The 72,089-nt window shown below is 45.5% G+C and overlaps 1 protein-coding gene across 1 annotated transcript; it reads left to right on the top strand.

Annotated features, from left to right (window-relative positions):
• Positions 1-30,517: 30,517 nt before the first annotated feature.
• LOC129384902 (uncharacterized) lies at positions 30,518-53,374 on the top strand. Its single transcript, XM_055070521.1, has 6 exons — positions 30,518-30,744; positions 38,404-38,741; positions 46,278-46,456; positions 46,923-47,154; positions 47,390-47,594; positions 53,252-53,374. Exons 2-6 carry the CDS (start codon positions 38,521-38,523, stop codon positions 53,372-53,374), a joined length of 960 nt encoding a protein of 319 aa, XP_054926496.1. The 5' UTR covers positions 30,518-30,744; positions 38,404-38,520.
• Positions 53,375-72,089: the final 18,715 nt, after the last annotated feature.

Raw genomic sequence — 72,089 nt, 5'->3', positions numbered from 1 at the left:
CTGCCCGGTGGTGGCCGGACCCACTGAGTCTGAATGAGCAACATGCCTTCATGCGGTCGGAAAGGCGCGAGAAACTTGACGATTTACGAAACAACTACATAAAGTATCCACAAGCAGACACACATATGAAGCGAAGAGAGGCGGTACTATGGAGGCGTGTACAGACGCACTCTCTCTTGTCCCCACACTTCAAACACTACATATATGGTTTGCCTGTTAAACCTGCTTGCGTGGCATGTGGCGGCTTCCCGGATAATGCTCACATTCTGTGGGATTGTCCGGGGAGCTCGCCCGCTATTCAGGCTAGCCTTGCCAAACTCTCACCCACCCGTAGACCTGCGACACTTGAGGAGTGGCTGGCGAACTCCTCCTCCGACTACATACGTGCGATGATCGAGCTCATCACGACGCTCGGCTAGGCAGACAACTAGAACAATGCGGGCGAGCCCTGACCGGGGTGCTTGAATAAAGTTTATTCTCTCTTTCTCTCTCCTTTTTTTTGGCGGCAAGTTACACCGCACTGAAAGTACCGACTAAGGTCAGAACGAGTTCTTCTGAAGTGTTTTTTTGGCCCGCCAGTATTTATGAAGGCCACGATTTCGCTATTCCATTATTGCGATGCGCACGGCCAAATAACATCAATACATGCACTGCATTTAACCTGTCGAGAGTATGAAACACATAAAGAGAAGATAAACGTCAAAGTCACGCGAACGACATGAGCGACATACATACATACATACATACATACATACATGCATACATACATGCATACATACATGCATACATACATACATGCATACATACATGCATACATACATGCATACATACATACATACATACATATACATATATATAAGTGAAAGGCACGTCGGAAGCGAATCGAACCGAACACATGCTATTCGCAATAGCCTATAGTAACCCAGACAATTTTTGTGTTTTCCTCATACCTCACTAATTAATTAAGTTTAATTACCCAACCATTTTAATTATTGGCTGAGCACCCCAAGTATTATAGGCACATTTGTAGAGCACCTTCAGAAACCACCGATCGAGTTGTTTCCTTGACGATACGTCTCACGTATACAGTCTTTTTCTTTCCGGGTTACAAAGAAAGCCCGCGAAATATGAAAAAAAAGTCACGTGACGGAGCGCTTGTGCAGTGGTATCGTGCTGCTCTCAAGCGTGCGTCCGCTGAACAAAGCCGGCTCTCGTCGGATGACGGCGAAAATGAATGGTGCTGGCCGAGCGCTGCCGATGAGATAAACAACGCCCTACCGCTTCCTCGTCGCCAGTGACGATGCAGCCGACCTTGTTCACCGAACGCACGCTTGAGAGCAGCACAACACCACTGCGCAAACTCTCCGTCACGTGGATTTTCTCATATTTCGAGGGCTTTCTTTCCAACCCGGAAAAAAGGACTACGTACGTGAGACGTATCTCAAAGGGAACAACTTGTTGTGAATATTGTGAATACTATCCGTTCGGTTCAATTCGCTTGCGACACGCCTTTCACTTTTAAATTCTTGGCTCAAGTTATGGGGGACACCCCCCCGTGTGTGTGTGTGTGTGTGTCGCACATAACTTGAGCCAGGAATATTTCTGCAGAAAGCAGAAGCTAGACATCCATGATTTCAGGCTTGCTGTCTGCGCTAGCGCTTTCTTGCCAGCGCGGCGAATTTTCCGGTTTATGCTACATTGACGTTTATAAGCTAATTCCACGCTTATAGATATTTTCTTTTTTTTTTTCCACGGAACTTGCCTCCCGCAAACGTGTGACGACGACCTTACCTTAGAAGTCTTAATTTATGCGTTGACTCTACAAATATGGCTAACAACTCTGTTTGACTGAACTAAATTGAGCAGAATTGCTGCCTTTCGTAGCGGCTAAAAGTATTAGAGAATACATAAAGTTATTGTAAAGCCACTGCTTACAATCCCACCTGACGTCGCACAAAGATTCAGTTTGTACAGTGCGAGGTATCGTTTTGCGGAAAGCCGTTGTTTTCTTCAAACAACAGTGGGTTTCGCTGTTAACTGGACTAAGTAGCTGCGTAGGGGTGCCAGATGTGTTGCTTCGTTCAAAATATACACAAGTTCGATATTCATCTGGGATTTACAGTTACCGTGCCTATGCTAACTTTTTTTTTCAGAGTAAGTTTTCCACTCACAATAACTATGTGCCATGGGCTTTTATAATGACATACGTGCAAAATCTGAGCCATGAAAGCGACCTTTAAAGAAGTCCACAGTGGTACCATGGGTATGTAGATATTTGAAGCGTGTCGTATTTCACGATGTGAAGATAAGGGACGCCAATTTTCAAGCTTCAAGAATAAGCCAAAAATTATACAAAAAAAAAACGCATTCTTTGTTCAACTTGGGTGCGCCAATTTGACACTATACAACTCAGATAACGAAATAAAATTTCACAGGGGATTCGGTGCCGCTTGTGCGCTTGTAGACAGCTAAAAAAAAAGTAAATGTTGCACACTGAATCTAAGAGGCCTAACGTGCCGAATTAACGTACGAATGCGCGAATAAAATCTGGCGTTAAGCGTGAACCTTCGAGTGACTAGGAGACACATAAGTCGTCAGGCGTCCAATGCGCGCGGGTGTCCAATTCTCCGTTTGCTGCGCGCCAAGCAAAGTTTTGATAGTGGGCTGCTTTGCTTGCTTGTAGCTCAACTGACAGCCCGTTTTCATATAACGTCACATATTTTCTGGGCTTAAAATTGTTGTTGCTTCCCTTTAGCTGGAAGCAATAAGAAAGGTGAATTAGCTTTACGATACAAGATGCAGAAGTGTTAACAAAGAAATACTTGTCCTCAAAAAAGGGGTTCTTTGGACAAGTAGTCGTTGGCAGGCTCGCTGGCTCCCAAAATAAATTTTCTTTTTCTGCACGCTTTGTTGAATATACATGCAGTGAAAGTGTACCTCTCGCAGTTATTTCTTAAGACGTTATATATCTAGCCAAAATAACTTTTTTCCGTAACGTTGATAAACTATCCACAGTTTCCATAACTGCCGTAGTATCCGTAACTGCCTATGGTTGTCGTCTCACACGTTTCATCAACTAATACGTGCGTAGATGTTTCTGCCAATAAACTGTTCGAAAGTTCACGGACCGTTACACATTTGCTCACAACTATTGACTATTGTCAACTATTGACTATGTCAACTTTCTATTGACAATACATCTTATTCAAAAAGCGGCAAAGTCGCGCCTGTAAGAAAACAGGGTGACAAGAAATTCGTTGGCAATACATAGACTGGCGAAGTTTACTTTTACAAGCAACGTATGCTGTAGACGCCAGTCTCTACAGGACGCGAGTTTAACTGGTGCGACCGGAATATTAGGTCACCAACCTGGAGCGCGATTTCGTTGTATCTGTCATGGAAGCTATCACTTTTGCTTTCGTAGCGTCCGCAGACGTGCTCCTGGAAATTGTCACACGGGTCGACCAGCGGGTTCAGGCTATACCGCAGCGTCCTCGCCAGCGACACGCACGTAGGTGTGTAGCAGACGGTGTGATTGAACTCCAAGATGGCCGACCGCTGCTGCGGTCGAGTCCTAACCACGGACACCGAAGAATCCTGCGGTAAGGCGCGAGTTCACGGCAAAGTTGGAAACGAGATCGGCGCGGGTGGAATAAAATCGCCATGCTTCTCTCCCTCGCTTTTATTTCTTTTTTTTTGTGGTCTAACATCGTTCATATTATATATATATATATATATATATATATATATATATATATATATATATATATATATAAAGCTGCGCTTACGTAATGTGAAGGCGTTGGTTCGTATCCCACCTGGCGGTCAGTTGCTTTTTCATCCACTTTCATGTCCATTTGTTTCCGCTTTTGCTTAATTCATTTAAGAGGTACAGATAACATACCCTATGCCGTCCTTCGTGTCAATGTTTCTTTCTTATAACCTACCAAAAACAGGTTGCCTCAGTTTCCTTTTCACTTGTTCATTACATAGTGAGGGGGTCTCGAATCCGGCAGCTTTGACGCCTTCAGGTAGCAGGGGTACCTTTATTGACCAGTGGCCTTTACCCAAAGAGTTCTTACTACGTGACGCCTGCGGTAGATGGGATGTTCTACATCCACTACCATGGTCGTGAGCGGTGGCGCTTGCTAACACACTCCCAGGGTTAGCACTAGTAGGCTGATTTAACTACCCCATAAAAAGGATGGGGAAAACGGCGCCCCAGTAGCTAAATTGGTAAGAGCCTCGCAGGTGTAATGCGAAGACGGGGGTTCGTATCCCACCTGTAGCCAGTTTTAATGCGATAGGAATTGTATGTGCACTCCAGGCGAATTTTTACGTCGGCGTCGTTGTGATGTTCCGTATAAAGTCCAAGGGCGATAACATCGTCGCCGCACGCCGTATGCTGTGTGTGCGAGTGAAAGCGCGTAAGGGTGAGCCGACGGTGGCGGCTGTACGTGGCGGCCGTACGCAGCACCCGCCGGGATAGGCTGATGCGTATGGCGCGGCCGCGTGGGCCCAGTCTTGAAAGCGATCTGCGATGAGTACAGTGTCTAGTTGTGCCGCGTATTCATTGCTTCGTGGGCGATATGTTCTGGTTGCTTAGTTCGCCCTGAAGCGAGAGGCAGCACAAAGGTAAATTCGCTCGCTGCTGCTGCCGCGCTTCTTCGCTTCAGCGTTTTGACAGTGAGTTTTCCCGCTCATCGAATGAGATGTGCTCATGTTTGCTTGTGCGCGCCTGACATCATGCTCGTTAATTTAGTTAATATATATATATTTAGTTAATATATATATATATATATATATGTATTCACTGAAGCATTGGAATATAGGATCCGGTAGTAATAGCCAAAAATGATTATTGAAGCATGTAGGCGAAAAAAAGCGACCATATACAGATGTTTCGGCCGTGGTACCACCCTTCGTCGGAAGTAAAAATTGCTGGAACCGTCTGTAGCGCCGGTGAGGGTGAAAAGTGAGTAGAAGGGACCGTAAGCTAATGCTCAGCTATAATTGTCTATATTTATCAGACGCGCCTTCCTGCTTAGCGACTTAGGAGGTACGGCAGCGATCGGTAGTGTGATGCTTTCCTCTGGACTCCGGATCGTGGACCCTGGCTCTTGAGGCGCTATTGGAGCCCGCATTGGCGGAGGGTGAGGCCCCGCTCCGACGCTGGCGTCAGAGTAGGCCCGCACGACGCACGCGAACCCCAGCACGCCTCCGAAAGCGACGCCGGCAAGCCAGAAGAAGACGAAGGCGGTGCGGTTGTCATCCCGTTGGTGTCCCGACTGCGGGGTCGAAGCAGACACCTGAAACAAACATCCATGATGTCAACCTCGTGCGAGCGAAAGGGATGAAAGAACTGGTCAGCAGATCGCCGAGGAAGTGACTGGTTAAATGGAGCGAAACTAAATTATTGTTGCAAGGATGAGTTGCACTGTTTTATACTCATGGCTCTGGGGCATAGTTTTTTGTTGCCGAGATACCAACATTTTTTGTCACCGAAGCATCCCGATGTAATATGTGCTAGTTCTGCGCTCCGCCAGTGTGCCCAACGTGACAGCGAGCTCTCGAATTTCCAATGTCATTCTATACGTTCGCGAATCGGCCTTTGTTTTTCTGACGCCACTTTCATCTCTTAGTACTTATTCACTTGAATATATGAGTTGTTTCCCTGATACTCAAGTAGAGCTATAGTTTTCAAGGAGCGTAATTTCTTCTCAGAATAATCGAAACCGGGAGTACTTCATTTGTTCTTTTTTGCCGATTGCGCCATCATTACCCGAGAAGAGTAAAATGTCACGCAAGATGTCACCACGAGTGCTTTATTCTGATGCAGAGCTGGCTAAGGCCATTTGTTTAATTTTTTGGGAAAGAAGACTACATGAGAGCCTTGAAGTGACGTATGCTAGTATGAGATGTACGGGTTAGTCTTTCACTAGTCGGCGGCAACGCTGTAGAAAGCTGCAACGCACCTGCTGTGGTGCCTCAGTGGCTATGATGTTCTGTGGCCGAGGACTAGGTCGAGGGTACCGTTTGCGACCACAGCAGCCGATTTTCATTAGACGTTGAAGGCGACAACGTGCTTATAGTTCAATTTAGATGACCGTTAGGCAACTCCAGATGGTCAAAATCATTCCCGAGCCATCCAACACTCAACAGCACTGACAGCCATTAGACACCTGGAGTTTATACTCGAAGCTTCTCCACAACGGGGCTCATGGAAAGGCACGGCTATATCCGGGACGTATTTACATGCTACCGGGTGGAACTCCGATGAACATTCGCAAAAGCCATCACAATAAACTATCTGAAGAGTTGAGTGTTGTGAATTAGAAACCTCCAGGCACCAACAGTTGCAGCGGCCCAGTACGTGGTACAGAAAATTATATTATTCGAGCCAAGGAGGTTGATGCGGGACAAGGGCGTCAGCTATCCGCCCAACCACGAGACACTGCTGCCCTAAATGAAAAAACACGTATCTAGCGATTGGCATGAACATCATCATCGACAACGGCATTTTCATATACATTATGTTCATCATGGTCATTGACAAATATTCCTGCTGACTTACCGTCACCCACGCGAAACGAACACAGCATCAAGATCCAGACTTGCTATGCCAGTGACATCGTCTTACACATAGCTTTGAAAAAATTAAGTGGCTTTACCACTATGCTTCGAGATCACAATGCTGTTGTGCGAAGCTTGTGACATCATTTTTCGGGATGTGTAGTGGGATGGCTTTGACTATACAAACTAAGTGACCGCGACTAAGGCCATTTTTACGCGTGACACATTGCGTGGGGAACGTGTACATAAAGTCGTTACGTCCATTGAGGATGGCCTAGACGCCAGCCAAGTTCAAAACATCAGAGCAGTAAAAAGACGCCGGATTTTGCAATGGACTGGTCGTCGTGCAGTCGTGGCATCTGATACAAGTATCCCGTGAACGGCAACATGGATACTCTTTCTGCAGTAAAGCCTTCGCTCCGTGAAGGCCAGTAGCGTTTCCGATGGAGGAAGGCAACTTTGTTCAACATGGGAACTCAGGCTCCTTCACTAGAGCGCTGAAGAGCGCCACTGACATTGCTGCCAAGGAAGATGCCGTAAGGGGCAGGAAAAGGCAGGACGGGAGTCCGTGAGCTGGCCGGCGCTTGCACTTGGGGCTTTCCCACAAACTCCACAAATCGATCAATGAAGTTAAATCGTGGTGGTTCTGTACGGTCGTGCAGAGTCATTCGAGGCGTATGCTATCGCATATTTGCGCCCAAAAAATGGGCACACTCATAAAAGAAGTGCCGACAAGTGCTGCGAGATCTAAAAAAGCAGAAGTACAGAAGCAGGACCACAGAACACAAGTACACCAGAAATAATGTGCCAGGGCAGCATAGAAACTTGAGCGACTCTTGTGCGAATACATCCTTAGCTATAGCGCCTACTGAACTGACGAGGCGTGTTGTGTCGAGCCAGTAATACGTCTACTAAAATGATGTCAGACAACCGTGACACATGTCGACGTGGTACCTGATGCCATGACAGCTTATAATATTTAGAACGAGTGAAAGCTCAGCTAGTTGGGTAGAATTCATAGTGCAAATAAGTGGTAAGGCGTGCAGACACGGACACAAGAGAAGTGCACAACACCAACGCCGTGTTCGTGATGTCCACTTCTCTTGTGTCCGTGTCTGCACGCCTTACCCCCTGTTTGCATTATGAATCAGCTTATAATACTGGCCACGCACAAGAAGCTTTCTTTCCATCCGTCCGTAATCTTTCTTTTTCTTTCCTCATTTATGTCACGTACCCCGTGCGATGCTAGGCCATTCAGCCTACCAATATCAACGCGCCGACGTCACTAGCAGGAAGACCTTGCTTATCTTACTTAGTCTCCCTTTGGTTCTCAAGTCTGCTTAGTTCTCTCTTTTGTTAAAAGCGCAGCTGTACTAGCATGGTCTCTTTTAGACGATGCTTCAGTGACAATCTGCGCCGACTCCACTCGAAGTTCGTTCCTTGCCGTATTGGGCGTATGCCTTTTGAACCATCTCTAGGCAATTAAAGAAATGAGCAATGCTTCACATAGATATAAAAGTAGCTCACCTCATCAGTTTCAGCTGCCTCCATTTCTCTAATTGCGGTTCTGCTACGACGACGCCTGCACAATAGAGCTCATGCGCTGCTTCTTCATCTTCTTCTCAAGCAACGATGCTTACCCTCTAGGGGATATGGACCAAGAAGACCTGGAACTTGTCTCTTGGTTTCCGCATTGATGATAATTATGATAATGATGTTGAACTTAGATACCGTGGCACATGTCCACTGTGGGTTTCCGAAAATTGACCGATCAGATCGGGGAGCCAAAAACTGCAATCACCCCCCCCCCCGTCCCCGAACTTGTAAAGCCCTAGTTTTGGCTTGTTGCCACTATAATTGCCATTGCGCGGATTTGGTCATGGCGACCACACTGATGATGATGATGATGATGATGATGATGATAATGATGATGATGATGATGACCTCAGAAATTGCGCCACATACTACCCACTGCAGTCTATTGGTCAAAAATACGGTAGGGTGAGCAAATACATTTTGAGCGATATTCAATTCTATATATAAAACTTCAAACTTGGAACAAAAAAAGAGTAATTTGCAAGGCAGTGAGACCAGCATGGTGCTCAAGGAGAAAAACGAAAACGAAGACAGGCAAGGGAGGACGAAAGAATTTTATTTTTAAAAAGGAAGAGACGTTGAGTGGAGGGGAGGGGGCAGTCCTTAGTTTACGTGATCGAACCGGATGCTTTACCCCTTGGAAGGGAAAAAAGGATAATTTTGTTTTCTCTTGTGCTTTGCTTCATACCTATAACCAACAAAAATATTTCGGCCAATGAAATCAAGACGCTCTCAATATCACGATGAGAGAAAAACGAAAAAGTGCTAAATATATCGTCAAAGGTAAGGGAACGTGCCTTACAGGAACAATATAGAATAGGGTGAACCGCCACGTGACAATATTTAAGCCTAATCATAAAAATAGTGGCAGTGTCGTCAGAAAGGCGAAGCATTGATAGCGGTAGCAAAGCACTAGACAACTACACGAAATAAGGTTCATAGTTTTACCGACCAAGTAAATAGCTGTAAACTTTCGCTTGCTAACTAAGTTAACAAGCGTAGTGTCACGCGCGCAGTCAAACATGAGGAGTCCTCACCGGGTGACCGCGAACACTCGCTGTCCCACTGCTGGTGTCCTCAAGAGCACAGAGGGGAGTGAACACTTGCAAGGCTGCTCCGAAACGTGCCGTTACATGACTTCCAGCACTAGTCGCGTGGAAAGGCAGAGCAAACACAACAGCCAGCCATCTTGGCTCGCTTGTTCATTGCATCGGCCAATCATTGCTTCTAAAATAGGGCGCGGGCGGTGTACGTAATGTTAATAAAGGGAGAATGAGACATCAACCCAAACGTAGCTAAATGCTACAAAGGAAACCCATACTGGTTCCTCGAAAGAAAAGCTTCGCAGTTGAAGAAAAATTCGTTCTTGTCTAGGACTCGAACCCGGGACCACCGCCTTTCCGGAGCAGCCACTCTACCACCTGAGCTAAACAGGTGGCTAGCAGATGGCAGGCGAAGTCGAATTTATCAACAACTTAGAAGCAAAGGCAAGAGTTTGACGTAATCGTTCTGTGGAAACCCGCAAGGTATATGTCGTGTAAGTAAAATTGCACGTGCTCAACTGCGTGCAATTTTGCGCAGCCAAAGTCGGGATAGAGGAGGGAACGGATGCTCACCTGCTCCCCGCCTTGTGTGTGCGTTTTATTTCGTTTTGCTGGACCCTTTAAACGTTTCACTCACTCACTCACTCACTCACTCACTCACTCACTCACTCACTCACTCACTCACTCACTCACTCACTCACTCACTCACTCACTCACTCACTCACTCACTCACTCACTCACTCACTCACTCACTCACTCACTCACTCACTCACTCACTCACTCACTCTCTATCACGTGAACTCCAACAACGAGCGCGCCTCAAGCCACCATCCTGCTTGGCTCACCCTCACACATTTTCCCTCGCACCCACCGCATAGGGCGCGGAGGGCGCGATAGGATTATGTCACAATTGTGTCACAATTTTTTACGCCGTCGACATGACGTCATGGTGACGTCGACGGCGTAACGCCAAGACGTGGGCTCTCTATCCCATCTGTGGCCAGTTGTTCCTTCATCCACTTTCATTTCAATTATTTTTCGATTTCTTTAACTCAGTAGGTACAAGTAATTTCCCCCTTGTTGGCCTTGGTGTCTTTGTTTGTTGGCTTTTTATGATAGGATTAATAAACATCGGGCCCCTCGGTTCCTTTTTTTTCTCGTTCATTACATTACGAGGGTTCTGAATTCAGCAAGACTGATGCCTTCAGGTAGCATCTGTGGGTTTACTGGCCCGTGGCCGTCACTCAAATCCATCACGTACTCGTGACGCCTGCGGCAGAAAGGGTGAACGTTTTTAAGAAACTGCTGTTTTTACGCATTGAAGCGCAAGAATAACTGGAACACCAATAAATGTCGACGGACACTGAAAATTAATATCGCGGAACTGGCGCTGTCCAGAAATTCATTCCAAGTGGATATCAGCGGCTGTATTTCGTAGATTGAAATATGTGGCGTAAAATAATTAAACAGTTAATTAGCGTAATCCCCTTAATTATTCAATTGAACATTTCGATTTCTCGTAGAATTAATGGCAGCCTCATCGAGTAATTTAGATTGAGGGTTAGAACTGCGTTATCTGGCATAGGCAATCTGTAAAAATTTGGTGCATCTAAAAAAAGCACCCTGTATATGTTCGATTCTGCCTAACAAGAGAAACATTTTAAAGCATCTCTTTTGTGATTAAAGAGTCGTACGTACCCAAGGGCACATTACTCAGTGGCACATAACCAAGTGACCCAAGGTGGTCCGACGGTTGCTTTTGAACCCTGTTCTACCAGTAGTCTCATGATACATATATATGTACATATATATATATATATATATATATATATATATATATATATATATATGTTTGTATACTGACTCATGTAGGCGCGGCAAAACGTGAGAGGTCCAGCCCAATAGTGCCCTAAAAGTTCGTGAAGTTCCAACGAATGCTAACTGCATTAACCAAAGTTGAGTTTTAAAGATGCAAGAAAAAGTTCAATGAACTATGCAGAAGTCAACAAATCGCAAAGGAGAAGAATTTTTCTCCGTTCCCCCCCTTGGGTATGTGCGACTTTTGCGAAAGAACAACAGCCACAATATAGCCCTTAAATTGACATTAACGATTATTATCACTTTAATATGTTCAAAAAGATTGTTTTAAGTTCGTTTTGCTTTTTTTTTTCTATACTACCACCGAACTGACGGCCCATTCCCCGTAGTGGGTTGAGGCATGCTATTAGGCACGAAACGACGCCAAATCGAACAGAGATGTCGACCACTCAGGTAACGTGTAATACTTTCCAGCTGAATTCGAAATTCTACATTCCGCTCTGGAAGAGCTGCACTTGCATACAAGCGCAAACAAGCATTCGGAAGTTGTCAAAGGCCATTAGCGCTATCTTGGGGCGTGTATTTGTTGTCCTTCTAAGCTTTTGCAGAAAGTCGCACATATTTTGCGTATAACCAGCGAGCTTTGAAGGCACTTTTAAAACTCGGAATGCGGATACCTCGAAGCGAGAGTACACGATGTTCACAATTGCGGTCCTATGTGAGGTGAAATGAAAATCAAAAATTAATGGTCACCAAGTATCGTGAAATGCTGTAGACAGGTGATATTATGCATGCGCCTTCATTGAAACAAATGTTACGGCTTATGCAAATCACAGAATCGGAGGGGCACGAGTGTTGTGACGCTCAAGGTTCGTAGACGCTCAGCTTCGGAGAAAAGCGGACGCCAGTCGTGATGGCGAAGCTTGGATCGAAGCAACCTACACTAGTGTTATACACTAATAAAGCGCTGAACCTGTGGTCTTCCTTGTCCGTGTGTTTTTGGCGCTGTTTAAAATGAATGTAACTCAAACCACCACTTCAGGCGTCCGACGCTAAGGAGACAGGAGAGGATTCTTGGGGCATCAGGCGGACCGCGGCGTTTGCCGCTTTGGTGGCCTCCGTGGGCATCGGTTACCTGTTGGGCTGCCTTATCTTTTACGTGGCTTACTTCACTGCTCGCCATACGGTGAGTAAGAATATTGCGCCTTTCTATTGTGTGGTGGCTCGATAAGTCTATGGCAGGGAACGAAAAGGAATCGCCTTTGAGACATATGCCAAACGTGTTTAATGTTCTTGTTCGCGCGGTTACCCACGTACGCACAAACTTTCTTCGTCTAGATGTTCTTTCTCGACCCCACTAAGAATGTGTATAACGGAATAAGTTGAAATCTCGCTGGCGCCAAATAAACATCCATCCATTATAAGCGACCTGAGTCCTATCCTATCGTAATCTATATCATCTGCCAGTCTACTTGATTTCGTGAAGTTAACTATGGCTATGATGAAGCCGTCACCATCTGCTCCATGCTTTTTTTGTTTTTGTTTTTTCCCTGCGGAGCTGTTTATTTATTTATTTATTTCAGGAGTACTGACGACCTCTCATATGGGGCCTTAGGCAGGAGTGGGTTATAACACAACAGATCTGAAAACAAAGAGAAACAATTCAAGAAGCGCAACATGAAAATTCGCGAAAGCAAGTCCAATGCAGGTACTAGGAGAACCTGATTCATGCAGAGGTACAAGAAACTGAAACACTAGAAACTCGAGCATTATAAGTTAAACAATACAAGGGAAGAGTAACGGCGACAGACATCTCTTGTCAAACATTTCTGCAACGAGTGGACATACCATAATCAGCGCATCATAAACTTGTAAAACATTACGCCTTGCGAACAAAGAAAGACACACATGACGCCAAGCAAATATTTTTAGCACACTGAAGAAGTACTAGAGAATAAAGCGTAAATACGGAAATCCGTATCCCGTGTGACTTAAGGGATACTGAAATCACCGCCAAGTATTATGTTGCTGGAGTAGCCACGGACGGCGCAAAGAAATTCATTAAGCTTATCAAAGAATGTTTCATCTGTGCCTGGGGGGCGATAAAAACCGCCGACTATGAACTTCAATCCACCTGAGTCTACCCTCACGATAACACATTCGAGATCTGGTATATCGGCCAGTCTTTCAACTTTTAAAGTTTTTACTTAAACTTTTAAAATATTGCTACTTCGCCGCCTTGAGATCTCCTGTCCTTGCGGTAGACCCGGTATCCCTGGGGCGTGATTTCGTCGTTGCCAATCTCGGTGTGAAGCCAGGTTTCAGTAATTATCAATAGTTGAGGCTGATAGGTTAATACGACGCTGTCTAAATCATCGCTTTTAGCTAGAATGCAACGAGCATTAAAAATTAAGCATCGGAAGTATTTGCCATTGTTATCGTTTAATTTATTAGGAATCCCTCTAGTAGCTGGTGTGTGCGTACCGGCTATTTCGCGCTGAACTTCACCTAATGTTAGTAATCGATTGTTAATCTTAATTTTTTCATGTACGTGCTTTACCTTTCTACCATATTTCCTAATTTCTGAGATACTATTCCAGAGTAGTTTCCTCACGTGCCTAGTGGTTGCGGAAAAATCCTCGGAGATAGCGATTCCCTTCCCTTTCTTCTTCTACTTCTTCTTCTTCTTCTTATTCTTATTACTATTCGCTTCCCTGTTAAGGGATAGTTCCCCCAGGATCGCGTCCCTGTGTCGACACAAAACTCGACCTTTCTCCTGCGGCGTTTGCGTCAGATGCCACCTGCGTTCGTGCCGTCATTTCGCGCCGTGAATGACGCGGCCCTACTAGAATAAAACGTCATTACGTGGGCCGATCCCGAAGATAGTACAATGCCGGGCCGACCAGCGGTGAAGGTGAAGCAGTCGTTAAGCGCTCCCCATACGAGCGCCGATCCCGAATATAGCGCAATACTGGGACGATCTGCAGCAGAGGTGAATAAGGCGTTAAGCACTCCCCATATGAGCGCCGGTCCCAAAAACAATCCAATGCCAGGCAGATCCGAGGCGGAGGTGCAGTTCGCCATTAAGGGGCCCACATACACAGCTTCGCTGGTCATCCTGCTTCACAGAGTGGAAGGGCAATTAGGTTTATTCTTTCTTTTTTCCCCAATACTCAAACATATTTTGCTCATCAGAACCACCGGATCAGTTAACGCTTTATCAGCTACGAACCCCAGCGCTCCTTGAAGGTAGACATTCCCAACGGTTCTGGCTGGACAAATACCGTGACATTCATTTGCAATGTGTTAGAATCGCCTCCAGGTATTTTTTTTTTCTTGCAGGCTATATACTCCTGAGCCACAGTGCGAATATTTACTCCTGTATGTTTTTGTAACCAGCTAGACAGCTCGGGCTCTAAAACTCGGGGCATTGCCTTTTGCCTTGTGCAATGTTTCCTTTACGATTCCTTGATTGCTGTTCTTGTAAGGCTACACGGGCTCCATGAATTTCGGCGCCTCCTCTCCATGCTGAATTAGAGACTGCGCTTCGGCAATGCTGATGGCAAGCGCCAAATTACTAAAATGAAATTGTATCTGCTATTCTTACATTATGGCCCTTCCATTTGTGCAGTTTCTAGACTCGGGAAGCATCCCGGATCATCAAAAAGGAGCTGCTATCATTACTTTATTCATGTCTGGTGATAGCTCTGATCCGAATAAGTACAGACTCATTTCCCAAACTTAAGTTTGCGGTAAGTTTCTATAACACGTCCTGTAGTCGCACATAAGGACCTATAGTTAGGTATGAATCAGCTGCCCATTCGATAACGGGCATTATGGTTTCCGGTATAACCGCTGCGAGTTGATAAAGTAGTCACTGATTTTCAGAATTCTAATGCACAAGTACATTTAAACCAATCCCATTATACTCAATACACCAAAAACATAATATATGAAGACTCATATTCACTCATATATTCAATATAACTCTCAGTATAACCAACAATTTAATATTATGGCCGTCAACTATACAACAACCTCGCCTGTTCTGAAGTCTTGTCGTCGCCTTTGAAGAACACGTGACGTGATCAAGCAAATTTAACATTAAATAAACATTCGAGAACTCTAGGGATCTTGTGGAAATCTCGCTATGTCTGGCGTCACAAGATAAAGTTATTATTCACATGTCCCTCTTCTTAACCATGCTATCTGAACCACTGAGTCTTGGCATTAACCACACAAACAGGCACTCAAAAGTTGCACACACACCAAAGGAAAGGCCTTGGCAACATCGTTAATGCAACACACGACGCACACACAGAACCCATTTTCCAGGCTCTAAATATGCTACCTGTACATTAACTCCACAATTCAATGTTTCATAACCAGTGGAAAATAACGAAATACAATGAAATACATTTTTCACCTAATTGTAGGGCTGTAGGAATAGTGATTTTTGAGACCGAATCGATTACGAATTGAAAAGTGCCCGAAGCGAATCAAGTCGAATCAAAAATCCAATTATTCTGGAATAGTTTTGAATAATGAACTGCTGTTCCACAATTAATATAAAATGATGTTCACATGCTACTATTCTTACAGTAATAATTCTCTATCATTACATAGTACGTTATGAAGTGTTGTTAGTCAAAACCAAAGATGGAAAATTAAGAGCAAGCGTGTATTTGATTCGGATGCACACGACTCTTCCGAGAGTGCAAATCATACCTGCGTAGCCTGCAAAGTACGGCTACTAGTAGCCTTCTCCAATACGCAAGATCTCATGTTTTATGGCTATTTACTATGGTCCCGACGGCGAAAATTCACCCTACTTTTGCTCCAGTCTTACGTACAATTGAGCGCAGTTGACGTTTTGCAATATTCTAAAAATATTCGAAAAAACATTCGCATTTACGAATAGTGATTATTCGATTTGAAGACTGAATGGAATAGGAACCTATTCGATTCGATTTTCCAAAAGTTTGGAATATTCGCGCACCCATAGTGAATTAATTGTCTGAACTAAAGCAAGCTGAGCATGCCTGTATACTGAGGGTGCATGAACTCTGAAAGGTGCCTAGAACGCGAACTACGGCATACAGATGTTAAAATACCAATACCCGTGCTCCATTATAACCCAGAGTTACACGTATGGCTAGCTTTCTGTTCTCTTCTGATGATCCAACATTGTGTGTCTTTTCTGTTTCTTCGTCTTATTTTTCTCGACCTGCTAATATTTATAGACATAATCTTGTTCCATTGTCACACGTACTCATTTGAGGATGTTTCAATGTACATGAGTTTCCTGCACTACAACTTATGCTTCCTTTTTGACCCTCACTTCAGGAATTGGTATATGATTTGCGATCTTGTCGATTCAGGCACCTGACTTCTGTATACGCTTTGGTTCATTTTGATCGTGTAATGTATTATTACGCACCCTGTTTGCCAATGCTCGGGTGTGCCGACCCTGTCAAGCCTGATAGATGTACTTCTTTTTTTCTGTACCCAACAAGTGTCATTGATGCTGAAGTTAAATGATTGATTGATATTCGTTGACTTTGGCAAAACGCTTCACAGAGTGGGTTATTAGCTTTGCTGGACCAAAGTTCGATATATATATATATATATATATATATATATATATATATATATATATATATATATATATATATATATATATATCAATGGGTCTATTGTACGAACTCGTCGGAATTGTTCGTACATTTGTACAGCAGTCCCATTTTTACGAAGATAAGCAATTGTTGCCGTTCAAGGTAGACGGAAATTAATATTGAAAAAACGAAGGGGTTACATTTCCCGCAGTACATAACACACGTACTAACCACTACTCACTAAATGAAGCTTCAAATTACACTGTCGTCCTTATTGAATTCCCAGAGGTCTAACTTCCGTCCATCTTAACGTGGTCTAGGCACAAGGACGCGTTCTTGCCAAAGCCCTGAAAAAATTTGGCGTTCAGTAACGGCATTCAAAACCCCTGGTGCAACCAATCTCGTGCCTCTCTTTTTCTGTTTTTTTTTTTCACGCATGCGCATGGGGTTGCGCCGGAGGAGTTTTCGGAGTGAAGGCGACAGACGGACGCACAAATCGGCTAGCCACATACACGTTCGCTAGAAAAAGGGCCGGGGACAAGGGAAGCAGTGACTATCGCTCTTTATTTTGCCTCCCACTGACGTCCAATATATAGAAGCACGCACTGCGCAGCATGTAAAGAGATAAAGAAAAACAGGGAAATTTCAAACGCGCATCACTGCACTAGCAACAGGCTTTCAATAAACCATCTCTCCGAAGAAAAGGTGCAAGGGCGTGTTGCTGATACATGACTTACTTCGCTTCTTAGCATAAAAAGCCTTTAATAATTCACGTGCCGCTGATTCCCTATTTCTACCCAGAATCCTGAACTTGTCTAGCCATGGCTCACACTAATGTGTATTGCTGTGTGAAGGTAAATGCGCTCCGTCTATACCTTTTAGTGACCGTTCATGTTTCCCTGCTCATTCATTTACGCAGCGCCCCTGTCTCGCTGACATAGGTCTTGCCACAAGACAACAGAATCTCACTGACGACTCTGCGGGCACTTCTTATGAACCACTTGGCGTGCTTACAAGTGCAACCAAACTTCTTGCTGTTATCAGATAGTTTGCGGGGGCGGAACTGGGCGAGCTTTCATTGCCACAGAGGACAAGATGGGCACCCCATGCTTGTTTGCGACCTTCTTTAGGCTTTGAAATACATGGTGCACATAAGGCCTTACCGTTATCTGTGCTTGAATTGCCCCTTTTTGTCTTTTTTGTTTGTTTGCTGCTCTTCAATTTCGAGAGGAGCGTCTTGGAAATGGCAGTAAAGACCGTGCGCGAAAACTCAGCTAAAGAAGGTGAGCCAATCGGCTTTGAAAGCTTCGATCGTCTTCGGCTGAGGGTCCTGGTCTCTACTAATACTGTATTTGGTTCTGAAAACTGCAGTCGTCTCGGGTAAGGTTTTCCCGCACGGTCGTTACTGTTCTTTTCAGGTCGTGCCTCCGGAAACGCCGACATGAAATGCTCAGGGTTCATGTAGGCATGGTAGTAAGACATACCCTTTCGGGAGGATTGGCCAAAAACGGGCATACGCACGCACTTAGTGGCTTAATCAAAGAAAAAGTAACTATAAAAATCCGTTAGACACATATCACCGTTACCATAACAGCGAGGGAATGAATGGACTGTGTGGAGTTCAGGACAAGGACGTAGTTTATTCTTAAGACGCGAATGCGCGAAACATGTAATCACATTGTCACAACCACAAAATAGAGCAAGCCACGCAAAAAACACTCTTCTCACTATCCATTAAAGAAATAGATGTGTCACTTACACAAGCCTTCCCTCTATAAAAGATATGTAAAAAGCTTCCACCAGCTCTCCGGTAGAGGTATCTTAGTAAAAGCCAAGATACCACTGCCCGAGAGCTGGTGGAAGCTTCCGTATATCTCTTAGAGGGAAGGTTTACATTATTCTGACATCTAATAGAAAGGTAATCTAACGTTCTCAGTTTTAGCGTCTCTTAACTACAGTTGGTAACGTCATTAATTGCTACTTTCCGCTCACTACCTGCGAAACTACGAAGACTTCGCCAGCCCCTCCCGTGGCGCATACTACAAGTCTGGCACAGTCACAGGCGTGGTTCCGTGACCAGCCCAACGACAATGTCTGCTACACAGCTGCGTGCGCGAAGACGGCCAAGGAGCTGCGCGACTCCATTAACCCTGTGGTGCCGCCGTGCGACAACTTCCAGGAGTATGTCTGTGGACGCGGAAGCTTTCAATTAGTCTGGGCCGAAGCAGAAGTAATCAACGAGGTTGTCTCGGTGAGTGGTTGAGCGCACTTCGCAAATCGTATACAGACGTTGAGCTCTCCGGACACCGGGTGCATAAGCGAATTGCTTTAGGATACCTGACCCTGTTAATATTGCTTTCTTGTTAGATTAGCCCAGTATTTACAAGTGAGGGCTCGTAAATACTGTACTGTGCACTACACAACACCTAAACAGAGACTACGGGAAACTGCGGAGCTTGCCTGACACGCGCTGTTAGCTCAAGAAGATGGGCCTGCTGCCCATATTGACTGCTATCGATTACGCTACGAATGCATCATGAACTGTTCACGTTCAGAAAGCACGACAATGGAGTTAATACTGGCCTTTCACGTGCAAAGGGGACGCCTAAACGTAAATAGCTCACAAACATTGTTCGTTCGCCAGGAGGCACAATACGCATACTCTGCCTAGACCTCTTGCGCATTACAAATGAATCAAACCAAAAGCGATTGCGTAAAATATTGATCCCTGACCTGAGATCAGTTAAATGCGGATGATCTGTGTGGGAGCGATCTAACTTCACTCTTGCCGCCAGCTTTTTAGAAAATTGGCACTAATTTGACCTGGACCATTCCCGCGGTCGTAACAGACGACAAAAAACAATTGTGAAGTGCAATTCGAAAGCTGTGAACTGACATGTGCTACATGCAGCATTAAGATACCAACCTACTACATGACGTTACATATTCATCTCTGTGTTTAGGCAAAAGAAAGCAGTTTCCAAGCGTTTCCAAGGAAACCAAGCAAACAAACATGAGGATGTCGTTACTGCCCCGACTAAGATGGAAATGCTGCTTGCAGCACGTGAATGTGATACTTAAGGAATAACAAAACATTATTTTTTCACATTGTAATAAGCCAATGGGTGATAAGAACCAACTTAAAACGCGATCATGTCGCGTAGCTTTTTTCGGGCCTCAAGAGGCTAACGAGAGCGAAAACGTACCGTGGTGCCGTCTATCGCCAGAGCGCGAGTGACGTGTAAAGTTGGATCTCGTGTGGAGTGTTATACATTCAGCAGCACCGGGCGATGCTTTTCCACGGCGTGGGCGCACAACTTCTGCCTCTTGCAGCGATTATTGTTAAGCGAGAAGGTAATTTCTTTTGAGTATACTCTTTTGTATGAAATATGAAAACCTGCGTTTTTTCGCTCCATTTTAACAAACTTCAGTGCTGCATACTGCCTGCATTACAAGTTTACCCTACACAAATGGACATACACGCTCGCTTTCCAGAACCTGAACGCTCGTCGAAACCCGGGGCTCTCAAAATATAGAAGCACAATATCACGGGACATGAGCCTCAGGAGAGACACATTCGGATGCGGGAAAGGATGCATACTTGAAATCAGTGGAGGAAACGATACCTACGCGAAAAGGACAAGGGACGCGTGCTGTGGTATCAAAACAGCATGTAGAAACCTACGACAGACTACTCAAGAAGGGTAGTGTTGTCGATGGACCAACATGGTGATTAAACAGAACAGCGAGAAGTGATCATGACGATGATGATGATGATAGCGCGGCAGCGATCGGAAGACGGCTAAACACAATACCCATAAGACATGAAAGATTATTCTCGTATCCTTGGCAAAGGCACAGTTCGCTTACACCATAAAAACAAGAACAAAAAACTAGAAGCTCAGGGACTGCGAAATAAACGTCGCACAGGCGGCGTTCGTCATCGGTTCGTGCTAGTTCGTGCACATTCGCTTTGCGATCGGGAATCTGCCACGATCTGTGCCCTGTCCTTCTTGTCTTAGCGAATGCACAGTTGCAATTCGTATTCTAGTGCCAATTCTGATGTCCACGCGTAGGAGAGTTAGACGACGTTGCTCAACGTTGAACATTGTTGCAGCTTAGGAAAAGAATCCACCAAGCCCATCGACGGCTACGTCAGGTTGTATGAAGGAAAAAGGGTTTATTAGCTTAGTCACATGGCTCAAGTTAAATGTCCGAGTTCACATCAGGACCCTTTGCTCACTGCTCGAAAAGTTTTCGCTTTTAATACCGTCGCCTTTAGGCGAGTCGACTAAGGAATCTGAAGACCGTCTAGGAGGAATACACGATTGTTGGATCCGCTGCGATACCACGCCCATGCTCGCTACATTATGCAGTAACCCCACCTCCAAAGGCCTATGGTTTGGAATGTGTGGCAAGAAAGCAACCTGCGAATGCAAGGCCGTCGTCGTTGTTTGGTAACCTTAATTGGGTGGGGCACCACATCCATCCTTAGTTCAGTCTGTCAGGTAATGGTGGGGTTGGTGGCCATTTGTAGACTCGTCAAGAGTGGGTGACCGCGCGGCGTTGACCTCTGAATAGGTGCTGGTGGATGGGTGGTGGTTTGCCTCGTGGTCGACGTCTAATTAACTATGAATCGCAGGTAGCCGCAGTTTGATAGCATTGGATGAGGCCCCCCTTTCATCCTTAGCTCAGACTGCCAGGTAATGGTGGGGTTGTGGCCTTTTTTGGGACCCGTGAAGAGTCGATGTCCGCGCTGCGTTGACGTCTGGATAGGAGCTGGTGGATGGGCTGGTGTTTGCCCTGTGGCAAACGTCCAATTAACGCCTCTGTGGTGTTGAGACGTAGCAATATCAGATATTGACGTTTAGCATTCCATTGTCGTTGATTGATCTTCCTTGAAACAGTGGGCACGCCGTCGTGTGATGTGGTGATCTGCTGCGTCGACAAAGCACTTTGCTGAACGGACACCTTGTTCTGTCATTGGTCTGTGTTGATATTGCGCGGATGATGTTTAGTCTCTTACGCATTGTTGTCCTTGGCTTACTAGATACCTGCGTCAGTCGCAGTCTTACTGGTCGGACGTAGGCTGTTTGTGCCACGTAGGATTCTTTAAAAAGTTAAGCAGTCAATTTTGACAGCGAGAGACTGCTCAGTGGGTAGAACCGCTTCTACGTTGATTGCACAGCGATGATCGGCCTCCTGTTGTGGCCACCTGTACTAGCTAGAATTGATTTGGTCTCTCCTGCCCTACCCGCCACGGTGGCTTAGGGGCTAAGGTGCTGGGCTGCTAAGCACGAGGCCGCGGGATCAAATCATCCCGGCCGCGGCGGCCGCATTTCGGTGGGGGTGAAATGCAACATGTCCGTGGCTCGTGCATTGGGCGCACGTTAAAGGTCCCCTGGTGGTCAAAATTAATCCATGCTCCCCCGCTACGGAGCGCCGCGTGATCAAATCATGGTCTTTGCGCGTAAACCACCAAAATTTAATTCAGTTCATGCTCTTGTCCAATTAATAATCGTCACAGTCCTCAAGGTCAAGAAAACGGTCCGTTTTCTGTTCACAATTTGCATGATTCTTCGGTGAAGCAATGTTACTGAAGTGCGTGTTGCTATCTAAACCCGTCGCAGGTCCTGAACGCTGCACAAAGGCTCTTTCGATATCCGTGTTAGGGAACACAATGACATCAGTTCATAGCTGTTTTCAGTTCCGCCATCCAAGTCACTAACCATATTATTGCAAGGTTTCGACAATTTTTGCTTCAGAGAGTCTACCATGTCAATGAAGCTTTCTATCTTTATGCGTTTATTCTTGTACCTTCTTCAATGTGGTCTTGGCTCGAAGGTTCTGTTTTACAATGTATTGCCTGTCCTGTTTTTTGCAATGCTTTAAGAGAAAAGAGTGATAGGCTGGCAATTTCGCTTCCAGAGATCAGGGACACGTCTTCGCTACTTAGCTCTGCCTCATCTCAATAGCAACTCTGATGTTAGACTTCAGTCTAACTAATATATGCCTGTAATCTACATGGAGGCTATATTATTTATACATTGCCTGATCAGAAAGCGCTATTTTAATCTTCTCGTCAGGAAAACAAAGCCTTTCTTGAAGCATTTTGAGCTGACTGCGCATGAGGTGAAGTTAAAGGCTGGTGGCCTCACAGAGTGCCGCGTAGATATTGTAGAAGATGAAGCTTACCATAGTTCTGATAACCGCTCCATCCATGGTGATCTCGACATTCTTGGTGCTGACGACTCGAGGTGAGAGGACCAGGGCAGCGGGTTACGTTTAGTCGGCTCTTCTCGGCGAAACCATGCGCGGGATCATCGTCAGTTGGCCGGGGGACTGTTCGGCCGTTGATTAATACGGTTGCCGAGTTCACCTTGTGCCGTTCTTTCCGGGTTGCTGTCGTTTCGCAAACTAACCTCAAAAAAAAAAACGATCTATTTCTGCAGGCATAGCGTTTTACCCTACGTAAACAAGTAGGGGTGTGCGAATAGTGATTTTGAGACCCCATCGAATACAAATCGATTATTGCCACAAGCGAATCGAATCGAATATCAAATACTTTTAGAAAAGATTTCGGGTTGTGAACAGACGTTATCACAATTAATCCAAGATAATGTTCACATCCCAGTATTCTCAATTTAGCCAGTTTCTGTCATTACATAGTACGTTATGAAGCGTTGTTTATTAAAAGCCCAATAGGAGCTTTAGGAGTAAACAAGTAATTTCTTTGCATGCACGGGGCTCTTCAGAGAGTGCGAATGATCGCTGTAAAGCCTGCAAAGTATGGCTACCTAAGTGGCGTAGCCTGTTCCACTGAGAAAATTCTCGTGTTTTATATCTGTACTATGCCCGCGGGGGTGAATATTTACCACGGTTCTGCTCCAATTTTATGTTTATTTGGGTGCAGTTAGCAATTTGAAATATTTGGAAACTATTTCAAACGTTTTCGCATTTACGAAAAGTAACACACAACCTACAGACATGATAGCACAGGGCTGCACTTTGAATATACGAGAAAACATAATTTTGTTACGCGGAAACTCAAGCACAAACCCTTTTTCCAACGTTTGTACCATTCATAGAGCGGTGCGCCCAGCTCGGTTCCTTGCAACGCCATCCAGATGGCGCTCGCCTCAGCGCACCCGCGGGAACGGCGAGAAGAAAAAAAAAAATGAAAGCTAAAGCTGTCGGCAAGCGTGACAAGCACTCAACGATCTTTGATTGCTATCGCGTTCCACTTTTAAAGGTTAAGCTTAAGGGTCCTCCAATTTTTCTCTGTAGCACACGACTCACTCGCTGGAACACAAAGGAGATAAAAGTTAGAAGCCGATTCAACCTCTAATTCAAGTCAGCGAAATACTGTCTTCCGGATCGAGTCGGGGGCTTAGACGGGGGCGAAGTCACTGCACACTGCACTTAATCGCGTCGCTCCTCGTCGGAGAGGAGTAGGAGAAGCATTGGACTCGCAAATGTCCTTACCGCACTATCTTCTGGATCAACACACATTTTGATACTGCGGTATACCTTCGCGACCGGCCCACATCTCGACGTGTGATGACAGATTAATTAAGTTCAAGTTATTTCCGACGTATTACATGTCACAACTACGATCCGATTATGAAGCCATTTCAGTATTTATTTCAATATTCAATATTCATTTCATTCGTTTCAATATGGGGTAAAAACGTCCATGGCATATAATGAATATAGTATCAGGATTTCGTGCTATAAGTCCTCTGTTCAAATCTGACTGTTGGACACTTTTATTTGTTTAATTATTTAAGAAATCACAATTTCAGCATAAAGACGAAACAAGGAATGCGACAGCAACAGGTTAAAATATTACCTGAACTAAGGCTCGCAGCTTTAGTGGCAGTATAGAATTGTCGCAAACATAACCACGCCAAGTAAACACGCTTGATGTCACGTTCGCAGACTCACAGGGACAGAAAGAACTCGACGACCGCGAGCAGCATGGGCTAGAACTTCGGGATCTTGTAGGCGTTGTCGCCTTGCGTCGGCCTCGCGTTCTTGTACTGCAGCATGCTCACGGTGGGCACGGTGTGTGCGTACGCTGCGCGCTTTTGAACTGCAGAGTTTTGTCGTCGTGATCGCTTAGCCTCGGCCTACCGTTTCCGCAGCGTCGCCGCGTCTGGGCGCCCTGGCGTTGAGCCGCGGTGTGCGCAGCGCACGCGTCAGAACGTAGTTCCTTCGATTGGTCCATGGAGCTACAGTGGCCTTGGCGCGTATGTGAGCACTGGGTGCTTCAGTGCGGTTAGTGTTTTACAGCAGCTTCTCGGCTGGCGTCCTGGCAATTTACACGCGCGGGCATGTTTGCGCGATGTCAGGGACGCGGTGCTTGTCTGCAGAAACCCCGCACCGTTAGGTACTACCATGCTTATATTACATGTGGAAAACGGTGGCAAAAGCTGCAGGGTCTGCATAGTTGCGGTACAGTTCGTTGCATCAAGCAAAGCTGCCTGTACCTGAGGTCTTACACCCCTGGCAAACTTCAGATATTTTTGGGCGCGAATCTGCGCGATTCGAACACGAACACGCCCAGACATGTTTCGCCACCACCTGGCGTTCAAACTACGACGGAACCCGAAAGTGTACAGACAATGTGAGTAATGTGGCTTTTGTGCAAGGGGGTCCTCTGTACGAATCCTGTCGTCGGACAAGTTGATTCATTAAGAATAGTGTGTAGGCATACACATATACCTTTACATACGTAACATGACGGCTTCCAGTGGATTGTGGGGAACATACCCAGCAGCCCAAAGCGGCCCAAATTTTTAGGCAGCACTACCTCCGAGATTGGTTGAGGGTAAGATGCCAGAGACGTACCTGATACGGAAAAGTGGTGGTAATTCACTAAGAAAGACTTTGTCCTTAAAAGCGAATGGAGTGGCTGTCGCACAATCACCCCGGACGTACTGTGCGTCCACTTGGACACAAACAGAACAAATCCGATCTCGGGACTACACTTTACTTGTAAGTACATGGCTTATTTTCACGACAGACGCGTTTAAGGATTCGCACTTGAGGAGCGTTAATGACGAGCACGGATTTTCTTCTGTGGTATCTGCCATGATTCTCCGCTATCTTGTTTGTTTCCTCGTGTCAAGCGCTGGAGGATCCAAGTGAGCTTTGGTTTGGCCACCAAAAAACATGTCTTTGATCAATTTGTGCTTTAGTGCCGCATTTTTTCTAGCGTTGAAACGCAAAATTCACCGGCTTTTTGCGTCGGGACTGCTATCGAGGCCACGACAGCACATTTTATAGCGAAGCTATACACCTCTACCGACCAACGGTTCCTTCTTGTGCCCAGCAAAAAACTCCCCATAAGTGTACCGATCCCGAAGACAGTGCAATGCCGGGCCGACCTGCGGCGGAGGCGAAGCAATCGACAAGCACTCCTCATACCTAGGCCGATCCCGAAGATAGTGCAATGCCGTCCCGACCCACGGCGGAGGTGCAGTTCGTCATTAAGGAGCCCACACACACAGCTTCGCTCGTCATTCTTCTTCACAAAGTGGAAGGGCACTGAGTTTTTTTGTTTCCTTTATTGGTGGGCGACAATCGCACGTATACTTCTAGCTTGCGAGTGCCGACTAGCTCTTTGAAATGATCACCACGTGCGGCACACTAGATAGCACACGCGCGTGCGCTAGTATCTTTTACGTCAAAGACGCAAGGATGAAATAGGCAAATTTATGGCGTTTGATTATCCGCTTCAGGAAAGCTTCGCTTCATATAGAACTTTTCATCGGGCGAGGAAGAAAGGGCGTGCGGCGAGCCTTTCCTCCTCTCTGGCTTGTGCGATCCGGCGCGGCGCTGCTTGAAAGTAGGGCACTTGAAAGTGTTGCTGTCGCGTGCTGCAGAACGATTTCGAGATGTTTCACATCGTACTCCGTGAAATTTACGCAATGTCCGTTCATATAAGGTCGTCAGGGAAGCCTTTCAGTGCATTGGTAACTACAATATGCGGAAAATATATCTCTTGCGGGCGCAAACATGTCACGTGCATTATCACCCGCGGTGTGTGTATGGGTTGTGAACTATTTTGCCTGTATCGGTTTTAATTCAACGAAGAGAACCGCTGTCTCTGTATTACCAGCATGAAACAGTAGACCTGCTCACTCTCTGCACGCTTGGCGTATGAACTAAAATATAAGAGAGCATGCTCCTGTGCAGCCAACCTAAGGATACCACGAAAGATCTAAGCGACAGGCGCTAACAAATATTTTTGATACACCGGCATCGTGCTCACGCATTTCAAGTCTAGCACGCTTGAAATCACTATATGTCTCGCTAGCCTCCTGCATGAGGCCGATGGCGCTGCTCAGCACAACGATCTCTACTGTTGGTGAACCAGCATGATACATATATAAGCTATGTCCTTCGGCATTGCCTTTTTGCCCTGTAAAGCCATACTATATGAGGGGGATCGCATAAAAAGAATGCGATGGCTATTTTTGAGGACGAAATTTCTGCAATACGTGTAAGTGTGTCGCAGAGAACGAAACGAACACAACCGAAAGAAAATCGGTTATTATCCTCTTTCTCGAAAAAGAAAGAGAAAACGGGCTAACGCCGCAATACGACCACTCATTAGCCATGCCGCACGACGTTTATAGATACATAAACGTTGATGCGGTATGCTTGGACCGTGCGCTACATAGAACAAGGATATCTGTAGTCATGCAAGTAGTCACGCAATGTGATCTGCAGCTCACAGTTTGAACGCACTAGCCGGGTGCGCGACGAGTTCGCGTCCTCGCCGGACCTACAATAAAGTTTATTCACTCACTCACTCACTCACAGTTTGAACGCTTCTCAAAGTATAACAGCACAGATCCTATCGTAGCAGAACGGTACCCACGCTGTTCCAATCGTCGCGTATGTTTCGTTGCTCCTGAACCGCAGCTTAGAACTAGAGAATAATACTGCAATAAGGTTGCATTAATGAATGGAACATTCAAAAATGAACAATTGATCTCCGAGGCTGATTGTAGGCTCAAATATGCGCGCACATCTCACGCTGCGAGCTCCGTCCGCCTCAACGCCAGCAGAAAGTCCGGCCATACCGACTTATACCACTTCAGTACGTCTCACAGAACCGTTTACCACGTGGAAGACGCACGTCATACTAACTAGACCGCACGAGCACGAAAAAAAAAAAATGCCAGAAACTATCGCCGAGCGTATACCTGCCATGCAAGACAGAGCGCTCGCCCAATCCAGCATGCCGACTGCCCATAGATGGCGCCACTGCGTATCAATATGGTGGCGCCCATCAAGAAACGGTCTATAGACACGGCGACGTGCGTTCAATCTGCCTATATTTTAAAGGGTGCCAGCATTTTGAAAAGCATACTTCTCAAGGGCAATAGCTCTCTATCGATATTCTATAACTCGACGCTCACAGACTCTTTGCCGCCCATGTCCTCGTGGTGTACCAATCAAACTTATTTGCGAGTTTCCCGATGAGTGATAGTACTGCTACTAAATGACCCACAAAAAAAGTCATACTTATAGCAAAGTCTCCAACGAACGACCCTAACTTTTTCTTCTCTTCTTTCTACGTTGGGGCAATGTCGAGTCAAGGAGCTGGATACGAAGTACAAAGCTCTTGTGGAAGCGAAAAGGCATCCGATGAGCGCTACCGAGAAGGCCGCCTACCTGCTTAAATCCTGCACCTTGCGCTTCGATGGCCCAAACAATGCGAGTCGCGAAGAGCTTATAGAGTTCGCGAGAAATGAGGGGCTCAGCCTGACAGGCCCTCCTGCCGACATGGCCACGGGACCAGCGGACGTGCTAGCCTTGCAAGTGCACCTGTCCTTTGACTACATGCTGGGGGGACTCGTCCGCATCGTTCCTAGTGAGTATACGTGAGCTCCATGCTAGAACCATTTCACGTGCCAAACGGGCTGAGGTGTCGCCAAGGAACCTACATGCAAATAAATAAATGACAGTCCTAATAGCTTCCCAAGAAGTTGCCAGGACAGTGCAAGATTAGCATGGCGGTTTGTGATTGATCAGATCAGTGGCGTATCAGCTACAGGTTCTTCCACACAAAGTAATCCAACCCAGCTAATTTAATCCTAGCGCCCGTGAGTTTAATCCATGCATAACGTCCTTCAAGAAACTTCAAATTTCGAGGAGTTGAAACATTTGTTGAAATTAAAGGTGTAACATAGAAGTACCTTTCCTCCCATGTGACTAATGACAACCTTCCGGGCCAATTTTTTCCCTGCAGATAAGCAGCAAGCAGATGCCAATTAGCGCAAACATTTTAAGGATATGTCGGCGAAATTAAGTCGGAGGCTGCCGAGCTGGGAGTGCGAAGCGAGCGCCAGAGGAGGAGGGCGCCTGGAGGTGGAGAAGAGGAGGGCGCGCCAGGGATGGTACATCGAAGCGCGCGGCGGAGGGGAGGAGGAGGAAGTTATAGGAGGCACTCTAGGTTCACCTCCCCTGGCAGTTGCTACGGGATCTGTGTGCGCTATGCACATACCGGATTCGCCTGGCCATCGAGAGGCCGAACGCCGAGTGAGAAGGCCGTAGCAGCAAAGCAAGGCGGCAGGCCGAGCACGATTCAAGCTAGGGAGCCTACATGAAAGCTCCAGAGTTTGCATGTAGGCTCCCTAGAGTCGGCCGACTCCGGCTATAGAAACACGGGGGTTACGCGCAAGCGCATGGGTATAGCACCCATACGCTTGGGCGTAACTCGCGGTCATGAAGTGAAGCGTCACTGTAATTTTTATACTACGCTATCGGTAACCTCCGATCGAACACGTCTTCGTGAGTACTAATCAGTAATTAGCTTCCAATTAAATGACCGATTAACTAATTGTCTGTAAAATACAACTAGCCTACACGAATAATCACTAGTGATCCCAAGTTACTAACTTACTGTGCTGAGTTCTCGCTGTTTTATACACCCGAATGGATATGAAATAAAATGTAAAGAAAAAACAGCGATTCCACTATTCCTACTAAGAAATGGTATGCGTAAGTCAACAGTGATGATGAATTCGTTATTTTACTGTGACAACGGCAGCTTCATTCGTCTACGTCATTATCGGTGCCATTCACGCTGTAATTAAATGAGCATTTCGGTTACCATTGCTAATCGATAACGCCGAGTCGTACTTTCATACAGCCTGGCGTCATGTATATCTAACGAAGTCACTAATACGGTGATTCAATTACAACTACGAGTGGTAGACCTGAGCCACTAGTTATCATAAATTACTTTGTTTAGTATGTCTGGCTGCCTTCATTCGCACACGTCGTCTTTGGAATTGGTGAAAAATTAAAGTAATTAAACAAGTGTTCCTTTGGCTACCATTGCTAATAGATAATATCTAGCCTTTAGTGTTCACTGTTCAAACGCTCAGTACGGGGTTCTCGTATTTTATGTAGTATATGGTCATGAATCTCAAGTGAAATGCCACACAAACGGTGATGCTGTTATAATAACTAGGAGGCGGTATAGGCTGAGTGCCTAGCGATCGCGAATCACTTTGTTAAAAGAATAATTTTGACGTGTCAAGTTCTGCGTAGCATATATAACATGTGCACTACAATGTTAAATGGTGCGACGAAATGAGCAAATTTGCATACATGGAATGCCCCCAGAATACGCAAGGCAGGGGTAACTAGAGATCGATGGGAGAAGCCTACCTTCTCTAGTGGGCATGGTTTATTGTGACCACACAGCAAAAGGAAGGACTAACTTCGAGGGTACAAACATTCAGACATGCGAAAACATATACCGCTGTAGTGAAGTTTTTGATGCCTTTGAAAACGGCAGCTGCAAGCGTATAACAGTTTTCGGCCTGCACCTGGGCGCAGGCACTCCTGGCTGCCTATCGGTCGGAGGGGATGGCTGGTTGTTCTTGCGCAGTTCAGTCTACAACGGTACGAACCTCCAAGAAAGTACCGCCCCATTAAAGACGACAGCTTCACTCGGTGGCGTTGCGGACACGGAGGACGTCATCAGCAGATTTTTTAAGCTGCTTACCGATGTTGAAAGAGCCGCGGTGTTTGGCAGGACCCACGCAGTGCCTTCTGGCAGTATACCCAAGGTACGGGCTGGATGGATGGCTGGATGGCTGGATGGATGTTATGCGCGTTCCCTTTGGAACGGGGCGGGGGGTTGCGCCACCAAGCTCTTGGTATTGAAATGGGTTGAGTGCCCTCTGCTGGAGATTTATGAAACGTAGAAAAAGACGTATAAAAGAAATCCCATTCAATTCACTTTCCACAGTCTGTATAAGGTGTCTCAGCTAACGTAAGCCAAGCTCGTTAACTAAAAGAAAAGATTAAAAAAGCTGGGTGCAAGATATAATTTTAAGACTTACGTTGTCCGGTAGTGAGATCTCTGATGATCTAAGACTGTATGTCTTATTATTGTAACTTGCACATTTTTTTTTTATTGAACATATTGGCTAACGTTAGCTGGGATACACGATATATTGATTTAACATATCTCTGTTGAGAAAAGCTAAAGCAGTCCGTTTTTATTTCGCACAGAGAATGCGTCAGCAATGACGTGATTCCGACGTCGCTAATATAAAGATTAGGTAGTACCACAGTTCTGTTGTCTCTGTACAGAAAAAGCTCACGAGAGTCACTCGATTCAGCTCTTCCTGTTTTCCTTTTTCGAATGCAAATTTTGGAACTCTTTGTTTTAGCGAAGTAATGATGCCAAAGTATGGACCTTCCTGAGGAAGGGGAATGAGAAATTCGAAGCGTCTAAGCAAACCATGTTTCACTCTTCCGTCCCTCCTGGACAATCAAACAAAAATTCTTTTTACGGTGATACTGGCCAACTGGCTATTAAAGTAACATCGTCTTCTAGTATTATTGAAAGCAGGACTGAGAAAAAAAGATATTGCGAGCTGAAAAAAATAAATCTCCTTTCCATAATGACAAATAAGCCACATTCATCGTAAGAAGATGTTTGGTAAGCCAGAAAAGACGTAAAAAGGAAAGACGAAAGCAGACGCCACCTATAACTTCCAGCATTAGTTAGCCATGACGTCACCAATATTTATGTCGTCTGTTCGGGCCTAGGTGAGATTTTTTTACCAGGCTCTCAGGACCAAACCAAAGGGGGCAGCGCTTACAGCAAACAAAGAAAATATATTCGAACGAAAATGTATTGAGTTAGCAAATTAATTTTGAGGGCTTTATTTAGATAATTTCAGCCTGTGTCTCACAACATACTAAAAAAGTGCTCATGAAAAAAGTAGTGTTTGTAAACAAGGGCAGTTTGTTACAAATGCAAGGCATAAATACATCTGATTACGCAATGCGAGGAAAAGCGGTGCAATATCATTGTTTATTATTGGCAGATGCAACTTCTTTGAGAAAGTGGTTCCAGTCAACGGAGAAGCAAGGGCAAAAGGGCTCGGAAATATATTTAGCGTGACATGATTCACGATCATCCGTACAACGGTGGTGCATTTGATGGGACGTGTACTGTTGCTAAGAAGTTAGTTAATCGCACCGAGTATAATAATGGCATACTTTATGAAAAAAAAAAAACACGAAACGCCTGATTTTGCGACGAGGTGTGATAGCGGTGTGAGTGCCAGGTTAGTAGTTGTAGCAGATGTACTCGCGGTTCTGTCATAGTTACGCAAGGTGAAAATAGCTAAATTATTCTGAACAAGTTGCAGAGAACTAACTTGCCTGTTCTGAACAGAATCTCATACAACGCTGGCATACTCTACCTTGGGACGTGATGTCTTAAAAGATACAATTTTAGAGACGGAAGAACGCTTAAACAGTTTTGATGTTGGTAGCCTAGCATGCTGTTATCATTGTTAATTGCGTAGTCAGTAATGGATCGTCCATGTTAGGTTAGTTTCGAAGCCCCACCTAGGCATTTTTATGTGTTGAAAAATTCCAGGGGAACATTATTGAAGTGATATATGTATATTATTGAAGCATAACTGCGAGTCGGCCTATTGGAACAGATTCATTTTTTAAATACTTTGAGTTCGCAAACAAACAGGGACGAAGAAGAGGAGCAACACAAGGACGAGCGCTTTCTAACAACTGGTTTTATTTTGGAAGAACCACCTCCTTAAATACCCACATATCTGCGCGATCTAGTCAACAGAGCATGCCTATAGCGCATATAACAACACTTGTGATATTGTCACGTAGTCGTGACGTCAAAGAACACAGTAGCAATACTGTGGAACACAAAACTAACTTTTATTGGGCGAACCTGTGCCCACAAATCAGGCTACACTTATAGCACAACGATAGCGGCGAACACGGTCGGCGATCGTCGAAATCTGATCAGCGGGTCAAGCGCGTCGGCTTTTATAGAGCAGTTATCGAATGTTCCAGACTAAATGCTGGGACCCGCATGCATTCTACAAAGATCTACACCATTCGTGTCAAGCGATGAAATCAGATAACACAAGGCTCGGCGAGAACAGACAGCGGATAGAAGCATCGATAACTTTCCAGAAACTTCGGATACATGCATGCGCGTCCCGCGCTGTGCGATAACATTTGTTAGGCGGCAAAACGTGTCGCCCGATAAAGACAAGTACACGTGTCAATATAATGCCGTGGACCAAAGCCACTCGGTCAACATAAAAACAGCAAGGCGCATGAAACAAGCACTTACGATGAAAATGTGGTAAAGATGTTATGACAGAAGGGAATTTTCTTTATCCAACAATGAAACAGAAGGATGGCTGATGCATTTTTCTTTTTGTTTTTCAATCCAGTGCGCTTGCAAAATTTCTCTCGCGGTTTGATTCATATGCCTATACAAAATGCCGGTGCTACTAAGACAAGGTGAGCAATCATGTTCTTGAGAATGCCTTGCCAAATGCGTACAAGGACGACCTTTCAGACTAGATAAGTATTCCCTTAGTCCCATGTTAATGCATCTCGAAGTCTGCCCTACGTACACATGACCACATGTCATTGGAATCTGATAAACAACGTTCTTCGCGCAATCAACAAATTGGTTCTTACGCGGGAGTTACGAAGTAAAAGTGGTGTTTTCGGCAAAAAACAATATAGGTAGTCTGTGTTCTAAGGTTAAAAATAAGTTCAAAAGAAAGGATGATGCAAAGAAAGAATGTAGCGTTAAACATCCGCGTAAGAACCAATTTGTTGATTGCGCGAAGAACGTTGTTTCATTTCGAAGTTCATATGGACGCCGGCGGCGTAGTACTTGGTTCTGTCCTCGCTCAGCCCAAATGTGGATACGGCGAATACGTGGTAGCATACGCCAGCAGGAAACTAACCAAGGCCGAATCTAATTGTTCCGTAATTGAAAAGGAGAGCTTAGCTATCATTTGGGCCCTTGCACAGTTTCGACCATACCTGCACGGCCGTCCATTCGATGTCGTTACCGACCATCACGCCCTATGTTGGCTGTCGACATTGGAAGACCCATCTGGCCGCCTCGCCCAGTGGGCCCTCCGGTTACAAGACTTCGACATGCGCGTTGTTTATCGGTCTGACCACAAACACACCGACGTGGACGCTCTCTCTCGCTCCCACACGTCAAGTGACATGATTTGCATTTCTGCCATCGACTCGGTGTTTTTTTTACCAGCGCTCATCGATATGGCTGCAGAGCAGCGCAGAGATGCGTGGAGTGTGGCTCTTTTGAATTGCCTACCTGACTCCCCAGCGACTCGCCCTTTCCGTGCTCTCCGCCGTCAAGCTTCTCACTTTACGGTACGGGATGGACTGCTCTATCGCCGAAACTACAGTTCAAGCGGTTTCAATCGGTTGTTCGTCGTCCTTCGCCACCTCCGCGCAGATGTGTGCTCTGCTTTCTATGCAGACCCACAATACGCCCACGTTGACATCTTCAAAACGAACACGAGGCTCCGCTTGCACTTTTATTGGCGTGGGATGTACAGTTTTCTGCGGAAGTACATCCGCTCATGTTCCGAATGCCAACGCCGCAAATCTCTTGCTCACCGTCCTTGTGATCCCTTGCAGCCAATGCCGCGCCCCTAGCGACCATTAGAACGCGTAGGCCCTCTTCTCTACACACCTGCTGGGAATCGCCGGATTGTTGTTGCCGTAGATCACTTTACGCGTTATGCAGAAACAGCTGCCCTACCAACCGCCACAGCACGCGGCGTTGCGCGCATCCTCTTGCAACACTTCTTACTTCGCCATAGTGCGCCGCGGAAACTTCTCAGTGACTGAGGACGTGTCTACCTTTCCGAGGTAGCTAACGCGCTCCTTACTGCATGCCGCACTGTCCATCGCACCCCTACTGCCTGTCACCTGCAGACAAACGGCATGATTAAGCGATTCGATCGCACTTTCGGCAACATGCTACCCACGTACATTGCGTCCGACCACACCAACTGGTACCTCGTTTTACCATATGTTAACTACGCATACAACACGGCTTCACGGTCCACACCAGGCTTTTCCCCATTCTTCCTCGTATATGGCCGTGAACCTTCCTGCACCTTCGACACGATTCTCCCCTACCGACCTGAACCATCGGAGTGGACGCCACTGTCTGAAGCTTCTGCTTCTAGATAGGCCGAGGAATGCCGCCAGCTAGCCCACTCTTTTACGACTGATGATCAATGTCTGCAAAAGTACCGTCCCGAGGACGAGCGGCCCACCAGCTCATGTCAGGAGGACTCTTTAGTCTGTCTCTGGATATCTTCCGCCACCTCCGCTCTTTCCTCTAAACTCTTAGCCAAGTACCACGGTCCCTACCGCGGCGTGCAACAGACGTCTCCTGTCAATTACCTTGTCGAGCCTCTCACGCTGTCCGCAAACTTAAGGTGCCTAGGAAGTGAGGCGGTGCACGTGCAGCTACTCAAACCTTACTACGACCCGGTCGCCCTCCCCTCGCCTTGAGCCGCCAAGATGGCGCCCTCTTTTTTTTAAATTATGGGGTTTTACGTGCCAAAACCACTTTCTGATTATGAGGCACGCCGTAGTGAAGGGCTCCGGAAATTTCGACCACCTGGGGTTCTTTAACGTGCACCTAAATCTAAGTACACGGGTGTTTTCGCATTTCGCCTCCATCGAAATGCGGCCGCCGTGGCCGGGATTCGATCCCGCGACCTCGTGCTCAGCAGCCCAACACCATAGCCACTGAGCAACCACGGCGGGTGGGCGCCCTCTTCTACGGGGGGAAATTGAAGCAAAGAAGACAGGCGTGTGCTTCAGGCACATCGTCAACGCCTCGCTCGAGAAGACTCGCGCGCTCGGTGCCCGATGCTTGATCAACAGACCTGCCTGTGTATCGTGCAACGTTCTGGCTTGTTAATTAAACCGCCTTACGGCAGGAACGCTTTCACTGGCCCAACATGCAGGACCAGCCACAGGATCCGGGGACTGTCTCCGGAAGAGAACACAGTGATTCAAACCACCTCAACTGTTATGGATTACGCAATGACGCAATGACATGTATTACGCAATGACATGTATACACTTCAGATCCCACGGGTTCCAAAGTCGTTCATTGGCGACGAGTTCGGAAACGTCGAAGACTGGATGGCCGACTTCGAGCGCGCGGCCGAGTACAACGAATGGAACGACGCGACTAAACTTAGAAATTTCTATTTTCACCTGGAGGGCGGCGCGCACACGTGGTTTCGAAACCGCGAGGAGCAATTGACGTCGAGGCGTGAGTTCCGCCGTCAGCTGCTAGACACCTACACCAGTGCTGATCGCTGCGAATGAGCAGAACGTGCGATCCAGGCCTGCGTCTAGCTTCCTAAAGAAAGTATCACCACATTCGTCGAAGACATGACGCACCTCTTCAAAAGAGCAGACTCAGGAATGACCAAGGACAAGAAGTTGCGTCACCTGATGCGAAGAGTGGAGGAGCAGCTCTTTGCTGGTCTTGTGCGGAGCGCTCTGAAGATTGGCGCTGATTTTTTATCTGAGGAATTAAGTATAGAGAAGATGCTTCAGCAACTATCGAACTTCTACGAGCGGCAGGGGAACGCGACATCTACTTCCTATATTTTCACGGCAACCGGAAGCAACAATGACAACTTTCGAGAAATCCTACGCACCGTTGTGCCCGAAGAAATGTCGGAGGTTTACGGCACGTCACAAGCTACGGTGAGCTCCATTGCGAGAGTTGTAAAAGAAGTGCGCCAAGCGCTTTGTTTCACCATTTTCTCTTCATGACACCGTAGCGGCATCAACTGAAGACCGCCGTTCGACCTACGCAGAAGCCCTGAGACTCCTTGATTCATCACCTCCATTGTTTCTCCACGTCGCTCCTCCGGTTGCACGTTGACTAGCCCAACCGGTACAATCAATAGCAGAACGACGCACACCTCCTGCGTTTCCCCCTGCCACTGATCCTGCTGTGCTATAGCCGGAGCAGCCAGTATATACGCCGACGACCGACGCATGGTCCCTCAAAAGTCGGATGTTTGGCGCATACCGGGCCGCCGTTCCCTGTGTTTCCACTGCGGTGAGGTGGATCATTTGTAACGCCGTGGCCCATACCAATCTCGTGGGTTGCGGGGCTTTTCCGCCTACTCGCCGCCACCCCGACTTGACCAACGACCTCGGGACGTTGAAGATTTACCGCCCTCGATAGCGCATGCTACCACCTACCGGGCGACAGTCACGCCCGCCGTCGGCAAGGCGATTTTTACCATCGTGCCAGCGATATTCGATCGCACGATCGCCGATTCGCCGCCGGGAACGCTAACTATAGCGACCTTTCGGGGCGAGGCCGCTGGCAGTCAACGCATTGAAGACTTCCTATCGACTCGAACAAGCACAGGCACCAACCCGACGTCAACCGCTGCTGAAATGAATGACCGAATTTCGCTCAACATACATGTTGTATTAGACGGCTGCGCGGTTAGCAATTTAGAGGATATCGGTGCGGACAATTCTTTCTTAAGCGAATAGATGGCGACGTTTCTGAAGAAAGTAATTACCCCTTGGCATGGCTCGCAAATTCGGACGGCTGGGGGTCACGTCGTTACTCCACTGGGAACCTGCACAACAACAGTTCGGAATCGAGGATCGACATTCGTGGCGAGGTGCCTTGTCCTACGCGAATGCTGCCATGACGCCATTCTCGGATTGACTTTCTGCAATAATACCGCGCCGTTATTGACCTACGAGGAGGTGTAGTCACCTTTTCAGCCGACCGAGCAATCGACGGGTGCGACGAGAAGCCACGTGGCAATGCCCTTCGTGTTTTCGCCGAAATCGTTACGTTTCCTCCATGGGCCAGTGTCCTAGTCGAAGTTATGGGCGGTAGAATGCGCCAAGGAATCGCAGGAATCCACAATATTCGTTCTAAGTGAATATGCCTAGCAGACTCACCGGCTACAATTAGTAAATTTCAATATGTGCAGCACAGTAAATAATTAAAAACTCATTTATGGAATTTTCCTAATTTAATTGATTATGTGTTTCAATTTATTGTGCAGGTATTGTGCACCTCTGTGAATAATCCAGTTCAAGAACTAGAATTAAGCGCTTTGCCGCAGGCGATTTATGAAAACCCTAGGAAACTTAATAATGATTCCCCCCGTAGAAATTCGCGCAATAGTTACGGGAGCTCCACCATTGGCCTCGCCGTTCGCTTCGCCTCCCTGTTATCGCATGTATAAAAGAAAGCTCTGCAAGGTTATTGACACGCTTATATGGATTGGATATAGCAAATATGCATATGTCTTAAATATCTGAAAATAAATACATATGCCCTACTCTCTCTGTATCTCTCCGATTTACAGGGCTCCTCTGTGATACACACGAACGCGGATCTCGTCGCCCTCAAAGGTATAGGTGAGAAAGCGTTCGCAGATGCGGTGGCAGCCAAGACACCATACCCACGAAACGCCGCCGTAGACATGCACTTTACGGTGCCGTTCATACTGGAGACTGTATGGCAACAAGTAGGTTCGGATCAATTGTATCTATGGATCAGCTGGACGGTGCTGGAACAGCTCTCACCTTACGTGTATCCCGACGTTGCCAAGTTGTACGGGAATTCTAGATTCAAGGAAAATTGCGTGAAGAGGATCAAGCAGCCGCTCGGAGTGCCTCTTGCTGCCGCTGCACTACTTCTCACGTAAGCACCTATCGATAACAAATGCGAATAAGTTTCAATATGTATGACGTTCGACTGTATGTACCAAGACATGTAAGTAACTGAGCTACTCGATTATCTATGGCATGAATACTACATCGCGCATATGGACAAGGATGAAGGAAGTCAAGACGAACAGGAGCATTGACCAAACAGTTATAGTTGGAATGACTAATGTAGTTGGAAATCAGAGATTGAGTGGTCCGGATTATCCTTTTTTCATCATTGCGCGCTTGCAGTTGATATTGCTGCGAGAAAGCGTTTATTTTAAGGACGCAAGGAATGACTCAGGATTGCTGGCGAACGCCGGGACCCGGAGAGAGGCAGCCCCCAGCCGAACATTTTCTTTTACAGCGAAGCTGCCTATGGCAAGGATCCCAAGAGTCTTTCGCGTCCTTCGATAGAAAACTATCATAATCAATGGCTCTTTCCCCCGTAAGCACTGATAACCCTGTAAGCAAGCAAAAAATGCAATGGCTCATTGCCCCGTAAGGCAGAGGCTAAAAGCACTTAGCAAAGTGAAGAGTGAACAGTGCATAAGTTCTTTGGAAACACGCAAACAACATACAGAAATACGTACGTTTCAATAAAAAACAAGCTCGAAACAAGCGTGCGATCCACATAATTGGTGACATGGTGCTCGTGATAACTATGCGAAGCACGTAGCGTTCCCTGCATACGTTTGCCGGTAAGCATTACTGTTGCGCAACCTGCCGCGGCGACGGCAGCTTGCGGCGTGGGGAGTGACGTCTCTAGGCTTTTGTGTATATAATAACCAACGTAGCAACCGTTGTCAATGTTGTTGCAGCACCGCTATGGGCTGCATTCCTACCATTCCTACCATTACTCTAACAGAGCTTTACTACCATTACTGTATAAAGCCACAGAACATTGCATAACCCCCTCAGCAGATGTAGCGGCGATTTTCAACACTTCGCTGGACGTCCACTTTCGCAGGGCCGGGAAGGCGGGTTTCTTCTTCTTTTTTTTTTTTTCTGCCATTCATGTCGACGGTCATTTGCGTTTCCTGTCGTCCGGGACGAGAGCTCGTGGCATTTCACGATTGGCAGACGATGATCGCCCGGCGAGTCAGTCAGTTCGTCAGGCATTGTAAGCCTTGAAACGTACGAGTTGCGTGACTTCGGTTTTGTCAGATAGTCATCCAAAGTCGACCCCAAAATTTTCTTTCTATTGGAACGCAATCTGTGACAACCAACAATTTTCCTGTCCAGTTATCTTCCTGTCCAGTTACTTCCGGTGTGTCGCAGGGATCTGTCCTCGGCCCACTTTTTTAGTCTACACTAACGACCTGGCTAATGTAGTTCAATCATTTATCAGGCTATACGCTGATGAATGCGTAATTTATCGCACAATATCATCTAACACTGATCTTGGAGCACCTCAGTCTGACCTTGGCGCTATACCTAACTGGTGCAACGCATGGCAAATATATTTGAACGTTAAAAAACTGTAATGAGAATCTCCCGAAAATCTTCATCTTGTAACCCTCCTGTTTATCACATTGCTGGCTCTGTACTAGACGAGGTCACCACGTATAAGTATTTAGGTGTTCACCTGACTGCTAACCTTTCTTGGCAAACCCATGTTAACTATGTCGTTGGCAATGCTAATTGCATGTTAGGTTTCCTACGCCGCAACTTTCCAAGGGCACCATCTTCTCTTAAATTAACATTATACAAAACACTTGTAAGGTCCAGGCTTGAATATACATGCGCTTTGTGGAATCCCAGTGAAGAACGTTTAATAATCAATTAGAATCAATACAAAACCGTAGTGCGCGTTTCATTCTGTCAAATTATTGTCGCTTTTCAAGTGTGTCATCGATGAAACACATCTTGAAACTTCCTAATCTTTCTCCGCGCAGAGAAGGGTTTTGTTTATCCGTATTTCATAAGACTTTTCATGAACCACATCTAAAAAATGAACTTCTTAATGAGCCACCTTATTCGTCTTGTCGTACTAATCACCGTCATCAAGTTGAAATCCCTTTTCACTATACTAACTTATCTCCCGATTTATTCTTGCTAAAGATATTTAGCGAATGGAACCACCTGCCCACCTCCGTCGTCACCATTCCAAGTGTTTCTGCATTTAAATCCGCTGTGGACGATTATTATTGTACATACAAGCCGCCAACAACCACAACAATTTTCCCCCACTCCTTCTGTAACGCCTTCGGGTATTGGAGTTAATGAAATAAATAAATAAATAAATAAATAAATAAATAAATAAATAAATAACTGCCTGCGAGGCGTGTTATGGGATAGTTCACCTGACTGAAACGTTCGATCGTATAACGTAGGACCCAACACAGTGAGCCAGGAACACCTTGCACAAACCACGCTTCTGCCGGATACAAGTATGAGCTAATATACACGTTAGCAATGCAGGCAATTAAATTAAAGCTGCAAGTATGGGCAGGGAGTAATTAAATTTTGGGAGAACTTTAAAATCGCTTCAGAATAGGTAGGCTTCTGGATGATAACTTCTTTGTCATTACTCAGTGCATTAAAATATTCAGACTACAAAGGAGACTATTATATGTGGCCTTTTTAGACATTAAAGGAGCGTATGACAGCGTAAACTGGAACATCTTATGGGATATTCTTGAAAGGGAGGGCTTAGGAGACGATTAATGTCTACAGCTTTTGAGAGAGATTCACCCAGAAAATACCATTGGCGTCAAATGGGAAGAGATGAGGAGCGAGGAGAACGCTCATATCAACAAAGAACTGAGGCAGGGGTGCCCTTTATCGCCACTGCTGTTTATGATGTACATGGTGAGGATGGAAAGCGCGCTAGAAGGGAGTAATATTGGGTTTAATCTCTCCTACAAACGGCCGGGTACAGTAGTAGAGCAGCAGCTTCCAAGGTTTGTTTTATGCGGACGACAATGTGTTGCTAGCTAACAAGCAAAGTGATATGCAACGTCTGTGTAATATCTGTGGACAGGAAGGTGAGAATATAGGTCTGAGATTTTGCATTAGAAAGAAATACCTTGGTATATGGAGAAACGAAGGCAATAGATATATGGAGACACAGGAAAAAATTACAGTAAAGTTTAAGAGGAATGCGGCCACAATGAAATGCAGAGCGCTATGGGGATGTATTAGGTAGGAGGTGGTCAGGGGTACGTGGAAAGGTGTTATGGTTCCAGGACTTACATATTGAAATGAGGTTGATCGCTTGAAATCAGGGGTACAATCAAGACCCGATAGTAACCAACGGTCAGTGGGACGCTTCTCAATGGGCGCGAAGTATGCACTGGGTGCAGGGAGGTATGGACTGGACAAATTTTGAAGTGAGGGAAGCTCACAGTAAAATTTATTATGAAGAACGACTGAGAAATATGGAAGCAAGTAAATAGGCTGGGAGAGTGTTTATGTGTTTGTACAGAAGACCTTGATTCACAGTGGCGGAAAAGAACTAGGAAGCTTACCAGCAAGCATACGACCTGTATGGTGAGCCACATGGCAACAAAGAACGTCAAGTGGAAAATCAGAGAGGCTGAGATAATCTCATGGGTGGCGGCAACGGAAAAGAAACCTGCTATGAGCAACCTCTTTAAAAAAACAAAATCGGGAAAGAAACAATTCAAAGGGAAGCTCTACTTTTCGAAGCGAGACCATGAAACCTTAGAATACACACCTATAAGGCGAGATATGAGAAGGAAGGAGAAGCATGTGCTTGCTGCGGCAAAGCTAGGGAAACGATGGAGTATGTTCTATTAGAATGTGAAAATACCTGTCCAGCAGTCGATTTAGGCACCTATGGCCTCCTTGAAGTCCTCGGGTTCAGCGAGAGTAGGGGGAAAGTAAACATGTTCACAATAGATATTAGTAAGAGGCGATTGGAAGATTAGTGGAAGCAGGGAAACAACAAACGACGGAGACGTAGAAAAACAAAGTTCACAATAGGTGTTGAGAAAGTTTGGTTATGAGAATTCAGCTTGGTTTTTTCTTACTTTCATTTTTTTTTAACATATGTAGGACGTCAGGAAATATAAAAAAAGCTTGGTGGCTCAACCAACCACCCCGTCCCAAAGGGGACGCTCATAGCATCCATCCATCCATCCATTCATCCACCCATCCACCCAACCACCCATCCATCCATCCACCCATCGTTCCATCCGTCCACCCATCCACCCGTCCACCCGTCCACCCATCCAGCCACCCATCACTGGGAATGTTATTACTTGTTGGACCTCACCAGACGTGCGGATTAGAAGGTCGTTCCATACATACCAACTTACATCTAGTCGCAACAGCTCTTCAGTACTACTCATCCCACTGTGGCCACTTTCCACTGCTTCATATCTATTTAGCAAAAGTATTTGACCGAGCAAAGCACGCACGCCTTCCTTTTAAGGCTTTTAGCATTTGTGAATATTGGCTCGATTGTTTACAAAGGCGTCCGCACTTGCTACACTAACTGTTTTACACGTCTCCTTCCTAATGGCAATCTGTCCGAGCCGGTGTTTATTTTTTTACCTCTGCAAAAAAACAGGGTTGTCCACTATCGCCCTTTATTAGAAGGCATTGTATATAAGCTTTGTAAACTGCAGCGCCACTCATGGTTTTAACGTTTTGGGCAACGAACTCAGAGTATCGGCCTTTTTCTGTTCAGAGAAACCGGGCATTGTCAAAGCTCTATCATTGTCTGAAAATTTTGGTATGACTTCAAGTGTCCAGCTATATTAGTCGAAAGGCTCGTGTCTTTGGTTTGGTTTATGAGAATGTACACAAGATCACTTTGCTAATAGACGACGGACAGGCGTACCATTTAAATACATTGGTGTTCCCTTTGATGCTTATAAGCTCAGTGTACATTCCGGGCGAGAACATGTACCGTCACGCCAACGCCATGCGGATACATTTACTCCACACTGCCTTTCAATATACGATAGGGCGGCGGCTTGTAACTTATTCCTAGTTGCAAAAATATTTGAAGTACTGCAGATTTCTCATTTTGCCAGGACTTACATTCAACGTTTTCACAGAATATTTGCTACTTTTGTGTTGTCTTCTACCTACGAGTTTATGAGGCGAGATTATATCTTTATGTCCGTATGTTTCCGGAAATTTCGACCACCTGGGGTTCTTTAACGTGCGCCTAAATCTAAGTACACGGGTGTTTTCGCATTTCGCCCCCACCTAAATGCGGCCGCCGTGGCCGGGATTCGATCCCGCAACAATTTCGAGATATTTCACACCCAACAGTCAGATCATTCGTAGATGTTAACCTAGTCAATGCTTTACCCCACCCCGTAGTTTCATCCCAATATTCTAAGCGACCTTGTTTGGGGGGTTGTATGTATGTAGTATATTTTTGTGCAATTCCTCTTGGTTTGGTTTACTGCTGAACATCTCTACACAATATCGAGAAAAAACTTTATAAAGATTTAATATCAACGATTTTCCCCCTAATACATGTTTACTATTACTACACGTTGCCTATTACACGTTTTTTTGTAGTCGAACCATTGGGCAGCCTTCAGTACAACATGGCCAAGCAGAAAATGTGGAATGTTGCCTGGTACATCGTTGCAGCCCGAAAAATTGCATATGATTAAGAAGCTTTGGGCAATGTATAATTCCATGGACCACCTTATAGAGAAACAAAGGTCTGACTGAATACGTCTTGATTTTAGAAGTATGAGTTGAAGTATATTTGAAAGGTCTGTGCTATGGTCCTCAGAACGGCAAAAATGGTGACTGAAGATAGATATCAATATTTTGGATGCGTTCAAGGACGACCATTATATTTGCGGGTTTGGCCCCCAACTACAGAGGCATGCTATAATAGTGGAAGGCACACAGTAGAACACAATTTCAGAGAGTCAACAAGGGAGTGGGAGTCATGCGATTTACGACAAATAATACTAAGAGTGCGAAGGGAAACTTGTTTCGCATATTTAGAATGTGAAGGGAAGCTTAGTGTTTTGTCGAAGTACACACCGAGGTCTTTCATTTCATCGATGCTTGGCAGTGGAGCAGACCGAATGGCGTATAGAAATTGTACATGGTGTGTCTTCCGGTTATAACTTACCATAATTTTGAAACCATTTGGGAGTAGCTTATTGTTTCTGCACCGCTTTGAGAGTTTAAGAAATGGTGTTTTTGAAGGTCAGTGCAGTCGTGAACACCGTTGGTAGATTTAAATAGCTTTAGGTCGTGCGCATACTGAAGGAACGAAGAGTGTCGAATTGCTGACGAGAGGTCATCTATGAACAGTAGGAAGAGAAGAAGGCCAAGAACAGATCCTTGAGGAACTCCGTTAGTGACCTCATAGCTAATAGAACTCTGGCCGTTAATCCAAACGAGGCACGATCTATTGTTTAGGTAATTTGATACCAGGGCGGTGATGGAAGAAGGTATGTGCATTTGCGTAAGCTTTGTAATAAGGGGCTCATGGCAAAGTACATCGAATGATTTAACTAGGTCAAAGTATAGTGCGTCTAAGTGGGGCCTACCATGTACCGCACCGGAAACATGGGTCATAAATATGCACAATTTCGTCCTGTGGAGCGCACTGATCTAGGCTGTTCATCTATTAAAACCTTCTTACCCCAAACATAAAGTGAGGAATTCAATGCAGATTCAAGCACTTTCGACGGAGCGCAGAGGATAGATATAGGCCAGTCGTTAGTAATTGCACACATTGCACACGATTGTGTATGAGCACTACCCGTGCTGTCTTCCAAGTGCTAGGAAAGGTGCTAGACTTGCTGAAGATACTTGTGAGAAAAGAGACAAGTATGCTTCCGTACATCTTAAGCAGTACGGGAGGTATACCGTCAGCGCCACAAGAAAGGGAAGGTTTGAGGCGCTTCACGCAGTTGAAAACAAGGTCTTCATTGAGTGATAGCGTATACACCGTGCCACACTAAGAATGAAGGGTACCTGAGGTAGAAGAATCTTTTACATCAATTACATAACAGAAATGTTCTGCAAAAGGCACGAGCAGCGTTCGAGACATCATCAACAAGACATTCAACTTTGGCGCTATTAAAAAAAAAGAAAAAAAAAAACGAGAACGCACGTAGCTCCAGAAATATTTTGAATTGCTTGTCATGCTAGCTTCAAGAGGTTCAATGTGGTTATGATCGCTGTTATAATAAAATTTGTGACGACAAAGACAGCGCCTAAATTCAAGTTTCGAGTTATCCAGGCCTGTTTGCCCCTCTTTTCTGTGCTCACGGCCTTTCAGCTTTATTGCCGCTTTTATTTCTTTAGAAAACCTATGAGGGTACTTGGAATTTTTGAGGGGTTTTGTAGGTATGAAATGAGCGTATTCCATCTTCAAATAATAATAATAATAATAATAATAATAATAATAATAATAATAATAATAATAATAATAATAATAATAATAATAATAATAATAATAATGACGATGATGATGATGATGACGATGACGATCTATGTTGCCGTCGTCTATAGACAGTGTTGAGCATCAAGTTTTTTGTTTTCTGGCCTGCGCATGTTCACCTCTCAGCCAGACGCAGCAGAACGACGTGCGGACAACAGTTAACGCTGTCGTTGAGTGCATGGCCAAAAATGCACACCGCTGGTTTCCATCTGCTGCCTCAATGAAAGGTGCCAATGTAGTCATCGGCTTTCCGCCAGAGCAGGACACCTTGGAGAAGCTGAACGTCCGATACGCACCTTATCTAGGTAAGGAAACAGAAACCCACGAATTGGTTCTCACTGGAGTGAAGACAATCGTCACTATACGGTCCTAAAGCTTTTGTGATCACCTGTCTATGGCCATGCACGCCAAACTGCTCTAAGCGCTTTGCACATATATGCCACCGTCACGTTCCAGTTTTTCTGGGGCTTTACTATACAAGCTAAGAGACAGCCATTTCTGCAGAGCCATAGATTTCCAAAGTTCTGTAACACACACACGCACGCACACCCACGCACGCAAGCATGCACGCACACACACGGCCCGCGAAATACACAACATCCTACAGTCACGTCGCTGGTTTGAAAGCAAGAACGAAAAGACACGCAACAACCTTAAATTTTTTTATTGTATCAGTTAAGTCTAGGTCACCAGTATCAGAAGCATGCCTTTTATGTCTGTCCTCCATGCGCACTAATTAGACGAATCACATCTTTGTCGTTGCACCTGCAGGTGAAACGCACGGTGAATTTCTACCGGAATGGCTCCAAGCGATGAAGATAAGGAAACAGCGAATCAACATCTCTCACGTGCACTTCGATCCAACCGATCTTGAAATAGTGGTATCCAGAGACGTAGTGATAGTGCCAGCTGGAGCTGTCTTCACCTTCTACCGAGATGGCGACCTTCCCGCAATCAACATGGGTAGGTTTGGTCACTGGATCGGCACAAGCTTTCTAAAGAGGTACTTTTCCATTTTTCTTACTTCTCATCGTAGTCGGGGTTCTGTGTCGCATCGACTTGAGAGCAGTCGTGTCCGGAGATAATGCGGGTTCATTTCGGAAGGGGAACCTATGTGGCTTGCAGAAGTTACAACTCGTGGGTCATTACGCAAGAGAGTGAATAGCCAGGATAACGGACAGCGAATCTGGTATGTTGAATCCAACGCCGTTAAAGACTATCGCACGTGTGTTCCACAGGTTCCAGCCGCCCAGTGTGAAGCCCAAGCCCCAGTGTCTTGCGCCAGCCGATTCAAAGGCAGAAAACGTGTTCGAGTCTCTACTCGCTTACCAGTGCACCCGAAAAATATTCAGCGGCAGCGTGGATTCGAATACAAGCACAGCCTTACCCATGCATCTAAACCTGACTCCGGCCAGACAATTATTTGTCGCTGCCTGCTATGAGGTAAAGACTGACTGCATTTACGGAGAAGCTAAAAGAAAGCGTTATATACTGTCGCTTTCCTTTTTTATTATGCATTGCGGTAGCGATTATGCGGACGCTCCAAGTGAACTTCCGCCGTCGCCGTCATGTTCCGTATAAAGTCCAAGTGCGATAATATCCTATGGTGCCTATCCTATTGTGCGCAAGAGGTGTGTGTGTGGGGGTGGGAGGAGGAGGGAGCTTGAGCACGCACTATGGGGGACGAAGGGAGGCAGGTGAGCGCGCTTGCCCCGCCACTGCTGCGTGTGGTGCGGCTGAGCGCGGCCGCGCGCTCCCTATATTCAAAGAAATCTGTGGCTTACAAAAGGCGAGAGGGCGTGAGGCTTCGTGTGCGCTCTGCGCCGCGTTTTCAGGCGCCTTGTGTTGGAGGTGCGCTGGAGCTAAAGAGAGCGGAGCGACCGCGCTGTAGCGACACGAACTGGTGTGGACGGCGGCACACGGAGCATGGATGACGCAAGAAAGGTACTGCAGGTGGCGGCACCAGGTGCGCTGATGACGTTCCCATTATTATAAGCCATTATCACTCTTTAGGGCCTTATCCATCCGCTTCGAACCGTTCTTAACTGTGACCCAACGTACTCAGGTAGCGGCTTCGTACGGCACAACCGCGCGGGCTGCATCGTGAAAGCAATCTGTGATATCGACAAAAAAGTACTGACTGCTGATAGCTTCGTGCGCTGTGTTCTAGCCACTTAGCATTGAAACGAGACGCGCGGGCCCGTATCTTGAAAGCAATCTACGAAAGTGGCAGAGTGAGGCGTGTTCTGAGAGGTCCGTGAGAGCTGTCTTCCCGCCGCTTTGTTGGCGTTGAAACGAGAAGCAGCACGAAGGTGAATTCACTCGCTGCTTCGGGCACTATCTCCGAAATTTGTCGCTTTACCGGAGGGACGGACGGTTTCCTCGTTGGGTAAGCATATAAATGCTTACGCATTTAAAATGTGAATAACACGTTGCATGATACGGCTTTCAGACCTAGGATATTCGGTCATCAGATCTCTGGCGACTGAACATCATCGGTCTTAGAAGTGTATCTTGCACCGTGTCCTTTTAATCTTTTTCTTTTTTTTTCCGGCAGCTTGGTTAACCTTAGGTAGGACACACAGTATGACTAGGGCAGCACCATGCCTTTCTCTCATCTCAACATTTAGGAGAGAAAACGGCCAGTACATTCGCAAATTAGAAGAACGCTCTGTTCCAGCAAAATAAAATAAAATGCTCGGATACTATACGCGCCAAAACAAATATAAGATTGTAAGGCACACCGTAGTGGGAGACTTCGGAATAATTTTCACCACATGGGGCTCTTTAACGTGCTCCCTATGTACAGTACATACACTGTGCGAGTAAAATGCGACTTTGCGCGTGTTGCAGTCGTCGCATGATAGGACGCGCAGTCTGCTACACTGATTCTAGCCTGAAAGTTCAAAGGTGTCGGAACAAGCTTGCCACGAACTGCTTTAAGCTTAAACGCTTTAGGGTTAGATTCACGTGCGAGTACTGCCGCTGCGCTAGGAGCACACTGACGGAGTTGACATGTGACGGTTTTCATAATTGCAAATGTCATTTACGCGTGAGGCACTTTCTAAAGGTAATGGCGCCGTAGTCACCTTTGCAGTCAGTGCGTGCGAGCACAGTAGGCTTATCGTATGGCGCGGGAAACGAATATCCGGCTTCCATGATCAAAATATTAGCAAGAGAGAAGAAGCCTGCCATGCATGGTGCAGCTAGTAGCGCGTCTTCATTCGAACCATGAGTATGCTGGCGCCATTGGTTGGGCAAATGGTCAATGCAGAGAAGGGCACTTGTAAGCTATCAAAGGATTTGTTCAAGTAGAACATAATACTGCGTGTGGGCACGGTTCGTGTGGAACAACAGTGCCAAAAGGGCCGTCATGAACATTACACTGCAGTGGAACCTTTATAGATAAGGAAAATACGTTTACTACGCTCGGAATCTATGCGCATTTGATGCAGGTGTGGAACGCAAACACATTTTTTATGCTCGTTGCGAGTTTCTGTTTCAACTTTTGAATTCACCTAATTGCCCAGATAGAAGAAACAAAATGCTCAAAATGGTCTCCCATCCACGCTGGGGAGGTGGTTGGACAGCGAAGCTGTAAACAACCGCTAGAACGATTATTCATTGCGATGTAGCTTGAACGTATTGACATGGTGGCGCATTCAGGTGCGCTTTGCCTAATTATTAGTCTCAGACATTTCAACGGCCCGCGACTTGGCTTGCGCCGCCACTTAGTGCACCTATAAAGAGTGGACCAGAGAGAAGAGAAATGCACTTAACCACACTTTCACCGAGCTTCGTATGCATGCTGTTTTTCAGGAAGCCTCACTGTACACGGTCGTTCCATAGCACTGTCACAACGTAAATCACTTGCTAGACGGCTTCCTCTTTCACACACGAAGGTGTAGTTACGTTACTCCCCGCTGCGGATGCTACAGTTGCAGCTTCCCGGTAACTGCAGCTTATTCAACTGTAATTTTTACCGGGAAACACTTGCGGCGAGCGCTACGCACGAAGTCGATCGAGCTTTCTGGTTCTTTTTCATTCTTTGCGCCATCTGCTGGTGTTGCAAGGAACCCAGCGGGGCACGTGGCGCTGCTCCCGAGTGTTTGCCTAGCGAGACGACAGACCCACTGAGAGGTAAAGCTATACATCTTCGCTGTAAACCGGCAGTTCGCCCGAACAGTGAAACTCCTAACGGTGATAGCAAAGCTTTAGCGTTGCGCTTGACGTTTCCGGATGGTGTTCAAGTATACGCAGGAGCGTCATGTTGCATGGTGGGACGTAGCACGCCACACAACTGCGGCTGGAAAAAAGGAACAGTGCCCCGGCAGTTAACAGGCGCATCTCAGAAAATGTACCTGTGTATGCTATCAAAGGAAGCAGAGTTGCTTCTCCCTGCGGCACTCGGGCTGCTTAAAGTCACTGGAACTTGGAAAGGCCTGCAACCTTTTTTCCCTCGGCCGCCGATTGTAGAGTCACCGTCACGTGATGAAATCTTGCCATAAACTGTACACGCCACGGCAGCGCGAACGCTAGATGAAGCAATCGGTCGCAATCCTAACGCATTCGAGGAATGGGCATTGTTGTATTTTGTATTTCTTACTGCATTTATTAAAAAAAAAGAATGTGATCGGAGGTAAGCTTTCTCGTACGGCCACCGCCTGGAGTCTAAGAAAGCACTTTTTGAGATTACACCTCGTCCATTTCCTGTTTTCTAAAGCACGACTTTGCAATATCGAACGTTAAGAACGACAGCAAGCGCCGTGACATATGGTTGGAACAGATAGCGCGTGAAAAATTCACGCGCACTAGAGACACCTGACTAAAGAGATCCACCGCGGTAGATCAGTGGCTACGGCGTTGCACTGCTTAGCGCGAGGTCATGGGTTCGATCCCGGTCGTGGTGGCCACATTCCGATTGGGGCAGAATGCAAAAATGCTCGTGTACCACGCACTAGGTGCACATCAAAGGACCCCAGCTGGTCAAAATTAAACGAAGAACCCCACTAGGGCGTGCCTTACAACCATATCCTTGCTTCGGTACGTGAAGCCTCAGAATTTAGCCTGTTATATATTTTGCTCCATGGAGAGGCAAGCGTTTCTACGGGTAAACGTTTGAAAGAAGTGTCGCATTGTGTCGTGTAACGCTAAAGTGAAATGCTTGTGTGATTCACCAGAAGTCACAGGTAGCTATTACGCATTTTCGCTTTGTGTTTTACAACGCGAGTTGCACGGCAGTGTTTCGTTCTTGCGGTAAGTTTAAACAAGGTGAACGTTGCTCACATGGTTATTACCCACTTCTTTACTGCACTACAGCCACACGGGTCATTTCGATCCTCACTGACATCCGTCCGTATGAAGTGTTTTGAGCGCCAGTAAAACATCATCAGCTCCACGGTTTTAAAGCATGCGTAGCAGCGCTTGATTGCTAGATGGGTGTGATATCGTGCGGGCATTTTTATAGCGCCAACTGCAACAACTACTACTCAATTCTTCACAGTTGCAAATATAGAAAATGTGAAACGCTCTGCGCGCTTTCCGCAGCGTGTTGAGTAGCTACGAGTAAGCAAGGAGCAACCCGGTCGCTCTTTCTTGGCGAACGCGAGATGCACGTCGGCCGGCGATGTATAAGTGCTTTAAACATTCACAGTGTTTCCTAATTAAGCATAGTGCTTAGCTCTTTAGCACGCACCTGGCGACATTTGCAGCGAACACACCGCTTACCGGGCAGCTGGGAAAGGCTGGCGAGAACGACATCGAAGTACTTCAAGCGGCCCTCCCATTCATGCGTCTCGCTTTGTGTGAATTGGCTGTCTAGTTCGCGATCCTACGTACCTGTACAACTTCTTAGCATGCATCATAGATGCAACACCTGATTTATTTAAGGGATGAAGAAATGCGTCGATTTGCGCTAATATAAACCGCAGAAAGCGAAGCTACGCAGTTGAGATCGATGCCGCCGCCGGAGAGATGCGTTGAACGAAATCTGGCAACAACAGCGTAGTCTTTGCTGCGCGCGCTCCGACGGTTGCGGTACTGTCTAGGTTTAAGTGAATTTAGGGCCTCTGCTCGCCGAGCACCACCACACGACACAATATGACGAGAAATGTTCCGCTGCGTTGCGGAGAAGACCGCTTCATGAACACGACGCGAACATTTTGTCATCGCATTACATCACCGGCACCGTCCGTAAAATCCGTGACGTGGATCACATGTCATCACATGACTGACATCACATATAATGACATCACATGACACGCGGCACATTAAATCAATGCGGTCTGACATGAAAGGCATGCATGACGTGTCATAAATGTCTTCATGACATGACATGTAGTGATAGTAACATGTATGACATGCCGTGACATGTGACATGTATGACCACGAACGCATGGCCCAAGGTAATCCATGACATACATGGAGTACATGAGATGACATCCCATCACACATGACATGCATGACATGACCAAAGTGACGTCCTGACATGCATGACATGACATAAGTAGCCTCATGACATCACATGAACATGAAAGGCATGCATGCATAACATTGTCATGTCATGAATGCCATGCGCATGCATGTCATGACATGATGACACGACAATAATAACGTGATAAAAGATGCAGCAGCGATTCAGCTGTAAATGCTATAGGAATGCGATACACACGAAGTGCCTCGAGCGGCCGGTTGCCCGGCAACGCTGCGTATATTCGCGGGCTTCTATCCCGTTCGGTAAAACACTCATGTAGCACGTATTGAGCAACAGAAAGCTGCATGTGGAGTTTTTAATGATGCCCAACAATTTTCTCAATTGCACTTTCAATAGTTGATGATTTATTACGACTAATCATGTAATTAGGTGGAATGCAATAAATAATCTGAGTATCTTCATACGCCGGCAAACAACATTGCCTTGGCCCTGTCATGCTACGTGGCACTTCCATATGTTTAAATCTTGATGCTTGATAGTTGGGACACCCTGTACACCACGTTACTGGCTACCCGTACTTTGTAGACATACTTTTTTCCCTCTTTGACACTCCTGAAGTTGACGCATGAAAAGCCATTAGCCCAATTGACTTTCTACTCTTGTGCAGAACTGCCGCATCAGCACGCGCGGCATGGAGGCCAACTGCGAGACCAGCGTCCTGCGAAGGCTTCGTCCTTTTGCCGACGCGTTTGCTTGCGAGGTGGACAAGCCAGCCTACGAAGTTCCGTAGCGAGCCGGTGTTTAAGCCAAATAAATGCTTCTTATCGACGAAGGTTATTTCTGTGGGAGTTCTGCCGTATTTTTTGTCCTGAATAGTCTTTTGTTCCTTTGCTTTCTTTCTGTTACCTTCCTTATTCTATGAATATGAACAGTTTACCTGTTTCTTCTTACTTTTCTTCACAGTGCGTAGATTTGTTAAAAAAACGGATATCCGCGTAATCAACGTGGCGTTTTAGCAGAGTAAGGCAGTAATCTGCGAGGAAAGACACTTGCACATTGCACGTATACAGGGTGTTTCAGCGAACACTTTCAAAAATTCTTAAAGGTTGCCTGTGGCACACAGCACAGATCTAGTTCATGAGGTGGTCTACTCGAAGCGGTGGACACTACTAGCACAAAAAATGGAAATGCATATTTGACTAATTAACAAATATTCGCTAATTAAGTTTCTAGTTATTTACCTTGCGGCTCATATTGCAATTTATCAATTGTAGCCGTGGAGTTCGCTAGGCGGATCCACTTGGAACGAATTCTCAAGATGACACCAGTTTCGAAATATTAATTCCCTAACTTTGCGGAAGATTGCATTGGCGTTACAGTTACTTTTGTGCTTGAAGGCATAAACGACGTTTTGTTAGGAAAGTAACTGGAACGCCAATGCATTTCTCTGCAAAGTTCGGGAATTCATATCTCGAAAGTGGTGCCATCCTGGCAATGCGTTCCAATTGGATCAGCCTTGCGAACGCCACAGCTAGAATTTGTAAACGGCAATATAGGCCGAAAGGTAATTAGTTAAAAACGTGTCTTAATTAGTGTACTATGGCCTCAAATTTGTTTATGCAAGTAATGTCCACCTCTTCGAGTAGACTAGCTCATTAACCCAATTGTGCTATCTGCCACAGTCAATCATTAAAAAAAGTTTGAAAGTATTCGCCGAAACACTCGGTATACCATGCGTTGTGTTTGAGTGCACTGTTCTCCAAAACAATGAAAGATACGCTTACATGGGCAGGCATCCAGGATCGAGGTGGCCCGAATTTTTTTTGTGTATTAAGACATTGTGTAGAGTTACATTTCCACTGCTCAGTCAGATTAAATGTCGCGAAGCAAATGTCCCGTTAAATAGCGCAGAGTATCATTTCACCGATACTCAGTTCATATAAGTACGCTAGTTCTCCCTCTATATATACCTCTCGCTGGATTAATCAGCCGCAGTGGTTACCCAAGGTACCTCAATGAGCAACGACAACGAAAAAATGATTGCCCGCAAAAAAAAAAAAAGAAAGATAAAACTGAAGGTTTGTGTGTGCTCCGAGTTAAAAAGAAATTCAGGGAAATGCACTGGTATTCCTAATTCCGCAGAGAAAAACTACAGATTCCGCCCTTAAATTACCTAATGATTGAGAAACTACTGATATTAAGGCAACCACTTTAAAAAAAAAAAAACACTGCAAACAGTCGACTGATTCCATTATATTCAGCTTCTTGCGAGGTAACTGGAACACGTAGTACAGAATCATATATTGTATTCCTTAAAAAACGCAACTCTCTAACTTGTTACCAAAACGGCTTTAGAAGTAAGTTTATCCGACCTGCAGCCAGCTCGTTGATACCATGCGCGATTCTGGGAAAAAGAATAACACTGGTGAACTAATGGACCCAACTTTAATCCATTATTCCGACGACCTTGATAAGGTTTCGTACAGAAAAGTTACTTTTCAAATTAGATGAAATACTTGGAAACAGGAAGTTCAGTCACTGTTTCTCCGCATACTTAACTAAAGGGTGACATTATGTTGCAGAATTGAGGTTTAACAGCGCGATAAGACAGACACAGAAAACAGATACCACTGTGGTCTGTGGAATTGGTTTCTTTGTGTAATTGTTTTATTCGCGCTGTTTAACCTCAGTTTTAAACCCGAGTCAACTAGCCCTCATCAAGATCTTACTAACATGTTTCGTTTCGTGACCGTCGCTCAATATGTGTATACATAGAGCCCTATACTGGAGTCATTCAAGGCTCTGTTCCGGGTCCTCTGTATATTTTTTCATCTATTGATGATATCGTGGAAGAAATTCCTGTCAAGATCGAGTTTTACGTGGATGGCTGCGTTTTATACTGCGAATCATCTGTTTCGTTGATGTTTACTGAGGAATCTCATTCAGAAAGGTATCCCGGTGCGAGGAATGGAAATTAGTAATTCGATAAAAAGTTTTGTGAGGATAACACATATGAAAATCTATTTGCGTTTCGGATAAAATGTTAATAATATTTCCCGTCTGATGCAACTTCTCATAAGCACGTGGATCTGTATTTATCAAATAATCTATGTTGGAAGAAACATAGCACACATACAAAAACAAAAAATTAAATTATGGGGTTTAACGTGCCAAAACCACTTTCTGATTATGAGGCATGCCGTAGTGGGGGACTCCGGAAATTTCGACCACCTGGGGTTCTTTAACGTGCACCTAAATCTAAGTACACGGGTGTTTTCGCATTTCGCTCCCATCGAAATGCGGCCGCCGTGGCCGGGATTCGATCCCGCGACCTCGTGCTCAGCAGCCTAACACCATAGCCACTGAGCAACCACGGCGGGTACATACAAAAACAAATCCAAATCTTAAGCACCTTGTTTCTTTTTCTCTCGCGAGCTCTTAAGTTCTCTACTCTAGCTGTCCGCCTCTTGGCGTACAGATTGGTAGTTCCGGCAGTTTTAGATTACGGCACAATCGTACGAGACATTTGTACTAAATTGCATGCAATAAAATCTAGAAAGGTGAAAGAAGAACGGAATGTTTTTATATTGCATTCAGTTATTTCATTTAGGAACGTTTTAAACAGAGTTCAGCTGTCACCCTTCATATTAGAATATCTTTGTCCAAGGCTGAAGTGCTTGTATTAACAGTAAAAGGACATTGTAGTGTTAACACGACCGATTCGTTTTCTCTTCAGTCTTTACTAAACAGAAGCCGGAGGTTACAATAAGCCTTCATTGTAGAAACAACAAGCGTTTTATGTATTCACTCTTCCAGCGCTGAGTAGTTGACTGGAATTAGCTAAATAATATCATAGTTCCAGATACCCTCATTATCATTGTTTCCCTTATAAGTACAGCATGAACTTATTAGTTGTATTGAACTGTACCCGCACGGCTTGTATTACGAGGCTCCTACATGTCATATCCGGTATATCTCGTGGTAATCTGCGCCTAATGTATGTCCATGTATTCACCATCGTTTAACAAGGATGTTGTGTACCCCACTAACAATATCACGAAGTGGAGATTATATATATATATATATATATATTGTAGTGGAGAATGGCGCGCCCTATGGAGACACTATCATCATATCGGCCCGCTGACGAAGAGGTGGCTCGCGCTCTCGGTGTCTGACGCTCGACTGAGACGGTCGCGTTTCTGAGTGCTCAATAAACCGCGTTACATAGTTGGTGGAGGTGCTGGGTAGTAGTTCCCCAACCACCCTGGAACTACGTAATCGGACACCGCCGGCCATCATGCCTGACAACGCCAGCCAAACAACACCTCCGGCATCGTCAACATTGATTTGTTCTGGGTTAGTGCGTCAACGCGATCCTCCCATCGATCCCCCCATGAATCAACAGTGAGAACTAATCATTCATCACTTTTAGTTGGGTTCGCGCTTTTCTCATGTCCATAGGAGTTTCAATCGTCCCAATATACCGGCTGCAGCAAACGAAGAGAAGTCGTAAAGTTGATAAATAATCACGAGCCATTCGATTGTTCCGCAAAAGTGTGGACGTCTTAATTTTTATCCAGCAGATGTCTCTACATACAGCTGTCGCCTTTTGGAGCGGTAGTTGCGTGCAGCTTTGTGATTATGCGGCATGCGTTCACGAGTGGATATGCTCTATACTAGAACCTTCGGAAGCGCCCACACGTTTTAGTGAGCGAAGAATAGTAAAGCTGAGTATTATGCATGGGGCCTAATTACTAGAGTATGTGCCCGAGGACCCTGGTTCAAGTACCATCATCGGACGTGCTTTCCTTTTTTTTTTGTATTGAGTGGCAGCTTTTGCTAACCCTGCAGTGTCCAAACATAGTTCTACATCTTTGGAACGTGCTGGAAAGTTGGAACAAATTGTTTGCATTTATTTCTGCCCACCGGGAGTACATCATTGGAAAATAAACAAATGTTTTTTCAGTTACAACCTAATTATTGTACGAATTAATTAATTAGCTATTGCTTTGTTGAACTATCCACAGCTGAAACTTCACTTCAGCATATCAAAGACGTAACTGTGGGCTTTGCGTTAAGTTTCCCACGCTTTATTTAGCTTTTGAGACATCAAACTCAGCATGGCATATATGATACTTTGGGCATTATAGGGTTAAAACCCCGCTGAGCCCACTTGTTATTAACACAACCAGCTACTGACGAAAGTCAAACACCGAAAAGGCAGGGAAAGATGTTTAAAAAAAAATGTGCGCAACTTTGTAGACGCGCGCCAAAGATAACACTTGCTAAAAATTGTTATTGTCAACATAAGACACTTGATATCCTGGTGATTATTGGCGCAACCAGAATGAGTGGGTCATAATATGGCTTAAGTCGGCTGACATGGACCGTGCCGTGACCGCGATGTCCGAGGTCGTGTGACGGTGTCACAGGTTCAACGACGTAGTTGACAGGGGAGGCACGGTCTATGATGCGGTAGGGATCATCTTAGCGCGCAAGAAGTTTAGATGAAAGACCAGGGCTATAAGGCTTCACCGAAAGCACACCAGGGAGCCAGCTTGAAAACTTTTATTAGGCAAGTCACCGTAGCTTAGCTCAGCTTATCATAGTAGCTTAGCTTTACCAAAGCGCGCTGGATCCAGATAGAATGGAAAAAGAACATTTCAGCTCTGGTAAGACAAGGAAGTGGAATTACTAGGGCCTTCATAAGTTAGGAATTCTTCACTGGAGAAAAATAAGACGAAGAAGGCGTGCGCAGTGCGAGCTCCACCTAATTCGAGGCAACAACAACCACCACAACAATTTAACCACCCAATTCATGACCGATCCCCCACTGTGGTATGCGCCACAACCGCTCAGGTTAACAACAGCAACAACAATGACGACCAGTACAAATGATGGGGTAGCTTACAATATGTTTTTCTAGGATTTCAAACTTCACGGTCCTTGTGGAAGAACTGCTCAAGTGTGCAAACGCAAACATGCATTTAGAGAGGGCTGAAGCCCATTAGCGCTGGGTTGCAGCATGTCTCACAGAAAGCATAGCTGTGTTGCTATTAGCTTACAAGAATCCGCTTATGTTTTGCCTTACCAGCGAGTGTCGAAGGCATCTTTAGAACTCTGAACGTGGTTCACTCGTAAGGAGAAGCCAATGGTCCCGATTGTGTTCTAGTTGAGGTGAAATGAAAAGAAAATGTATAAGCTTATCAAATACTGCGAAATGGTGCGGGTCTGTGAGAGCTTGTGTGCACCATAACTTGTGTTATGGCTTATGGACATTACAGAATCAGTAATGCTTCGTGTTAAGGCACTTATGGTTCTTTAACGTCACGTAGGTTGGACTGCTACTGTGATTACTAACGCTGGTTGTAGCGATGCACTTCAGTGTTCATAGTAAGGAGTCGTTGTCAGGGCTACGTAATAAAAATTGGCAGTGGCTCAGATCAACTTTGACAGGATATACGTAGCGGTAAGGTGCGGTTATGCTTGGTTAATTTTCCAGTCGTTTGCTCCGACTGGCAGCGGCTCGACTCTCCTTAACCTCCACGTCGAGCGCGCATAGAATAAAGAACCAACTCGAGCGCGCTGCATCAACCGTCTCTCCAGCGCACTTTTACGCACGGTGCGCTGGAGTGCGTAAAATGCGCAGTGCCGCGCGGCGCCGCAATCGTAAATGCAGCAGCGGGCGCACACGACGCCGGCGCGTCTGCGGAGACTGCGACGTCACACCTGTGGAATGCGCCGCATTCTGCGGCGGCGAGGAGTGCGCGCTGGATGCGGCCGCGGCGAGGGCGACGCAGCTGCGCCTCTCGTGGCGTCATGCGGCTCTCGCGCATGCGCAGTATGGTAGGCGGAGAAGCATGCGAAACTCGGCTCCAACCCGCGTATTTAGCTTTACGCTACAAAAATTCATGAGGCATTCCACTCAGTGAAGGTGGATGACCAGCGAAGCTGTCATGTGCAAGGCACGGAGGTGATCCGTAAAGGTACATATTTATTGTCCTAATCTGTGGTCATCGTGGCGATATAGGTACACACACACATTGGCGTATCACCTCTGTTAATAAATGTATCCGTCACATAAGAGAATGAATGGCTCACAACCCCTTAATCAATGGCTCATACCCCCGTAGACGCGGCCTCCCAATTACGACGACCGAAGAGAAGTGCATTCTACGCTGGAATGATAAGCGGCAACGGAGCCAGCTGCGGAAGACGACGACGATGACAACGACGACGATGACAACGACGACGAACGCGCGAGCAGTGGCACTAGCGAGTTCGCGTGGATGGCACCGAGCATTTCTAACTCCTTAAGAAAAATCTGTACGAAACATTTTTTGCAAAAAAACATGTGTGACAAGTATAGTTCAAGGTACGCGTTTCAGGTTCCCGAGCGCACAGGGGTATGTGCCATTGAGCTTGGACCCTTTCTGCACTATCACCAGGATCGGCCCACATTTCTATTGCCGGATGCCGAAAAAACTACGGAGATTAGTCATATGCAGCTTTCGCTGTAAAATGAAATTTCGCGCTCCCGATTATGCAAGCTTTCCAAGCGGCTAGCAAGTATCCGCATCCTCAATGAAGGCGATATCACTTGATAAAAATGCCAGGGTTTCCTCCAAAAATTACTAGATAGAATTGTGCAGTTGGGATCATTGAGCTGCGATAAGAATTATCAGTAATACGTGAATTTAACCTTTGTGGATGCTGCATCAGATGTTCTTATGGAATTATTTTATATGCTTTATTTTTCTATATGTTCAAGCAATCAGTTTTATAAATGTTCTTAGCGTAAACTTTGGAGGCGATCCACTAGTCGATGTTGTCGCTAAGTTGAGATATATTAGGGTAATTATATAGTCGAAAAATGCAGAGCCAAAGGCCGTTTGAAGCCAGAAGGATGATGTTTGCGTGAATCCATGTACAAACAATCATTCCTGGATGCTGGGTGAATTGTCCCACTTGGGGAGGTCGTAGACGCTATAGCAACAGAGTTCCCTCTAAGGACTTTTGCAGGAAAAGCTAAGCCAGAAATATCCTAATCCAATATAGCGATGATGTGGCACTGATTCGACGAAGAATAGTCTGAAGAATATGGCTTAATTATGGCTTTTTAGCAGGAGCAGCTAGGAAACACTTATATTAAATGTTTCGCAGTTCTTTCGGAAAACTGAATTTGTCAAATTGTTTAAATTTGCACGAAGTAGAAAAATATTGTTTGTAATATGCGCTCGTGGTTTCGAAATGGTTGCTTAATTATGTAGTGGGGCTTTACGGCCCGAAACTACCCATTGTGACATGACGGGCGCAAAAGGGAGAAATCTGTTGTGTGTGTGTGTATATATATATATATATACATATATATATATATATATATATATATATATATATATATATATATATATATATATATATATATATATATATATATATAGATATATGTGTGTGTGTGTGTGTGTGTGTGTGTATGTATGTATGTGTACTTTTGTTCGCGCTTTTTGACAGCGAGCTTCAGTGCTTATCGTGCGAGAAGTGTTCGTTTACCAGTGCTCGCGTGACATCGGGCTTGCAAACTTAGTTAAAACACGTTGGCAGGCTAGTCGATTTGAATACATTATACAATTTGTAAGCGCGACTGAAAGAGGACGTGGAAAGAAACACACACACGGAGACAACGCTGTCTCCGTGTTTTTATTTTCTACGTTCTCGTTCAGTTTCCTTTACACATTGTATCATTATTAATTTACTTAGTAAGCGAATGTTTTTAAACTAGTACCCTTAATTCGTATAGCTGTCTACCAATTTGCTATCGCAATGAGTGCTAAAGCGCTAAAATAATTCGCTAAAGTAAATAAAATGCTAAAATAAATCGTAGCTTCGCCTTTTGGGCGAAAATGCAATTTATTTTTCAAGAACATACTGTGGGTGACATATTATTAACTTCCTGTGGGCCAATAGTACTAGTGGTGTAGACTTCTCGAAAATATTTTGATAGGGTACAATGCGGCAATTTTAGTGGCAAAGGCCTTCTTATTTGTCAAATTTGCAAATCATTAAAATACCATTTTTCTGAGAATTCTTTTCCGACAAATCTGTGCTAACTTTCGCAAAACGATGGTTGATTCCTTTCTACAGAGCCATTTCCGCGCACCTCATATAAAAGTTTTACGGCAAACTAAAGATAGCCCGGACCCCCCACCCCTTTCTCCGCAACATAGTATTGCCTTATCTGAACACACTCGGGTGTAAGCGTGTGTTTTTGTTACAGGCACCAGAAAGTGAATTCAACTGCAAGAACTGTACAAACAAATGCCTTCACCTGAAATTGGGCTCTGACCCTGGAGTTCTGTGTGCAGAAGTCTGTTTTTTTTTTTCAATATTTATTTGTTTATTCATATAAATGTTTATTTGTTTGTTCATTTATTGGTACTACCTCGAAACTTTTAAGGAAAGGGACAATACTTGAGGGAAGGGCACAAAGAAAAATGGCGGGTTAGGTTAGGTGGCGCAGCTTGAAAGATGTTCTCCTTCAATCGTAGTTTTAATACGAGAAATGTCGGTAATGATGGCAATGCCATAAGAAAGAGTGATCAATTTTAGGGCTGTGTGGTGCAAAAAAGAATATTGATATGTGGTGGAATGTGCATGTGGGGGATACAAATCATCAGGTTGCATCAGGTGGGTGAAACGATGCTCTGGAATGAGGATTTGGTTCCTGATTTGGTAGTGAATGAAAAAAGCCTGAAAATAAGCAAATGCGAGCAGCTTCCTACTTGTGGCGAGCGAGGAAAGACGCGACTGGGGGTATTTGAAAGCTTAAAAAATGTTTTATAAGAGTGGTATGAAAGAATGAAAATGGCAACTCGATGCTGGATCGATTCGAGGGTATCGATCATGTTATGGTGAATGTACTCATAAATACCACAGGCATATTCTAGTTTAGATCAAATTTAGGGTTAATAGAGAGTGGTGTGGATCAGAGAACAAACGGGAACAGACGATACTCCTGTTGACATTACGAGAAAATGATGATGATGATGACGATGGTGGTGGTGGTGGTGGTAGGTCGTGGTGGTGATGATGATGATTATGATGGTGATGGTGGTGGTGACGATGATGATGGCACATGTCTATCACGGTCGTATATGCCGTACCTGGATGCTGTACTATGTAACATATTATCCAAAATTATTACTCAGAATTTGCAGAATGGCAAGCCGCAACCAAATGTCATGAAAGATCATTTACGGCGGATGGCGTTTATCTTACATCTTTTCAGACAAATAAATATTAAATGTTCAAAACAATACCGGTGCCCAAATCCGAAAACGATGTAGTTTTACCAGCGTGGCTCGTTAGGGGCTGCGTATGGGTGCCTGCGTGATCTCACTACAGGGCCTACACGGCGTGTTAAAGCTTCCAAGGGATGCCAGCCAATTTGGCGCACCCGCGTATGTCACGTCCGCCTTAGTCTCGAAACATCTCGGAACTTTAGTCGGACCCGCGTATAGTTCGAACACCACCCGATCGCTGACAGTGCTTCGGCCTTCGGGCGAAACTGCCCATATTTATGACTAGAGTGTTGCTTTGTGAAGCGCCTATCTATAGCGCGTCTAGCGCGCTAGGGTTTTGCAAGTGCACGCTTCTACTAGATTATTCCTCCTTTTCAGGGGAGATGGGGTGGGTGGGGGGACGATTCCGTGGACTAATGCTTAGAGCTTATTTGTGAAGCCAAGTTTGTAATCCAGACCATCGGACAACAATGTTTATTGATTTATAGTAACAACCAATGATATGTAAAGTCTCAAGTTGGCCATAAACGGCAAGTAATTGACAAAGCGCCAAGTGTGGAGAAAAGTCAAACAAACCTATACTTTAACACATCGCTAAACACAGGACTAGAAACACAAAGGAAGTTAGGGTCGCAAGAAGACGCTACAAAACGAGCAGTTGAGATCTATCAGAAACACTCAAACAACAATACTATGTTGAGCGTGCATCATACGTCAAACATACAGCAAAGCAAAAAAAATATATATAAGGCTGGACCAATTACTCCCAAGGAGGACAATAAATCTTTTGTCTATTTCTCCGTATATTTATTTCTGAAAAGTGAGCAGGCGTAGTGTCCCTCACTCCTTTCGGCTGTCAGCCTACTTGTATTTTTCCCTTTCCTATTTCCAAACCAAACAATAATTAATTCTACCGTGATTACTACAACTGTATGAACGAGCACCTTCAATGGAAATTTGGATTTGATTCCCATACTTTTCTATTTATGTATCCTGAATCATTTCTTCTCATAGCTTTTCTTTAAAACTATAGCATGCCACAAGACGTTTGTCACAGCCCATATTCATCATAAGTTATTGAATTTCGAAACTGTGAATTATTTGGGCTAACTATGTAGTTTCACATTTATTTCCCACTCAGTCATAGTAGCTACGAGCCATACAAGTATAATGAAAGAGCAGGAAATACGACAGATACTCTTATGTCCAAACCCCCGTAAGTACTCAAACATACTCAAACGATGATTTCTTTAACCGACGTGCGCTTGATGGCATCGAACCCACGTCGCCATTGTTACTGAAGAAGAGCGACGCGATGCTTAAGCGGTTTTGGCTGCAGATGCACCGGGTATGTGCCGCTCCCCAATGAACCTCTCTCCAACATGAGTCAGTGGTTATGTACTACTTAGTGCGCGGCAAGCAAAGGGACAATTCTCACCGTTCACAGGCACCGGAGCGCCTCACTTCTCGTCTCGGAGGTCGCGCGAAAACTTCTCGGCATGGCCACTCGATGGGGCGCAGTCTGTCTAGAAAGAAGCCGGAGAGAGGATACCGGTTGCCGCCCGACGCGTTTCTTAGCGTTTGCCAACCACCGGTGCTCCCTGCATCTGGGAGGCCACGCGCAGGCTTCGGGGCGGCGGCCCTAGATGACGCTGAGTTCTAGAAAATCGTGAAAGAGGAATTGAACCCTACCGGGAACCAACCATTGAAGCAATAACTGAACCAAGGCGCGATCCCGCTGTGCAGTGCCACGTGTTGAGACGGCTTTCTGACAGAGCAAAGACGAAGGGAATGGCTACAGTTAGAGTTGGCTTGAGAGGTCTGGTTGTGTGACGTATTACAACCTTCTGTCTTTCCCCTTTCCCTATGATAAAGTCTAGTACGAGTACATCTTTTAAATGTGCGCCAACAGTTCCTTTTAACCAACTGTTCACCTATTTATTAATTTTTCTCACGGCCTTTTTACCTGCTACTTGCTATTCAACCCTTATCACATCCCTTAGTCAACAGGACCACGTGAATTTTGCTACTGTGATTTAAGTTCTGATTTTATTTCCCTCTGTCGATACGTCAACGTTTGCCAACCCGCCATAGTTGGTTTCAGCCACGCATTAAAAAAGCAATACAATTAGTGCTACTACGTATTCGACGACGACGACGAAAAGGACGGAGACCACGCTGGCTGGAACGTCGTAAGTCTGCAGTTTCCCTTAATCTTAAGTATTCTAATACAACAATGGAACGTTCGTCCCACGGCTATTTGTTTTCTTCATCAGCAGCTGCAGCAGGGGCGGCGAAATTCAAGTGCCCAGTCCGACAACGTCGTAAAATACAAGAAGGGCGAAATTTGCCGACGAGGTTCCCCCGCAAGGAACCGCCGGTAGGCTCGTCGCAGGCGATCTAACGCCGGTCACCCCGGCTGCCCTCATTACGGCGGGAGCCTTTTCACTTCATGCCTATACACCCGCGTTTACATACAGCCCATCGCAATTATCGCACGCTTCAGCACACTGATAGTCGCTGCAGTGCGGTGGGTCTTTGGGTATTCACACTGTTGCGATTGGCGCAGCTCCTTACGCTTACGGTGCGCATTACCTTATAATTGGCGTTTTTGCGATAGCAAAGTTAGGGACACTCCACGCGCATTTTTTTTTCGTCGCCGTCACCATAATGTTCGGTATAATGTCCAAGGACGATAACGCCGTCGCAGCGCGTCTATGCTGTTTGTGCAAGTGAAAGCACGTGACCGATGATCCGGCTCCGATGTCCGATGATCGCGGCTCAGTCAGGCTCGCGAGAAGGCGGAAGGCGAAGCGCAAACGCGCTGTCTTCCGTCGAGCGAAAGGCTGTGTGTGTGAGGTGGGGGGGGGGGGGGGGGGGTAGGAAAGAAATCCGGGTGGATGACGTTGACATCCTACAGGAAGTGCGCATTTCGCGACCAGGCCAAAGGGCAACTAATGAACGCGGCTCAATGTCTCGTGCCATATATGTAGAAAACTGGGGAGGCAACGCGAGAGAGAGAGAGGGGGTGGCTTCGACTCCGCCAACAAGTGTGCAATTTACACGGTCGCGCGCCCCATATCATGAAAGAGATGTATTGCGTTGAAAGGAATCTCTATCTTGAAAGGGAGCTCTTGCGTTGATGCGTAGACAGTACGAATGTCACCTCGCTCGCTGCTCGCACCGGCGTTTTGACAGCGAGTGTGTGCGACTATCGAATGTGATGTGTATACCTGATTGTTTGTGCGCGCTGATACCATGCTGTTTATTAAATTAGTAAGCGAATGTTTCCAAGTTTATGCGGCCAATAAAACTATCCTTACTTCTTATTTCTGTCTACTAATTAGCTATCGCAATCGATGCTTTGCCTTTCGGGCTAAAGTGCGACTTTCTTAATTTTGTATTTTGGTACACATGTTCTGCTCCCTTTGCAGCCTCATCGCTCGAGGATCATGGGCGTCTTCCTGTTAATCTGTGAGCAAAATATTTCTCCTTCCAGACTTGACAGATGGTTTGTAATGCCTTGACGGTGCCCTCCGGATACTCTGCTTAATGAACGAATAAGGGCAATATTACAGGTATGTGGGGCTAAACTCACAAAGCTTTTCGTTCGTAACGGATTATTGCCATTGACCCGGCTCCTTCGTTACTAATATATTCAGCACTAGGATTGGTTGAAATTTTATCTTACATGCAAATCTAGCTAACGAGCAATGGCACGCGAAGTTGAACGAGACGTTGAGGAATTATTAGAGCGCATTTAATTTTTACAGCAGAAACAGAATTGCACTTTATTTGTAATATATCGCCGGATACGAGGCTTCGACAAATAGTCTAAAAATATATCACGCAAATACAACGCGCACGTCGGAATCTATGTTATGTGAAGCTTTGTTGATGCAGTTGATTCAGTCCTATAATCTACAACCGATTATCATAATTTGCGTCATTTTCATTTTCGCAGCTATGCCCTAGAGACCTCAATAGTGAATACTATACTTATTTATAATCATATGAGCCAACGTGAAATTTCTCTGTTTTAGTCTTTAGATGAGCTGGGAGAATCTAATAATTTGTTTACACGGAAGAAGCTGATGCGCTCGCTGGGATCAAATACCGTGCTAACTCGCCGGGATCAAAAGTTTTCATAACGGTATATACTAATATATTCTTACCACAACGGCGTACTATATATGCTCTTACATTGTGATTCACTCAAATTAAATTTAATTTTAGACCTTTATACATGCCAAAACTGCGATCTGATTATGAGGCACGCCGTAAGCGGGGACTCCAGATTAATTTTGATCAAGGATGATGACAGCAGTCAGCTCGCTCATCGAGGTCAAAAGATTGAAATAGGTCATTTCTGAATTCAACTAGTTATGTGACGCAAGAAATGCCCGCTCTGAAACCGAGTCGGACGTTCGTGAAATACTGATTTTGTTCTAGATGCTCATTAGCGCGCTTTAAGACGTCGGGTGAAAGTTATCGAGTGATCTTTTGGGTCCAGCTTAATGTTGGTGTGTCCATTGCCCACTTAACACCGTGTCCATTGCCCACTGGACGGATGCAGGTGCGAGCACAGCTACACTCGCACAATTTTGATATAATAGAGGCCCACCGGCGTGATGAACACGGTGTTCTTGCAATCTCTCTCGTGTAGCTCTATATGTCGGTAGGCAGGTTTGAGATTGATCGAAGTAAAATACATAGCGTCGCAGAGCCGGTCCGATGCGTCGTCAATCCGTGGGCGGAGCTATGCGTCCTTATTTTTTATCGCGTTCAGGCGACGACAATCGACACTCATAAGCAATATTCCGTCCTATGTCTTCACCAAGGCTTCAAGAAACGCCGCGGGCTCCTTTAGGGCTGGGTGATTTCGTTGCTTGATGGTTTCTCATTGCCGCATCGACAGTTCGAAAGTTGGTGTGGGGTCTGACGGGGTGACCGAGCGCTTGCTCCGTTTAATATACGACGTTAACAACTGGTGTTTGTCGAATCTTCTGTGACGCCGACAAGCAGTCATTGTTTCATCGGAGAAGACTTTTGAGCTGTTGGGCAGATTTGGACAGATGTCTAAGGCTGGTTCACGAACTACGGCTGTCATGGCGGATGTGGCAGAATCCAAGACGACAAATGCACTACTGGTTTCCACTATTTCCTGAATGTATGTGATCGCCATGCCCTTTGTTGAGGTGTTTGTATTCCTTGCTGAAGGTTGTCACCATCACTTTAGTAGATGCAATAACATCAAGTCGAGTGATTCCTCTTATGGCACAAGTTTCAAGGTCGAAACACAAATTTTGGAGTGCCTCAACGAAACCTTGCACTTTTGCGGGTGTTTGGGTGCCAACGTAAATCAAGATGCTGCAGACTAGGAACGTTCGCTACAACTTCGAGTACACTTAACGCACATGAACACTACGCGAGCTCTCCAGTTGTAACGCTTGGTCTTCGGGTAGCGTTATCGACTCGGACTTTTTGACTCGGAGTCATTTTCTCGACGATAATCCCGACGTTTTCGTTAGGTAACTGCAGTCGGGATTCCAACAGAGTGTAACCTCGCTCTTTGAGTACGGCGATTGTGAAGCGTTTGTAGGTAGCCTCTGAAAAATGTCCAATGTCCCATGCTGGACGGTGCATTCTCCATTTACTAACCATGACCTCGTGGCGTCTTCCAAGTAGAAGAACGCATGGCGCAACTTTGGAGCTTTTAAGTGTTCTATTTTCTGAATGTCGAAATCCTTTTGAAAGTCCTAAGCCAGGTTTTGCGATCGTATGAGAAGAATCAAAGTATAATATATGGCTTCCTTGACTGCTATGGGACGATGGCTGCGGGAGATGCCGTACCCGCCATCGTGGCTTGCTGATTTGAGCTTGGTTTCCGTGATCCGGGGCAAGTTTTGAAGCCTTCGGATAATTCGGTGGTCCGGAGCGACACTGCCTTTGTCTTCGTGGTTGGGGCTATGGTCACGGCTCTGAGGAAATATCCTGAGCATTAATTAAATTATGGAGTTTCACGTGCCAAAACCACTTTCTGATTATGAGGCACGCCGAAGTAGATCACTCCGAAAATTTCGACCACCTGGGGTTCTTTAACGTGCACCTAAATCTAAGTACACGGGTGTTTTCGCATTTCGCCCCCATCGATATGCGGCCGCCATGGCCGGGTTTCGATCACGCGACCTTGCGCTCAGCAGCCTAACACCATAGCCACTGTGCAACCACGGTGGGTTATCCTGAACATTAAAGATGAAGCACCTCAACCAGATATCACATTGTTGTGACAGTGAAAAACGGCGAAGTGTCCATACTTTGGGCTAGGAATTTAACATTTTATTGGGCGAACTAGGGCCCAGCAAAACAAGTGACACTTAAGCACAGCGATAGCGGCAAGCAAAGCAGGCGATCGTCGAGAATCTGATATACAGGTGATGTGTGTCGGATTTTGTACATAACTCGACGAAACTGGCAGCGTAATCGCTGGTGCTTGTGCACCTAACAGAAAATACACCTCGATTGACATCACGCGTACAATACGATTACACAAGGTTCAGCGAGAACATACACCACATATCGAATCAACGCTAACATTTGAGTAAATTCCAAATCACGCAAGCGCGTCTTGCGCTCAGCGATAAGGTTAAGTTAGCTGGTGAAATCAGCACAACTTACATATCACAAGACCTGTTCACTCCGATCTATGATGTCATACTAGCTTGCCCAACTGCCATAGAATCCAATCAGGATGCTCCCAAGTATGGCGCAGTAATTTTCATGTTACCGTTTTCGTCATGCCAGCCTTGGCAAAGGAAATTTCCGCCCAGGTAAAATAAGGTCATGGATTAGAATGAACAGGCCTTGTGCTTCTAGGTCGCGTTGGTGAAATGCAGTCCTCAGAAAAAGGATAAATAACTACACGCGGCAATAGCGTAAACGCCTTCTCTCTATGAGCATCAAGAGTGCTGTCATTTCTTTTCACATCTCCTGGCAGCAATATTAGCAGATTAACACACAAGGCACCGCGCTGACACATTTACCTATATAGGCTAGCCAGCATACGTAGCCCAGGCATGACAACGCCACTAACCCTCAGTCAGAGCTGCGGTAGCACGCAATCTTATTCACCTAACCCACCTTGGTAAAAGCATTCTAGAAAACGCATTGCTGCAATGATGCATCGCAGCCACATTTGTTCGGTGACCTGATGCTTAAACAAGCACGCCGAGTTCACGCTATCGATCGAGTTGCCACCTTGCCTGACGAAGTTCACGGTTATAGCCAGCACTGGCCTGGAATTGCCAAGGTCGAGTATAGGCGAAAGGCTCCTGTCGCTGCACTTTATCCGAGCCGGCCTGCATTTAAGCGAGCGGGAAGCATCTGAGTAGAAAGAGATGTATCGGTCCGGTCAAGTGAATGTAAAACCACTCTCGTCCGGAATGATATTAGACAGCTTTAGAATAGCGTTTGCAACCAAACGTAAACGCATTATGTACGTAAAAATATAGCGTCGTCCTCACTGCGCATGCTCCGAACGGTAAAGGGTTTGTGTGATTTACGTACGCTATGATAACATACGTTATTTTGCGAGCTTAACGTTCGTAATGTTTACGGACGCTAAGGAATAGCGTTGTCGAACATGGCGGCGCCCATAGATACCGCTTCAATGCAAATGCTCGTGAAAGCTACGCTCTCACTCGCGTTGATCGCTAGTAACTACCGTATTGAACTTTCACTTTCGCTAAACTCACCTGAAAGGTTAGTCATCAGCGCATAGCGCGTCCATTTCCTGAGGTCGTTCGGCCATTCTGCCACCCGTGGGCCTAATGAGACACTTCCACATAGAATTATCAGTATGGTCGCTAATGGATCGTCTTGGCTTGGATATGTTTGGCACGAGGCAACAGACGTAACAGACGGCGCCCTGTTTTATAATGTTTTCCTTGAATTTCCTTGAAACCCTTTGGTTCAGCGAGAGCAGAACAAAACTAGACATGTCCGCAATAGAGATTAGTAAGAGGTGATTGGAAGATTGGTGGAAGAAAAGTAAGGAAACGACAGAAAACGGAGACGTACAAAAGCAAAGTTCGCAAAAGGTGATCAGAAAATTTGGTTCCGGGAGTTCATATTGGTTTTTCTTTCTTTATTTCTTTTTAACCTAGGTATGGCATTAGGCATTATAATAGCAAGAGCTTGGTGTCTCCATTCCAAAAGGGGACGCTCATAACGTCCATCCATGCATTTTCTTCACGTTTGGATTTCCAAACAGTAAACTAAAAGGCTTGAAAGTACACGCACCGTAACGTCCCGCAAATATGCTTAAGTTTAACGTGCGTGAGGCGACAAACGACAGTCTAAAACTGTGTATATAGTGAGGCGCGTACGCTAACCTGGGTAAAGAAACGTAGTATGAAGCGATGTCACACCGCCCGTTACATGTCAAAGATACGTGCTTTTCTTTAACCGTTTCCCGAAGCATCGCAACGATCCCCTTACGCACGCTGCATTCGAGATGCGGTATTATCCGACTTTTTTATGTAGCTGAGGATAAAAATGAGAATGCTTTGGCATGCTAAAAGGCTTTGTTAAGACATTGGAGGCAATTTTAAGTAGGTGTTAAGGTGACTTCACCCATGTTATCATGGTGTGGTAGAAAGGGAGGGACCAATGCGTTTTTGTTACTGGGGACCATATAGAAAATGATAAATGTACCCATGACTAATTTTCAGACAGAAAGATTTCAGAGTTTAGTTTCAGTTTCTGTTGAACAACCCTGGTTGAAATCAGGCTAAAATTAAAGGCATCTGATTGAGTCCCAGGTTTATTACATCACTTGTCTTGCGTTCCGAAAGATGTTTTAGATGATTTATTTATTTATTTATTTACGTTCCCTCAGCTACGGGAGAAGTTACAGAGGGAGTGCTTGTGTGGACAACAAAAATGTATATGAGCAGGAACACTTTATTACAAGAGTTCCTCAATTACGGACTTTCAAATACGTTGGTATTGCATGGGAATGATATCGAACAATTCCTATCGACGTTGGCCTTTGGGACAAATTATTTGTAGCAACGTGTGGTATGACAATTCTTTGCGTGTGAATGATTCGTATTGACGCTAATAAGTTTCGGTGTGTTCAAGTAAACTTCGCAGAGCCACATAGCGGGAATACCAGTGCCTGTTGCAGCGCCGACAGTTCTT

The sequence above is a fragment of the Dermacentor andersoni genome, chromosome 5 (genome assembly GCF_023375885.2).
Source record: "Dermacentor andersoni chromosome 5, qqDerAnde1_hic_scaffold, whole genome shotgun sequence".
Classification (NCBI taxonomy): Eukaryota; Metazoa; Arthropoda; class Arachnida; order Ixodida; family Ixodidae; genus Dermacentor; species Dermacentor andersoni.
Note: the sequence above shows the minus strand (reverse complement) of the source record. Positions and strands in the feature narration are given on the sequence as shown.

Bases quoted from the DNA above. Each gene is read 5' to 3' on its own strand.
- LOC129384902 (XM_055070521.1), top strand. From the start codon at position 38,521: ATGCACTTTACGGTGCCGTTCATACTGGAGACTGTATGGCAACAAGTA. The intron at 46,457-46,922 runs GTAAGGAAACAG...TTGCACCTGCAG, and splicing joins CCGATACGCACCTTATCTAG to GTGAAACGCACGGTGAATTT. The intron at 47,155-47,389 runs GTACTTTTCCAT...TGTGTTCCACAG, and splicing joins GGCACAAGCTTTCTAAAGAG to GTTCCAGCCGCCCAGTGTGA.